This window comes from Nicotiana sylvestris, chromosome 9, assembly GCF_000393655.2.
Source record: "Nicotiana sylvestris chromosome 9, ASM39365v2, whole genome shotgun sequence".
Taxonomy (NCBI): Eukaryota; Viridiplantae; Streptophyta; class Magnoliopsida; order Solanales; family Solanaceae; genus Nicotiana; species Nicotiana sylvestris.
In genome coordinates, this window is record NC_091065.1 from 34607385 (window position 1) to 34679473 (window position 72089).

Here is a 72089-nt window from a genome sequence, read left to right on the forward strand (position 1 = left end):
ATTTAGGTTTGATTGAGATGATTTCGATAACACCCATTCAATCCCAAATAATCAAGATCACGAGTCACATGATCCAACATCATAACCGAACTATTCAATATTTTGTATATTACCCGATAAGCCCATGATGTATAGTGAAATAAATTTTTACATGGTCTACCTTTCATTACTGCTTTACTATTTATCCCTCTATTTGTCTTTCGCTTTCAGTTCCATGCCACACTTTAATTTTACTTGCCATTATTGCTGGATAATGTATGGTCGCGTCTACACCATCTTGAACTTCACTTTAAACAATCAAAAGAATCATAAAACTACTTTAAAACACCTTGAGCATTTCAAAAAGTTACGGTTATTTTGAAACTCGTTATTGATGAATTTTGGAGAAGCTTGAATCTGGAAAGATAAAAAGTTTGGGTGTTTATGGTTTCTATTGGTTGATAGTTCATAAATTCGATTTATTATTATATTTGAAGCTCAAATCGTGATTAAATTACTGGTTTTGTAGGATTTATATGGTGAAAATTAGATTAGGAAGGTAACCTACCATTGTTGAACAAACATAAAGAAAAGAGTTTAAATTTCAAATCTGATTTTATGAGAACTTTGGAGAAGGTGTTGTTTAGATTTGTTGAAATAGTTAAAGGAGGTTGTCTACTAAATTTAAAATTATTTGGTGGAGATTTGGACTGGTTTTGAACAAGCATTGTAACTGAAAATCATAGAAGGCGTTCGTAAGTATCGCTAGCAACGTTTATATACTTTTATACATTGTTATACACTTTTATATTAGGTTGACATACATTTGTATATTACTATATATATATATATTATATATATATATATATATATATATATATATATATATATATATATATGTATATAAGTATTGTATAATACTGTATACATACAACTTCAAAAAATAAAATAAAATAATATTGGCTATGTGGTTTGTAAACAAAAAATGTGACTATGTAGGTGTAAATTGTAATAGACAAAATGGCCTCCTCGCAACTTAAACTTGCATCGGATTACCAACCCGGTAAACAAACTTAGGAATTCCAAAGTTTAGCACCTTTACTTTATAGAATGAGGACTAATAAACATATCCGCCTGAGCGTGTTCCTCAATCGCTATGACATAAATAATATGTCATATGCTTAACCTTTTATAATTTGACATGTGTAATTTATAGGTCCCATTTTTTTAATTCCAATTTATCAAAATTTTAACTTAATTTTTGTTCTTTCTCTTCTCCTCCACTACAACTTAGACCAGCGAGAAACTCATAAACTAGCAAAAAACTCAATTTGGATGGAGAATTCGCCGGTAATGTCTCTAGCTAGCAATGAATAGTTTGCTCTCCGTATTTGTCTACTTTGTTAATTTTTAATCACTGTCTCTGCGCAAACACCTTTTCCCATTTAATTTCAACAACCTCAATCACCATCTCCATCGAAACCCTCCTTCCTCCAAGCCCATTGGCATAAAGCAAACAAATCAAAAATGGCATTTCAACCCCGCTGTTAATTTTTTTCTTAAAAAGGGAAAAGAGATGAGCATTGACCAAATAGGGAAGCTTCTAATAGTGACCAGATCAGAAAGCCTGATGTGAAGAACATACTCCAAAAAAAAATATTCCAAACACTTAATGTGAAGAACATAGCCTTCTTTTTCGCCAAAACTTCATCACAAAATCAACATCCTTGTTGGAATAATGACCAGATATGAGAAATTGATGTGATTTCCTTGTGCCAAAATTTATTTGTGGGTTACCTTCTCCTCTGTAGATGCTCATACTAAAAAAAACTCTATTTCCTTTTCAATTAAAGATTAATACCGAAAAGAATGAGAGGGGATAGGAGGAAAGATTTGGGCGATGGATGAGGATATAAAACAAAAAAATAAGGGAGAAGGGGTGGGAAGGAAGGAGGTGGGAGGAAGAAAAAAAAAGGGTGCCTATTTATTCTTTTTATCTTTTATCATATATTAATAGAGTTTTATTTATTTAATATTTTTTTATTCAAATTATTATATTCACGCGCTATTTAAGTGTGATTTGTACGCAGTTTTGCCATGTCAGTAATGTTTCCTTCACATAAGCATGGTTAACGATCAAAAGTATTTAGTAATATCCATTCCGTCAGATACAAGTGTTCAAATGAAAACTTATAAGTTTATTTACGGAACTTACAAATAAGTACAAGTTTAAGTGGCCGGAGGGCATTTGGCCAATTGTAATATGTTGTGTGCTGTAATTTGTGCAACATTCCCAAAAATCAAACCCTTACCCGCCGCTTTTCTAACAAAAACAGAAAACGGATAAAGTTTCTCTCATCCGTCTCTCTAGCACTCAAAGTTTGTGCTAAGTAGAAATGCTTGCCAACCCTAGCTTCCATGGACGACCTCTACAATTTGTACCAACAGTTCGTAACGAACTGTGCAGGCCCTCCGCTTGCCCTCTACAGCTTCACAGCAGAAGCTATCAGTTCCTTGCTTCCTCATTGGGAGACAAGAGGAAGAGAATAAGAAGAAGAAGCATTAGCCGAAGTTTTAAAACTCAATTCTCCGTAAGAGCTTCAGCGGAGCCTCAGGACCTGTCGGTTTGGGCTGTGGGTAGTGCTGGAGTTCAAGCCTCCCCATTCTCTGTTCGAATACCCGTTGGGGATAGACATGTAATGCTCTTGTCTTTTCTAAATGCGTCACTACTGTTTTCCATGTGCATTATTTTACTTGTTTTTTTTAATTTGTTTGGCTCTTGAGGAAGATAGTTAAATTTTACTTCCTAGTTTGGTTCTCCTGTAGCTAAATATGACAATAATAAGTAATGTTTCTTCTGTTCCATTTGTAGGTTGACTTGGTGGGCAATTGACCAAGTGTTAAAATAAATGGATAGTCTCTACTGAACCTAGCATTGCTAAATATTGTAAGGAGGGGTTTAACCTTACTAGAGTAGTATAAATATACTTTTGCATGAAGAAGTGTTTGGCATGCAGGAAAATTATTTTTCCTGAAAAGTGCTTCACCTAGAGAAATTAACTTTTGATGATTTTCTAGTGTTTGGTTGAGTATAATGTAAGTGACATGTGATAATTGTATAAGATGGAGGATATGGTTTCATGATACTATTTTGGTGATATCTTTTGAATATTAAATACTCAAAACAATGTCCAAGTGTTGGTTGAAGCAAGTGGCCGGAGTAAGATTTCGGATAGTTGTGAAGGAAAATGACAAGTTAGTTTCCACAATCTAAGTTAACGAAATGCTGGAATGGGGAAACATATACAATATTTTCTATAGTTAACTTGAGCTATTATGCTGTCTATGTTCTTAAATCTTAATTCATCTATTTTCCAAATTAATCTATTGAGTTATCTATTTTCTTAATCGATCCAACTTGAAACTAATACAATAAGCTTCCTGAGCTATCTATCTTCTGAATCAGTTTATTGCATTTTTACAGATAACGGTTGAGACAGGTCTTATAGGGAGGCAGGCTAGTGGGGCAGTTACAGTTACAGATGGAGAAACTGTAAGTTGTTTTCCTCTATTCACAACCTTGTGTCTCGATGGAGGACTGTTGCATCCAGCTTCCTATCCAATTAATGGTGTAATTTTTTTGTGAACACATTTGTGGTTTTGGTAAGTAGACAACTTTTTCTGGATCAGTGTAAGCAGACAACTTGCCCGCAGATCCACCTGTCAAAATGTAATTGGAGAAGATTCTTGTATTTCTCTCTCTTTCATTTACCCAAATGATCAGAACACCTCAAAATTCTCTCAGCCACTGCAATACTATGAAACTTAACGAAAGGCACTTTGTAGACACATCTTACTTCATTATCAACAACAAAAACAACTATGCCTCAATGACAGGCTAGTTGGCTCGGTTATATGAATCTTCACCATCCATTTTCTTCACATGCTATGTTAGATTAATTTTGGATGAAGACACAACTGATACTGAAAATAAGTAAAAAAGAAGCAGAGATGGAAAGGAGCCAGACTTTTATTAATACATTATACATACAATTGTTTGTACGTAACCTAGAACTGTTTAAGCTACATTTTTTCCAAGTATTAGAAACATATTAGGAAAAGAATATTCAATTGAAATTCTATGGATTTTGAACATTACAAAATAAGGCGATTTTCATTTTATGGCACTATTTTGTGCTAATGGAACAAATATCCCTTGGCCATTGAAAATTTACACAAAACTTCTAAAGGTTTTAGACTAAAGCGCAGTGGTGACCCTATATGCAAATATCTCAAGGGTATAGGCTAAAGTCAGTGGTTAGTTTTTCCTTCCAACTAACAGAGCTTGCTGTCATGTATTTATTTTGATTCTCTTCTCTTTCACTTTCCATTTTTTCCTTCCTTCCAATTCCTTTCTCCTTGTTCTTCCCTGCCAATAATAACTTATTTTCTTTCAATATTTATCTTTTTCAACCTTATTTTGTCTTGGTCATATTCTAAATGAAAAAGGATTATTTTGGTTCAAGTGTGGTGGCGTTTTTGGAGGGTAACCTGGCTTAGAACCAGACCAATGCTCAACTTAACTGAGAGTCATACTTGAAGGAAAAACAAAAGTTTTTGCTTTAGTCTATGACCTTGAGGACGTATGTATTGTGGAATCGGGCTTATTAAAATGCTACCAAGTGAGTTTCATGTCTTACCATTTTCAATAAGCCCTAACAGAGAAAATGCTCTCAGGCACGCTCCTCGAGGCACCTGAGAATCATGAATCCTAGGATTTCACCACCACCATCCAAGAGCCAACCCTGCCGCGACACAACCCCAGAAAACATCTCTGGCGTACGACCCCCCACACGCTGTCACGCGCGGCTCAGCTCCGGCGATCTCTCAGCCACGCGCCGGTGCGTGACGCTTTTTCTGGCCTGATCTCAACTTTTCTTCTTCAGACAGCCTCTTCGTGAGGCTGTTCCGACCCCACCCATCCACCAACCTCCAAAATCCGACTACTTTTACTATTTTCCGGCGACGGGTGAGGCTTTTCCCAACCAGATTTCACTTCCTCTCACTTCCTCTTCTTCAGTCAGCCTCCTAGCGAGGCTTTTGGTTTAGTTATGATGGACTCTACAGATAGAAGCTCCTACTTCTCCCTAGAATCTAGAAAACTGGAAAACATGTCTTTCATCAAAGTTGCTTCTTGGCCAGCCCTAGAACTTGGGAGAAGATGCCATCGAAAGCTTGACGTAGGGCAGGAGCCGCACTTCTCGCTGTCTGAGGAGCACACTCTCTGGCGCAAGGGTTTCTTGGAATCTTGTCTGATTGGGTCTTTCTCCAAATGTGTCGGTTCTCCAGAGGCTGTTAGGAGCTGGGCAACAGAGGTATGGAACGTCAAGGACGGGCTAAAAATATCGCAACTGGGGGACATGCAATATCTCTTTCGATTTGTCGACGGGTCTCAAGCTTCAGAAATTCTTCTTAGAGGAAATAGGTGGTTCGATGAGAACTTAAATCTAGACAGATGGGTGGAGCACTATGGGCTTCTCGATTCTCGTTTCACTGGCGAAACATTGGTGGTCAACATGGTGGGTCTCCTGGTGCATCTTTGATGTCTTGATCTATTCAAGAAGATTGGGGAAATCTTTGGGGGTTTTATTGATGTCACCTGCAGCCTACACGATCTCTCGCGAGTGAGAATTGTGGTGAGGAAAGGGGGCAGAATCCCTGTCTCTTTGTGATGGAAGATGGCTACTTGAGTTATAGAGTTTGGTTGAGCCCTGAATTTCACCCTATCTTTATGCCTGTGATAGTGGCAGAAGAAAAGGGAAGGTCAAATAGAAAAGAGGGGAAGGGAAATCAGTCTCTGAAGGGAGGGGAAGGCTTACTGCATCAGTGGGCTAAGCAGGAATTAAAAGTTAGATCGAGAAGAGATGGAGGGTTTGAATTTGGGAGGAGAAGACAAAATCTTATCGGGAGGAAAAGACGTGAATGCTCCTGGGTTAGTGATGTGGGCTGGAAAGGCAGAATGGCCAGTCCTCTTTTAATTATCATAGGGCCGGGCAAGTTTTCATCAAGTATAGGCCTGGGCCTCCACACATGGGCCCAACAACTTTTCCCAATTCTATTAAAATTGATCCTAAGGGGCCCAAATTATTTCAAGCTGCACCTGATAAGGCTCCTAAGCATATGAGAACAGTCGCTCCTTCTACGGCCAATGGTGCCTCTCACAGTGGTATTTCTTCACCGAGCTCTAGTGTCAAGCGCCCCTCTTCGATGAGCGCTGCTTCAGGGGCAGCATCGGCTAAAGCTGGTGGTGTTATTCCACGGCCTCCCGCCTCTGATGGACCCAGCTTCATCGCCCCCTCACCTTCTCCTGTGTTTAGCTGTGCTGAGGTTACACTTCAAGCTCCTTCTTCGGGGGAGATTGTTGCGCATGCCCCAATTGATGTTAGTGCCGGACCATCAATTCCAGTTAATATGCCGCCAAGGGCTCCATGCTCTCTTCCTTCACGCTACACTACTGGCGTTTCTGGACATTTCTATAACAGCGGGGTGTTAATCTCAGAGGCTGGTGCCTTTCAAGGAAATGGTGAGATCCTTCCGGCACCTAAAGTTCCTATTGCTAGCAATGCTATGGTCTTGTATTCCTCCGGTAGGAGCAAGGAAAGGGTACGTATAGAAGACGCCTATCCAATTTCGTCACGGATTAGGGGAGAGGATATGTCCTTCTGGATAGAGGATAAACTACTAAACTTTTGGGAAGTTTTTAGGTGTTTCTTTTGAAGGGAAGATAGGGTGTTAGAACTGTTGAGGGAGATTGAGCAACCATCTTTTTATGATGGTGCAGGGAGGGTGCTGGGTCAAGGTGTTAAGCAAAATAATTTAGGGGATGTAGCGATGTACCAGAGAAGGGACCGGGTGTGTGACAGGGAGGAAGGGAGCTCGGCTAAGGGGGGTGAGGTGGAGAAAAGGGGGATATTGTTACTTATGGAAGTTAAGATTCTTTCATGGAATGTGACTAGGATGAATGACCCAAACAAAAGGGCTATCATCAAAGCGGGAGTTAGAGAGTGGGGTGCCAACCTAGTTTGTTTCCAGGAGACCAAAATGGAAGTTTTGTCGGATGCGATTGTGAGGAGTGTCTGCGGAGGTAGTTGGGTAAAATATGACTGGGTCCCAGCAACGGGAAGTGCCGGGGGCATTCTTCTTATGTGGGATGATAGAAGCTTGGAGGTAAAGGAGATTAAGAAGAGAATTTTTTCTTTAGCAGCTCTTGTCAAAGATAGAGTGAGTGGGGTGGAGTGGGGATTTGGGGGAGTGTACGGACCGGTAGGAGAAGGGTCCCAAGTGTCTTTCTGGGAGGAACTGGCCAATGTTATGGGAGAATGGAACATTCCATGGGTTCTAGGGGGAGACTTTAATACTATTAGATTCCCGGAGGAGAGATTAGAGTGTAGTTTGATTTCGAGGGCCATGGAGGAGTTTTCTGACATCATCAATGATCACTTTCTCATTGACCTTCCTCTGTCAGGGGAAAGGTTTACTTGGGCCAGGGCGGAGGATTCCAATTCATGGTCTAGACTTGATAAATTTCTGATATCGTCCTCCTGGGATGAGCTGGGGCTGAATGTGCTGCAGATTCCTTTACTTAGGTTGACTTCGGATCATTTGCCTATCTTGCTAGATGGATGCAGAGGGAGGGGGGTGCGTGCTCCTTTCCGATTCGAGAACATGTGGTTGAAAGTACCAGGATTTGGTGACAAAGTGAAAGAATGGTGGACAAGCTACGGGGCATCAGGGACACCTTCATTCCGTCTTTCGAAGAAACTTAAATTGCTCAAGGGAGATATTATTAGGTGGAATAAGGAGGTTTTTGGGAGGGTAGAGGTTAAAATGAGGGAGCTTATGCATGAATGGGGGGAATTAGAGAGAGGAGAAGGGGCGAGAGAGTTATATGAATCTGAGGAAGCAAGACTGGGGAGGTTAAGAAGGAAATAGTCGAGTTAGCAATAGCTCAGGAGACTAGTTGGCGGCAAAAATTGAGGGCGGTCTGGTTAAAGGAGGGGGATTCGAATACCAAGTTTTTCCACAGGGTTGCGGTTGCAAATCGAAGGAGAAACTTCATAGAGTCTTTAGTTGTGGATGCGGTGAGGATTGAGGGCGAGGAGGAGGTAAATGGGGCGATATTGGGATTTTATGAGAACTTATACAAAGAGGAAGTTACTTGGAGGCCTACGTTGGGGGGAATAGAGTTCAACCACATAGGGGAGGGAGACAATGAGTGGCTAGCACGGGCTTTCGAGGAGGAGGAGGTGCACGAGGCTGTGTCGAGTTGTGCTGGTGATAAGGCCCCCTGGCCTGATGGTTTCTCCTTGGCCTTATTCCAGCTCTGTTGGGACACCATTAAGGGGGAGTTAATGGAAGCCATTGAATACTTCCACGTGAATGGTGTTTTCGAGAGAAGTATCAATGCTTCTTTCATTACCATTGTGCCTAAAAAAGAAGGTGCATCTTGTATCAGAGACTACATGCCTATTAGTCTCGTGGGGAGCATTTACAAGATTATTTCTGAAGTGCTATCCATTAGACTCAAGAAAGTTCTTGATGTGTCTGTTTCGTCCTCCTAGAATGCATTTGTGGAAGGTACGCAGATCCTGGACGCTGCTTTGGTACTTGTAGACTCTAGAAGGAAAAATAGAGAACCCGACTTACTGTGCAAGTTGTACATTGAGAAGGCTTTCGACCATGTCAATTGGGAGTTCTGGATTTCATTATTATGCGGATGGGGTTTGGGGTAAGATGGAAGGGATGAATCAAGTTCTGCATTTCCTCAGTCAGATTCTCTGTCCTGGTTAATGGTAGCCTGTGTGGTTTCTTTGGCAGCTCCAGGGGTCTCAGGCAAGGTGACCCCCTATCCCCATGCTATTCATTCTAGTGATGGATGCTCTGAGTAAAATGTTGAATCGTGCGGCGGGCAGAGGCTTCTTGCGAGGATTCTCAGCTCCGATCGGGGTGCCTATGCCCGAAGAGTCTCTCATTTGCTTTTTGCGGATGACACCCTGGTTTTCTGTGATGCCGATATGGATCAGTTGACCTACCTGAAGCAGGTCCTGCAGTGGTTTCAGATAGTATCAGGACTCAAAATCAACCTCGGCAAGTGTGAGATTTTCCTGGTAGGTGAGGTTGCTAACATCGATGCTTTGTCTTATGTTCTCAGATGTAAGGTGGGCTCTCTTCCCACTAATTACCTAGGTCTTCCATTGGGTGCTTCGCATAAGGATACTACGGTTTGGAATCTAGTGATCGAAAGAGTTGTAAAAAGATTAGCAGGCTGGCAGAAATGGTACTTGTCAAAAGGCGGTAGGGAAGTGCTTATTAAAAGCACTTTATCGAGTATGCCTACCTATTAGTTGTCCCTGTTGCAAGCTCCTGTGAGCATCACAGAAAAACTGGAGCGACTTCAAAGAAATTTTCTTCGGGATGCGACGGATGGAACTAGAAAGTTTCATCTAGTGAATTGGCAGACAATCACTTCCCCTAAGAAGTGGGATAGACTTGGAGTAAAAGATATTAGGGTATTCAACAGAGCTTTGTTGAAGAAGTGGTCGTGGAGATTCATGGTAGAAGAGCATGCTCTATGGAGGGAGGTCATAGTAGAAAAGTACAATTCCACGAAAGGGGGTTGGAGGACCAAGGCGATCACAACACCTTTCGGGTGTGGCATGTGGAGGAGCATCAAGAAGAATTGGGAAGCCTTCAATGGCAACATCACTTACAGGGTGGGGGATGGAAGGAGAATCAACTTTTGGAATCATAGGTGGTGTGGAGAGGATACTCTGAGGGACTCTTTCCCCTACGTCTTCAAAGTTTCAAACCAGAAGGAATTGATGGTTCAACAGATTCGCAAGGAGCATGAAGTGGGGGGAGGGGGATATTTGTGTGACTGTAAATCAATTCATTGAGGGTAAAGTAGAAATCCTAAAGATAAATTATTTCTAACTAAGAAAAGGTGACATTCTTTTTGGGACTGACTGAAAAGGAAAGATCGCCACATAAATTGGGATGGAGGGAGTAGCAAAGAAGTAGTGGAATGAGACAACCGTATAGAGCATAATAGCTACAGAGGACCCAACTTGCATCCAAATGAGGTGTAGTTGATTGATTAAACTCTTGGTTTTCTCTACAAATTGTTCACCCCTTCTTTCTATGCTTTTATGCAATTGCATCATGAAATATGTTGATGGACCATAGAGTTTCTTAACTTCTTATATGCTTCACTTGAAGAATGGAAGTTTTTATAGTTCTCCACCTGTTGATCCATTCAAACATTGACGCGATCATGATGCACCCCTTAACAGCTTATTTAATGGGTGGTAATTTTGTCTCAATCAGCATCAAGTTGTCCTTTCAGTATTGCCTATCAAAAAAAAAAGTTGTCCTTTCAGCATTTAACTTAGATGGTGGAAATGTTGCTTGTAAGATCTATCCCTGGCAATATCCTGGATCAGTATGCTTATATTGAGATGCTTTTTTGTTTTTGTTTTGTAGATTATCTATACAACTGTTTGTTTAGCTGATGTCCCAAGCGAGCCTTCTGATTTTTTCCCTCTTTCTGTTCATTATCAAGAACGTTTTTCAGCAGCTGGTCGGACGAGGTAGGTCTAGTAAAACTTGCTTCTATTCATTCATTTCCGCTTAGCACCACTCCTTTGCCTTTTCTTTTTTAGTCTATACCATGTACTTGTTCTTACTAAATTTGCATTTTCCAGTGGGGGATTTTTTAAACGAGAGGGGAGGACAAAAGATCATGAGGTACTATGTGATTCTGGTCTTGAAATTTTGTATTTGATCGTAAGCTTCTGCCTAGATTCCAGATAGAAGTACAATTTTTAATTGATAAAAGATGTGCTTTTGCACATATAGCAGCTTGGGATTAACTTCTAGATTAATTGCACTTGAATTCACAGTTGCCTATACGTTTTTGAAACAGGTGGATATGAATCTCTAGGAAGTTGTGTTATTAATGATCTATACAAAATTATCCAACCATGCCATGTATGTAAAAGGAAATGAAGAATCTCGAATAGATGCTCTCTGGTAGTTGGCTGCTTTTGTTATGGCAAAAATGCTACTTCCACCAAGAGAGAGTTACTTTTCTCGTCAAAGTACATGAGATGTTTGTGAATAATATGATTATGGGCTAAAATAAGTCTGGAATATGCAAAGACTAGCACGTGATTCTGATATTCAATTTAATAGATATTGCATAACTTTTGGATACCAAAATAGATATTGTGTAAGTTTAACTGAGTAATGATTACCTTAATTACATATAATTAAATTGGCTTTGATGCTGAATTCACTTTCAGGGATCAAAGAAATATAAACAGTTTCTTCCTCCAGGTCCAAACTCTCATGTGTTTCAGATTTTTGGATATTTATGAGAACATCTTTTCGAATGCAGAAATTTTATCATTGTTTTGCATGAATACCAATGATTGAATGTCGTTTAGAACAAGTTGATCTTATGTTTGAGGGCTCCTTTAGAAAATGTGATAATATCACTTGTTAAAATTGCAACAAAAGGGAAATGCAAAGGAACATCAATTCTCATATTTTTGGATAGTGGGAGACTGCCAAATTTACATTATTTGCAGCTGTCAGCTCCTTTATAAAAACTTATAATGAGGTCCCAACCTCGATAGACTGTGGGACCTCATTAAACTTAGATTAGCCTTTATAAATGGTCACTTCCATTGAAACAACCACAGCTTCGTCATGCAGCTTAGAATGAAGAAATTTGATTCTTTAATTTTAGTTCGTCTGATAAACAGGCCATCCTGCAAACGTCCCCTGTCCTTCCAATCACGTGCATACGTAGTCAACAAATAAGGATAGTAAGTATTTTGAGGTTGCTAAATAGCAAGTCTTGCGAGATTCTTAGGTTTCCTTCACAAATCTTTTAATAGAGTAAATCACATGCTTTTTCTCTCAGGGATTTGGGTTTAGCAAATAAACTGGTTACAGTTTAGAAGTGCCTCCTGTGAATCTGGTACTTTAGGTCATCTAAATTTCCATTTTTAGCCTGTTCTGAAATGGACAGATGTGAGTATCCTGTGTAGATGTTCATTCTTTGTCTTCACACAGTTCTCTTGTTACTGCTGCATTTGGTCCTTCCAAATGATTATACATGTGGATTGATTAGTTATTTGTAACCAAGTAAGCTACAATTCATTTTCTGTTATCTCGTCCTTGTGCTATGATATCATGATGGTCTGTCAAACATTTTGTATGTTAAGAATCTTGGTTCTTAATACTCTATAGCATTTTGAGATTAAGCAATAGGCTTAACTACACTATGACGGTCCAGATTGTTCTGAAATGGTCAGTAGTGCAGATAGAGTGAGTGTTATTCTAGGCATTTCAAGACCATGGTATATGTTCTGTGGGATGGGTTAGTTCTCTTAGTTTTCTCTTGCGCAAAGCTATATTGCTTGTTGCACAACTTTCTGTTGTAGTTACCTTGTGTCTTATGAATTTCGGATGATTCTAAGCTTTGATTGGCATATCGGTCTGAGATGAGCTGAAATGGAGCAACATGATCAGTGAGGACTCATATAGCCAATCCTAACTTGCTTGGAATTTAGGCATAGTAGGAGTTCCCTGTCGATCACATCTCAGTTACATTACTGTTCAAAACCTTTTCTTTCAACTTAGTTGGGTCTTGAAATAATAACTGAGTAATTTAAGCTTAATATGCGGCAATGAGAAAGGTAATTGAATAAAAAACTTAGCTGCATTTCACTGATTCCCTTTTGACTATGGGAGGGAAATTTTTATTCATAGTCAGAAAGAAAACTTTCGATGTAAACAAAGAGGGGCCATCAAATTGATAGAGATGGATTGGAGGCAGAAAAACTTCATGACAATCATCCATATTAGTCAAAATATTCTGATGTGCATATGCCAGGTGATGAGATATGCTTTAGAAGGTGTAGGAGAGATTTGCAGGAAATGGTAGTACACCAGGCAGCAAAGGATGGTATATAAAGACAGCCGCTGTCAAGGAAAAAGAAATAGTGACACATCATATGGCAATAAGTACAACTTTGGTCGGGATTTTCCAAAACAACCACCCAATCAATAGCCTGAGATGCTACGACAAACGAGTCACTTGTTGAAGATGAGATCACCATGTGATAAGGTGGTGTAGCAGGAGGTGCAACAAGTCATCCACGGTTGGTATAATAAAACTAGCCAAGACTTAGTCATGCATGGAGTCAAAATCCAATTGAAGCTCAACAAGTGTAAGGACTAAAAACATCTTCTATCATTACTCCACTTGTCTGTGGAGATGGGCATCAACTCATTAAATTGCTCCATCATTGTTCAAGACCATATAAAGAGACCACAATCATTCGTCTACTACTGTGGGGTGCTTCACATAACCTAGGGTCTAACTCAACCTGAAAGCTAGCTCAGAGGCGAGGATTGCTCAGGAACAAATAAGGAGACAAACAACCCATCCTCTGCCAATGTGGGATCCTAAACACCCCTCACGCCCAGGCCTGCCAACTGGAGCATGGACAATATAATATGGGGGCCCAACATAGAGAAAAAACAATAACAAGGATGAGCCTCACTCTGGTACCATGTTAAAAAATGGACCTTAGCTGCCCAAGTCAACTCAAAAGCTAGCTCATGGGGTAAGAATTTCTCATGAAGATACCGAGTGCGTAGAGTGATTTTAGTTGGGGGAAAGGCGGGAAGAAAAAAGTCCGAGGTTAAGAACGCATCCATCCACCAATATGGGTTTCTCAAAAACAAACACCTTGTCATTTATACCATAACCGAACAGAAGAAAACTACGATAATTAGTTTGTGCTACCTATCAAGGTTCTGTGATAATCATAAGACTCGAATTACTAGGCCCCCATTTTTGGAACTGAAAACATCAACTATGATTGATATTAGATGAGTGTGAGAGATGTCTTTAGTAAAGAGACATAATAAGCTGGTTAGAGTATGTTAACCATTAGGAGCTATTAAAAGAAGTCGCTAGAAAGTTCAGACGTACTGAACGAGCACTCAAAATCTTGTTGGAAATCAGAAGAATAGAGAAGCAACCTTGTAAGCCTGCACTCTCTACAGTCAAGAAACACTATCTAAAACTCGCGAGATATTGGAAAACACTTGTGGGAAAATTCTAATTATTCAGACTCAAGGGTTCTTGTCGCCAAAATACTTTGGAACCAAGATAAGTTGACTCGAAATACTTAGTCGACCCATATACACAAAGATGTTGGAAGATAAATACAGAAGTCGCAGACGAGTGAGTAGGAGATACAGAGAAGTTGGTGGTGCATGACAAGGCTGGTTGGAATATGTTTGAAGGAGGGATCCGGTCCTTATGATAGTGTTGGTTTGTGCTCACACCCACAAAAGGCAAGTATCTATTGAACAGTCTTTGGGTTGGTTAGCAAATTTGCACGACATCCAAATCTTTTCCTTGTATGTCAGTAGTACTTGGACAATGACTAGTTTGTCACCAATGCTCTGGTGTCATGCGAGAAAATAAAGAACAAGGGAGAGAAATTTTTTAGATTGATTATTCCCTCAAGTTTTTGGTGTTTATGATTGTTGCTCCCAATAACACATAAGTATACGCGATTGACAAGTAATAAAATGGTGAGATCAAGTATTGTCCCATAGAGACTTATGATTAAATATTATCAAAATTAAATGAATGCTAATTATTTATTCAAATTGATTTTCCCAAGATTGATTGTGATTAATTATACCGCTGCAAAAATTATAAAGCAAGCAATTAAAACTAGCAATCGCGAGAAGCAAATAGGCAAGCGTAGGTTGAAATAAATGAGAAAGAATATTTCGGGGCTAAGGGTCAGCTAACGTACCTATTGAGTTATCTATGCTTAAATTGACTAATTGATCTATCTGGTTTATTAATTGACAGGGTTAATATTACTCATAAGAATCTTTCTAGTCCTTTCTCGCATGCTCAAGTTAACCTAACACCTATATTTTTATGGAATTAGAATTAACCAGAATACATTACTAATTCCTATGAAATAATTAAGCAAGACAATTAGATATATTTTTATTCTATTACGAGTCCATTCTCTAATGTCTAGGTTCAAGAACTAGTCATATTCAATCCTATTGCGATCAAGAATTTCCTCTTTCGAGTTCAATTCAAGATTGGTAGATAGTATTGAATCGTTGGACAAACAATGAAATACTTAAGAATGGGATTGAATAAATAAATCAATATGATAAAACCAACAATCATCAATTCTAGCTTCAAACATCAACATTCATGTAAAGCCCATAACCCTAGAACTAAGAATTTAGATACACATCATCATGATAGAAAACCCAATTAAATCCCAAGAATACATAAAAATCAATAACAGAAGGGAAGAACAAGAACTCAAGACGAATTCTAAGCTTTCCGAACTTTCAATGGGTTCCTCTGCGTTCCAAGTGTGTAAGATAACCTATAAGATATGCATATTTAAGTTTTATATATGTGTTGTAGAAGTTGTGGGACAAAAATTGCCTTGTCCTAACCTCGTTGGGCTAAAGTTCTTGTGCACCACAATGCTTGCTATGCAAGCTGAAAACTATTCCCCATCCACGTTTTCTCGCTAGGCTCCTCACGAGCCGTAAGTGCCTGCTCATCTGTGCTTCAGGATTCGGGTGCTTCTCTCGCTTGCCAGCTCGGCTATATGTTGGTGATGTGAGCTACTAGTCTAGCTTCAGGTGCTTCCCGACAACAATGGGGTTTTCTCCAAATTCATCTCCATTGTACCTATGCAACTCATTAACACCCAAAATCAATGTGGAACCAATAATTAAGCTTAGTTTGGCATATTCGACAGGAAATATAACCAAAGAGCTGTAAACTTGCAAGTAAATTACTACCCAACCATATATAAATATGCCCAATATCAGTTATGTAACCTATTCTTAAGTAGGAAAGAATATTAAGGTCACATAATTATACAAACAATAATCTCCCAAATTAATTTCTACTGATGCTTTTTATTTTTATTTTTTATATTAAGTATTAATTCCTACTGATTCCTTGATATATAACATATTTTTAATAATATCACAATATTCTTAACAATAACAATATAATATTTAAAAGTAAAATGGGCAAGAATAAAGGTGAGAGGAGATGGGTCTTCATTTCCTAAAACAATGAAACTAGAATTTGAAGGAATAGGCTTGAGATGCAGATCTGGTGCAAATCGCCGGGGAAATTCATTGTCGGTGTGAATGAGGAAGACAATGCTTCGATCCAGCGGGTAAAAGAGGACACTCAAATTGCAGGGGGAGGGGCTCGGTACTATAAAGTAGCGATAGGACACGTGGGAAGTTCAAATCAGTCTAACCCTATAAAGGCATGTGACCAGGCACATGGCATCTCAGTCTTTACTAATAAGACCAACCAGTTTTATAACACAAAGAAATTGGGCCCAGATTCTTTGGTCCAAATAATTTCTGAAGAAAGGGTCTTTAAAAATCCCATGTCAAATCACAGAACATACCCTTTTAATGAGGAGATAAAGGCCCTGCAGTTCGACTATTTAGTGGGAAAACAAATAACAACTGTGACGGAGGAACTCAAGGAAAACATATACAATGTCAGTTCAGAAGAGGAAGAAAAAGAAAAGAAGGAAGAACACGAAGAAGAAGGAAAACAACAAGAAGATTTGATCGAGGAAAATGCCATAATAATTATTGCTGAGAATGAAAGGAAAGAAGATGATCAATAGGAATTCAATAACATGCTCATACAGACAGCAGAAACAGAGGGGTATGTGGATTGGGCAATTGAAGAAGTCGAGCCTTTAAACCATCACAACTTAGAGACAAAAGAAGACATGGAATTTGAAGCATCAATTTGGGTGCATCAGAACATCATCAAGTTGAACAAAGAATTTGGGGTGGAATTTTGTGGGTGTGAGAGAGAAGCCTTAGAATTGTTTATGAAAATTGATAGTAGAAGAAAAGCAAACAAAGGGGGAGAAGTGTCTATGGTATGCCAAACACCTAAGAAAAAAGGATTCAAAGAGCTGAAGGGATTGGATATTGGAAGTAATTTCAAGAGTAATGGAACTAGAAGCGGGGGGGGGGGTAGTATTATTACACATAATCAATGATAGTGAACATATTATCATGGAATGTGAGGGGACTGAATAGAGTTAGGAAAAGAAGGGCAATTAAAAGTCAGTTGATAAGTTGGAAGGCAGGGATTGTTTGTTTACAAGAATCCAAAATAGAAGGGGATAATAGGGAACTAGTCAAAGAGATATGGGACAGTAGATGAGTGAATTTTGCACAACTGGAGGCTAGTGGGAACATGGGGTATTATAGTAATGTGGGATGGAAGAATATGGAAGGGGGAAGTTTGTTGTACCGGAGTTCACACAATTACTTGTAAATTTTCAAGTAAGATTCAGGAATATACATGGCATCGTTCAGCTGTGTATGCTCCTAATGACAGGAGAAAGAGGGAGGAAGTTTGGTGGGAGTTGGCAGGGGCAAGAGGGCTATTCTATGGACCATGGGTGGTATGTGGGGACTTCAATACTGTGAGGTACCCATCAGAGAAGAAGAACTGTTCCAGAGTCACAAGAGCAATGATGGAATTCTCAAGCTTTATTGAAGATATGGAATTGGTAGACTTACAATTAGCAGGAGGTGATTACACATGGAGGAAAGGGGACAAACATGTAATAGCAGCTAGATTGGATAGATTTCTGATCTCAGTTGAATGGAATGAAAACTTTAGGAACATAAAACAATAATTGATGTAGAGAGTTACATAAGATCACTCACCATTAATGCTCCAATGTGGTAGCTGGGAACCAGTAAAGTCATATTTCAAGTTTGAGAATTGGTGGTTGCAGATTGAAGGCTTCAAAGACAGAGTTGAAGATTGGTGGAAATCTTTCACCTGTGAAGGAAGGCCAGACTATATACTAGCCTTTAAACTCAAAGCTTTAAAGACAAAGCTCAAGGAATGGAGCAAAACTATGCAAGGCAATTTAGCACTAAGGAAAGCAAGTGTTCTCAATCAACTTGCAGAACTGGAAGAAGTACATGAACAAAGGAGCTTGACAGATGAGGAAATCTACACAAAAACATCATTGTCCATGGAGTTTGAGGAGATTGCAAATCAAGAAGAAATAGCATGGAGACAGAGATCCAGGGCTCTTTGGTTGAAAGAGGGAGATAGGAACACCAAGTATTTCCATAGAACAGCCAATGCACACAAGAGATATAATAACATAGATCAATTGATAGTGGAAGGGGAAACCTTACAAAGTCCTGAAGACATCAAGAGGGAGATAATCAGATTCTACAAGAAGGGGTACACAGGAGAAGAAGACTGGAGGCCAACAGGTTCCATCAGAAACAACCAAATGATCACTATAGAAGAAAACTTAATGCTGTAGAGTCCATTTGGAGAACAGGAAATATGGGATAGTGTTAAGGCATATGCAGGTGACAAAGCACCAGGACCTGATGGATTTTCAATGGCATTCTTCAATAAATGCTGGGATGTGGTAAAAACTGATGTGGTAGCAGCAGTCCAGAACTTTTATGATCAAGGAATCTTTGAAAAAAACATGAATGCTACATTTGTGGCTTTGATTCCTAAGAAGGTAGGGGCCAACAAACTAAGAGATTTCAGGCCTATCAGTCTGATAGGCAACATATACAAGATTATCTCCAAGCTATTGACTGAGAGACTAAAAAAGGTGGTCAACAAATTGGTGGATCCTCAACAAATGGCCTTCATAAGAGGCAGACATATCATGGATGCTGTGCTAATAGCCAATGAATGTATAGACACAAGGAAGATAAGCAAAGAGCCTGGGATTCTATGTAAGCTGGATATTGAGAAAACATATGACCATCTGAATTGGAAATACCTTTTGGATACTCTGAGGAGGATGGACTTTGGGGGAAGACGGATCAGCTGGATTAGATATTGCATTTCCATTGTAAGTTTCTCAGTACTTATCAATGGAGAACCAGTTGGATTCTTCCCTTCACAGAGGGGGTTGAGACAAGGTGATCCCCTCTCCCCCTTTTTATTCATAATTGCTATGGAAGGGTTAAATGACATGGTGAAAGTAGCTCAGACAAATAACTGGATAAGGGGCTTTAAAGTGAGTAATAGGGCTGATAGCAACATGAGGATTTCACATTTGCAGTATGCTGATGACACCTTGGTTTTTTGTGAAGCTGAAAGAGAACAAGTGAAAGTGCTAAGGGTGATTCTGATTCTTTTTGAAGCTGTTTCTGGGCTGCACATCAACTGGCATAAATGTTTCATTTACCTAGTCAATGAGGTTATGCACCTACAAAGTCTGGTTATTATCCTTGGTGGGAAGGTGGGGGAATTGCCTACTGTATATCTGGGGATGCCATTGGGAGCTAAGAGCAAATCAAAAGATATTTGGAACAGTGTGCTGGAGAAATGTGAAAAGAAGCTAGCAAATTGGAAGAATCAATATCTATCTATGGGGGGTAGATTGATTCTGATTAATTCTGTGCTTGATGCCATACCTACATATATGATGTCTTTATTTTCAATTCCAGTCAATGTAGTGAAAAAAATTGATGCTCTAAGAAGGAATTTTCTATGGGAAGGTAACAGTGAGAAAAAGAAAATCTACTTGGTTAAATGGGGAGGCATGACTACAAGCAAGAAGGCAGGGGGACTGGGAATCAAAAATTTGAGAGTACAGAACCAGAGCCTGATGATGAAGTGACTGTGGAAATTTGCGGCAGATAAACAAACATTGTGGACAGGGGTTATTAGGGAGATATGAAAAGGAAGGAAATTGGACAACCAAGTCAGTGATAAGTCCATATGGAGTCAGTTTGTGGAGAGCAATCAGGAATCTATGGCCAAAAGTGATCAACAAAGCAAAGTTCAAAATAGGAAATGGTAGGAAGATCTCACTGTGGGAAGACAACTGGCTAGGACAAGGAACCTTGAAGGGACTCTTTCCTAACATACATACCTTGAATCAGCAACAACAAGCAACAATAAAAGAGGTATGGACAGGTCAGGGCTGGAATCTCACTTTCAGAAGAATGCTAAATGACTGGGAAATTGACAAAATTATCCAGTTTCATAATACTTTGGAGCAGTTCAGTGGTAGCAACTCTAATCAAGATCTTATTATATGGCAATGGAACAGGCAGGGAAGTTTTCAGTTAGGGAAGCTTACAGGGAATTCAACTTGTCCAACAATCAGGTAGGATGCTGGCCATACAAGGTTGCTTGCTTTACATGGCTATTGGCAAAAGAAGCAGTGTTAACACAAGACAACCTATCCAAAAGAGGATTCCAATTGTGTTCTAAATGTTATTTATGTGGAGAGAAGGCAGAGACAATTAACCATCTTCTTTTGCATTGCAAATTCACTATACAGATATGGAGAATTTTCATCAGCTTAAGGGGAATTTCATGGGCAATGCCGGGAAGAATCCTTGATATTCTAGCATGCTGGAGTAAAGAGGGCACACTTTCTAGAGATAAAAAGAGATGGAGAATTGTCCCAGCATGCATATGGTGGACAATTTGGGAAGAAAGGAATCAAAGATGTTTTGAAGACAAGTCCAGTAACATCCAGAAGATAAAGATGAAATGTTTAGCTCTTTTCTATTTTTGGTGTAAAGGAAAGTTTTTGGAGGATCATGAATCCATTTTAGATGTTTTAGAATCCTTGTGAGAAGACCAAGGATTACAAGTTGTTTGTACTTTTGTTTGAACACTTTTTTGTAATTATGGGTGACTTCACAATTTTAGTGAAGTCTTTATATTAATATACAAATATGTTACCTTCTCAAAAATTTTTTTTAGATGTCTTTTGACTGGTTTCTCCTCTGGCCTCTTCCAATTTATTAGTAAAAGATACCCTTATACCTATAAAGTATTGGATCTTACTGAGAAGGTCAGAGTATCTGAAAGGTCCGTGACAAAATCATATATCATATCTTACAAACTAGACCATGATTTACAACACATCTGATTTCAGTTGCAATGCTGACTGCTATAGGATGGATTTTGAGAAAACTTTGTCATTTTGTGAAAAAGGAGGAGAGATGGTGGAGGGTATGTACTATATCCTCGCTGAAGAGAATATTATTGTGGGTGTAAGAGCCTTTGGAGTTGGTAATCCTGTCAATCTTTCTAAGATTGTGATAACCTGAAAGACGACATTTCTCTCCATAGGAACTGAATGCTTTTTTCTTGGATGCCATTGCTAAAACACAGCTAATATTTTATGTTATACAAGGTCTCAATACTGTTGTCTGTATTGAAATGTCTTGCTTCTTGCAGGTTCTCATTTGTAGATTGATTGATAGGCCTTTACGTCCAACCATGCTTAAGGGATTCTACCATGAAACTCAAGTACTTTCTTGGGTAAGCTCATATGCTTTCTTGCAACCATCCTCTTAATATTTGTTGATGTTCCTTTGATAGTGTATCTGCTCGAATGTCTTGATGTGGCCTTTTAAGTTGCACTATCATTGTAACTTTGAAGGTATTAAGTTATGACGGTTTGCATCCACCAGATGCCTTGGCAGTTACGGCTGCTGGAATTGCTATGTAAGCAAATTCGCCTTGATGCTCTTCCATTCCTACGCTAGTAAAGGCCGGTTTACTGATGGTAATTTGAGGCAATTTCTTTCAAGTTGTGCAACAGGGCTTTGTCAGAAGTACCAAGTTCAGAAGTTATAGCAGGAGTTCGAATTGGTCTTATTGGTGATAAGTTCATCGTGAATCCAACCATTCAGGAAATGGAAAACTCGAAGTTGGATTTGTTACTAGCAGGCACAAACAATGCAATATTGATGATTGAGGTAGATTTTCTATCTAGTAAAAGCTTCATGATAAATGAGAGAGCATAAAAATTGAATATTCTTCTACCCAAGGAGCGTAGAGTGGTACCTGTTACGATCCGTTCTATCTAAGTGTTCAGTATGATGCGAGCCTAGACAGTGGTACAGGAGATGAGCACCTGCTTTCTGTAGGTCATAAATGCACTTTGCATAAAATCCAAAAAATTTGAATGGTTAACAAATAGCATATAATGAAATTGTCAGGCAGTTGCTGTGTGCATGAATATTCTACTAACACTATGTTCAGTTGTTTTTCTTCCTACGATATAGATGCCACTTGCCTATAGTAGTTAGTGTCATCAGATTCAGTACTAATTAATCTTGTTGTTACAGGGGTATTGTGATTTTCTTCCGGAGGACAAGTTGCTTGAAGCTGTAGAAGTTGGGCAGGTTTTTATCTTAAATTTATGTTACTGTTCTAAGTCCAGTTTATCAAATTGTTATCCTAGTTTGGTCCAATCAAAGTTATTTTTAATCTACTCAGTTTCTAGTAAGAGGCGCTCAAGTAGTAGTTGCTTGGAATAAAATGTTTATTCGTGTCTATGCTCTTAATTATTTGTCACGCCTTACAGCATGCTGTAATTTCACATTACTGTGAGGGACCTCTTTTCCTTTTTTGCTCCTGAAATCATTTTCAATCATCCCTGTTTGGACTAATGGAAGCATGGCTATGATTCGGGCGTATGATCTTTTAGTATGTTATTGTAGTTATATTCATCCTTGTAATCTGAAAAATCTTTAGCGATGGTCAATCGGAAATAACCTCTTTGCCCTCCCAGGATGGGGGTAAGGTCTGCGTACACACTATTCTCCTCAGATTCCAGAACTGCTGCTGCTAAATCTGCTTGAAAACACTTATTATTTTGGCAGTGTTTGAGAAGTATTAGTCATCCTGCCGGTTCTACATGTTACAAGACCCATTGTTTCTGATGCCATATGTACAAGATCTATTGATTCAGGATGTTTTAACACTCAGTGCAACTACTAAGTAAACAGAGAATAAATTGTGGTTGTTCTTGCTTGTATGGGTGAAAATTAAACAGTTTGAACAGAGAATAAAATAGACTTATATATCTATTTTTACTCATTTACTGAAATGATGGGTGTTTTATGGCTGTTCACTGGCTTGACAGAATGTGGGAAAATGTAGAAACCGCGAGAACGATCAGAGATTAATAGAACTAACTAGGGAACAAGAATGGGAGGAGAGGAAATAAGGGGGCCGAGGGATCACTTGAACATACATTTTATAAATTCAACTTAGTCCCAATTATAAAGATTAGGCCTATATAAGGAAAAGTTGAAACAAAACCAGATCTAAATTGGTAATCTTAGGAGCTCTTTGTCGATTTGTGAATAATTTCAAGATTGCATTTATTTTGACATTATCTTGATGCAGTAGTGAACAAACTTGAACGCAAGATTTTCAGGTGACCATCCCTGCTGCTTGAAATAAAGAAACAATCCAAATAATGGACAACTGTTAGGACAACTCTAAAAACTCACAAACTACCCATATTACTTGAGCAACATGGTTTTTAACTCCATTTTAGGCTTTCCAAGGCCACATTTCTTTTCTGGCCAGCATATTCCTAGTGATACAGATATGTTATCATTGCCAAACTTTTGTAATTCAGGAGGTGTAGCGGGTGAGACTAAACCTTGGCTGAAATATTCACTTGGAAACAGCTTTCTGAAACTCAATCATCCCAAGCCTTTTTATGCCTATGGTGACTACTCATTGCCTAGCCCACACTAAATCTTTCAGTAACATCTTTTGCTTTTAGTCTCCGAATTGCCTGTTATCAGCCCTTTAAGATGCTGTGCAGTAATATCACTGGTCTACTACGAGAGAGGAAGGCTAATCTGTTTTTCAAGTGATGTTCTGAAAATCAGGCCATGGACCCCTATTCATCCGTTCATTTGTACTCTTAATTATCCTTTTACTTCTCTCTCTTACAGTTGAGATTTTGCTTTGCTTCTAGTATAGATGATTTAGCAGTGAACAGTGATTTTTTACATTTATATGATAAATACCAGTTAACAAAATGTAACTGAAGAAGTTGCAGCAAGTAAGCCATTTTCTTTTCAACTTTGTCTTATCAGGATGCTGTGCGGGGTATCTGCAAGGAGGTGGAAGCTTTAGTGCAAAAATGTGGAAAGCCAAAAATGCTTGATGCAATCAAATTACCTCCTAAAGAGCTGTATAAGCTAGTCGAAGTATGTATGATCTCTTTAATAGTGAAACATACCACCTACTAAGTGTTGTTTATTTCTACCCTACAACATCTAAAGTATATAAATACGACAGTTATGCATCTCATCAACATTCTTGTCCAAACTGATGGGTTGGGGTCCTCTGCATTAAGCACACTCGAGAGAGTGCCTAACGTGTCTTCTCCATTATCTTTGTTAATTCTTCTGTCAGAAAATAGGAGAAGGAATAAATATATTAGTCATATGATGATAATGAATACAAGGCACTCCTATTTGAAGGCATGAGATACAGGGACTTACTTCATACTGGCATGAGGACTTACTTCATACTAACACTAAACACTATTCTAACCGATGAGGACTTATTTTCACATCTTAAGAATAATCTTTTATCTTTGATCGCTTTTTGGTGCACTCATATAGCCCCTATTTGTATAGAAGATTGGGCGTCTTTTGTAGAGAATCACGTTCTGATGTAAATTCTCTACTTTTTGGTATACTTCTTGTATACGGAAGTTCTCTCCCTTTTGATTAATACAATTTACCTTATCAAAAAAAAAAAAAACCGATGAGGACTTATTTCAAACCAAAACTTACCACTATTCTAACATTAATTCTTTACATTCTAACGTGCCCTCTCAAACCCAAAGTGAGGAAACCTGCTTAAGGTTGAAAATTTGGCTGAATAAACTCTGGTTATCCTACAAACATCAATGTGATGCCTCGATAAAAAAGCGGTGGTCGGAGGTCTATAACCTTGATGTCTCTTGTTTATAAAAGTACCATAATTATTCACACAGAAAATTTGAAAACACACACCAAGTAAACTCTTGTCCGAATGCTCTCTCCGCCTTGACGTGAAAATCCAGGTTCCACTCTCCATGGACGGATCATTTGCTTTTTGAAAGGTCTCCAAAGAAAAGGAAATTATCCACACAACTGTTAGAGAAAGGGGCTTACTGTGAGCTTTCCTAAGGACGTTCCTTATTTCAAGAGAAGTGCCTCCGGTGATAGTGGAGATGATGTACGGGCATATTGCAGAGCCGGGCCAAGTTCCCAGTGTTCGCACTCGGCTTGGTTATTGTACTTTAAGATTGAATATTATTGGAGCCATACTGGAAGCTCTAGTTCGCCTTCACATTAATTTTTCTAAAGCTCGACTCGATTCTTTTAATAAACTAGTCAACCTTAAGCTTGACAAATGCCCGGTTGTGAGCTTTTTTTAAGTTCATCTTTTTTGTTCTCCTAATTTAATTTGTAAAAAGTGAGTCACTTTATGCATTTTTTGCATAGGAGATTTTATCCATTACGCTCACAATTCCATTTCATCTAATGTCATGTCTTAGTTTTGACAACCGTGAATATCTGCATTGGCAAAATATTTGTTCACTAATCTATTTGGATGTAGTTCTCGCAGTATGTCTGACTTGCTCTTTCCATTCTTCAGATTAGCTACACTTGCTATTATATTTCCACTCGTTTATTTATTTATAAACGATTTGTTTTTCGGTTATTTGAACACTCAAGTCATTGTGATTACAGTTATATATGTGTGCTAAATTCATTTCCAGGAAATTGCTGGCAATGAGTTGGTGGAAGTGCTACAAATTAAAAACAAGATTCCAAGAAGAAAGGCATTATCATCATTGGAAGAAAATGTTATAAGCATATTGTCTGAGAAGGGTTATATCAGTACAATGGAAGCTTTTGGGTCTACTGAAACATTACCAGATTTGCTAGAGGAGGACGAGGATGAAGAAGTGGTTGTTGATGGTGAAGTTGATGAGGGTGATGTTCACATAAAGCCAGTTGCAAGGAAGACTGTCCCATTGGTATTGTCTCGACTTAATCTTTATTAATTTCTGACCTTCATCCTTTTCAAAAACACTTTTTTTGTTGATGAGTCATTCCATCCAGTCATATCAGCTACCACAACTTATGATTAGATGGATGTGTATCACTGCTGTAAAGTAGTTTTATGCATATGCAAAGATGTACTGTCACATATACATTGGGTGACTTGATAGCTCATAGACCTCCATAACAGTTTTAACACTGATACTGAAGTTTAAATTGAAGCGCTCTATGTTTCTTTCAATAAAGTAACATAATCACACATGACTGAGTTGGAGGTTTGGAGCTGCTCTTTAGGTTTTGATGCTACATGGTTTTCAGGGTAAGGAGGACAACAACAATGTATCAATGTAGGCAAAGGTTTAATAGTGGCTTGTAGGACAAAAAAGAAGAGGCGGAAAGGAGCTGCAGCCTAGATGGAATTTTGTGGTTGTGTGAAAAATATTATTTTGGCTTTTGGGAAGGAAGAAACAAAAACGGAAATACTGTTTTACTTCTTTATGCCTTGAGCATATCACCTAGAGTTTGAATTACATCTAACAGTTCGGGAAAGCTCTGATTTTTTTTGTGTGCATTCAGCTCTACTGATTATAAGGAATATCTATTAAGTGGTTAATAGACCCCCGAAATCAATTCCTACTCCTGAAAGTATTTATCTAAAACCTACTAGGAAAAATCTCTCTTGCCTAAACTAGTATTGCTGAAAATTTTGAGTGTCTTCAGTCTGGAAAGAAGTCTCTGCTTAGGGCTTCTGTGAACAACAGTCCCTCCGCCTTTGATCTTTGATGGACTTAAACCCAATTTCTCAACCCATCTTTTATGACAAAAAGGACAATATATCTTCCGTGTAATGAAATAGTTCCATGGAATTGTGGTAAAACACGATCATGCATTTGGATAAAACTGCTATCCAAGATAAAAAGAACTGTTTGAGCTGAACCCAAGGGTGGATTGATGGTTTATGAAATGGGATGTAACTGGGGTTCAAGTTGCAGCAGAGGAAAAATAATCTGAGTTTTTCCATCTGGCTAAATTTTGGTGGGCATAATTACTGGCTACCCTATGCAGGTGGAAGGTAGCAGGTACGTACTACGTAATAGAATAATCGAGGTGCGTGCAACTGCCCCAAACTACCACCATAAATTAAACAAAAGATCTGTTTGAGGTAGAAAATAACTAGCAATTGGTCTCATTCTGCCAGTAGATCAGGTCTAGTCACCCTTCCAGTATCAGGTCTACTAGATCCATGACTTCGTTCAACACACAAGATGTACAAGTGTCTTTGGAATGAAAGGAACCATAGATGTTTTGATGGGATTTCAACTCCCAACCACACTCTTAAAGCCACTTGTTTAATTAACTTATTTAGTTGGTTCAATCAGGCCCCTGTAACTAGTGTTGAACTATTTCTGGATTTTGTCTCCTCCTTAGTTGTCTGGTATATGAGCAGACAATACCTTTATGTTGTAATTTTTGCTATGCATCTTCTTGATGCCATTTAATGAAATTCCCTTACTTCATCAAACAAAAAATCCTTATAGGATGTTTGCCCTATTAATGAACTTTGGTAATTCTGCTCAACTGTCAGTTAGATGGTGGAATCTATTTCTTTCGACCCTCTTTTTAGTAAGTTAGTAATAAATATTGGGACAGACCATTTTAACAGTATATAAGATATCATATAAGTTAAAATGTTGAGAAGTGACAAACTCTTACAGATTCACTCTTTTGATAAGATACTCTTAGTTTAGCTATCTCTTTAATTGCTATCTGTTACTCTCTTAAATGTCTGGCACACAAAAAGGTGTCATGAATATTTTGTTCCCTTTGGGCCCCCCTAATTTTACAGCGAGGTTTTGGAAATCCCAAAAAAAAAGGGAATGCATGGGTGCATGAGAGATCTCTTAACGATTATTGTGAATGTATTTGCATAATAATTGGTACGAGACAAATTTATCATTGTATGAAGGCCTCCGTGTTTCCTCAGTAGCTCATTCTATATCACTTTAAAGAGGAAGGCTAGGAGTTAAAAGCATCCATGAAAAAAGATTTCGTGGAAGCCTAATGAGTTTGGGGTATTAATCATATTTTAAAATTTAGCATCATGCTTTTTCTTAAAAAATATAATTATATTGTTCTCTTTATATTGGTGTTATTGTCTTATTGTGGAATATTATACCTTCGTTATCCCCACCCAGAAAAGTATATAAAAATTACCTTTGTTATGATTCATAATTTCATATAATGGGGATTTGTTTTTCTAAATCTTAGACAAAATATAACACGACTTGGTGCTGAAAAATGAAGTTCTTGACCAAGGATCTTGGTACTGGATAAATATTACTCCCTCTCTCCCATTTGATGTGACTCCTCTTTCTTTTTTAGTCTATCTCAAAAAGGATGACATCTATCTATATTTAGAAATAATTTAACTTTAAACTTCCCATTTTACCGATGAGATGATTTATAGCCACAAAAATGTTTACGGGTTGTTTTGGACTGCACTTTTTTTCTTTCTTAAACTTCATGCCAAGTCAAACACTATCACATAAAATGAGATAGAGGATGTACTAATCAGTCTATGTACTATTTAAAGTGAAGATAGTAATATTAATTCACGGAGGCACAGTAAAGAGACAACCAAAGAAAAGAAAAAGTAGTTAATAACATTATTTATATGGTTAAGCTTCTTATATGTTTTCGGGTTCATTGTATTTTTTTCTTTTTATTTTCTTTTCTTTTTAAGCAAGCTAAAAAGTCCTCTTCGTTTCAGCTTTTACTTGTGCCAAGTTAATTCTAAGAAATTTGGGAATTCCAGACTTTAATAGCAATCATATGCATATAGTAAGAAATAGAATCACTACAGTAAAAGCCCATTTCTAATTTCAATTCTATTGGGATGTTCAGTTTTTATTATTAAGATCTCAACTAATATCACTCCGCAAATTTTCCCAAAAAAGGGGGAAAAAAAGAGAAAAATTCTAAAAGTAATTTTGTTTGTAAGTATCAGTAATAAGAGCCCCACACATCACGCAGGTTTAGGTCTTGCATTTTATACAAGATATATCATGATGAGTAACAGTGTCCAAAATGTTCCTATCCCAGAAATTCATCCCAATGTTCATCCTTGATAGGTGAAGCTACAACTTTCCAATCTGCTAGTGATTTTCTCTCCTCTTCCTACTTTTCCAAATGATTTTTTTGTTTTGATGGATTGGTTTTTGTTGCAATGGATACTGTGGTGATAAATAAGAACAAAAAGTAAGGAGTTTAGATGATATGTATTTAGCTGGCACAAACTTTCCTCCTTTTGATGAATACAAGTCTTTTCAGAGTCACATTCTGATCATTACTCCTCAGTTGATGGCCTAATCCTAGAAAGTTATAAATTTTGGATGTGTCTCCATTGGCACTGAGACCTGAGGGGTAGTGGAACTGCATACTTTCTTCGTTAATGTGGGACAGTGTAATTTGTTATTAACTTGTGCTGATAGTCTTAAGATCATGCTTTCTGCTTCTGTTTCAGCTGTTCTCTGAGGTAGATGTGAAGCTGGTATTCAAGGAAGTTACTTCCAAACTTTTGCGGAAACGAATTGTGGAGGTAAGAATTCTTTGAGACAATGTTATACAAGATCTTCTACAGATAGACTTTATACTGCACTGTATGGCATTATTTGATTCAATTTTCATGTTACTAATCTTTTGGGGGGTGGGGGGGAATAATTTCTTTCTTGCTCTATTTTCTATCTAGAATGGATGTCAAAGGCACGCTTAAAGCGTGCTTAAGCCCTGAAGCGAGGCTCAAAACACGTTGAGCGCTTCGCCTCGCTTTGTGGGCGCTTTAGTGTCGCATCAAAGCTCTAAGGCATATTTTTCCTTGCCAATGAGTGTAATCTTGAAAAGGCGACCTTAAACAATTGATATTTCACTTTATCGTGAACTTTTTTTTTCAATTTCTTTGTCCATATATTTGTTATTCATGCTTATAATGATTAGTCTTGGAGACTTCATGCATATTTTTACTTTTTCTCCCGTTGCGCTTTTTTTCATTAAAGCCCACGCTTTATTTGTGCTTTGCGCTTAAAGCCCCAATGGACCTTAGAGCTTTTTGGCGCTTTTCGCCTTTGATAACTCTGAAATGGACCTGGATCTCGACAGGTGATATAAGCTGTAAGATACATTATGATGAGGACTAAGAATACACTTGTGCTCCTTACAAAATGGTAGTTGTATTTTTGCCTTTTGAGTCGAACAACATCATAGTTGAGGAATTTTGAAATATTATCCTTTATATCATTCAATGCAATATTTGTAACTTGTAGTATTGTAGATTTGCGAAGAAGAAATGCTTTTTTCATATATTAGTATGTTTCTACATCCCTAAGCAAAGGTACTTATACACAAGGTCCTATAACTATTTTTGGAAGGAAATAAATAACAATCAATTTACAGTCAATTACACTCAATCAGAATAAAATCAAATCTTTCATAATAATCAAGCAATAAATACTTCCCCTCAAGTTGGTGCAAAGATATCGCATATGCCCAACTTGCAAACCAGTGTATGAAAAATGTTTGTTGAGATTTTTGGTAAACACATCAACTAGCTGCTTTCTGATGACACATGAAACAAGCTCAAGATACCACTCGTAACTTTTTCTTTGACGAAGTGATCAAGTTCAACATGCTTTGTTCGGCCATGTTGGATTGGATTATGAGCTATGCTAATGACAGCCTTGTCGCCACAGAATAAGAAAAGTTTTCCCTTTTTAGACAGTTTCAATTTCTTTAGTAACTTTAGTAACCAAAGAAGTTCATAGATACCCTGGTGCCACTACGCTATATTCTGCTTCTATACTTGATCTAGCAACTACTCTTTGCTTCTTGCTTCTGCAATTAACCAAGTTCCCTCCTACTTGTGTACAGTAACCAGATGTAGATCTTCTATCATTTAAAGATCCAACCCAATCCCTATCTCTATAGGCTTCTACCCGAAGGTGACCATGTTTGGAGAAAAGCAGACCTTTCTCCGCAGCAAATTTCAGATACCGCAAAATGTGAAAGTCAACTTGCATATGAGGATCTCGAGGATCATGCATAAACTAACTCACCAAGCTGACTGGATAGGCTATGTCTGGTCTGGTATGAGAGAGATAAATGAGTCTTCCAACTTCTATTATCTCTCCTTATCAACTGGCTTTCCAATTCTGCATGTAACTTGTGATCTCTTTCAGTGGATGATTTTGTTGGTTTGCAACCTATCATACCGGTTTCTTTCAAGAGATTCAGAATATACTTTTTTGAGAAATAAAAATTCCTCTTTTTGATCTAGCAACCTCAATTCCCAGGAAGTGTTAATTTTTCTAGGTTTTTAATTTAAAAGTCCTGTGCCAATAGCTTCTTCAATCGGGTCATCTTCTTTTTGTCTTCTCCTGTCATTACTATGTCATCAACATAAACTATGAGAAGAGTAGTTTACCCTTTTGATGTCTTATGAAGAGGGTATGATCAACATTGCTTTGTTGGTAGCCAAAGGAGATCATTGCTTTGCAATCTGTCAAACCAAGCTCTAGGGGATTGCTTCCATCCGTACTGTCTTTCTTCAATCTGCACACTTTTCCTTGGCTTAGTTCAGTATAAAATCCAAGAGGAATTTCCATATACACCTCTTCTTCTAAGTCTCCATGAAGAAATGTATTCTTCACGTCAAATTGTTGTAAGTCCCAATCAAGATTAGTTGTACAAGCAAAAAGAATTCTAATAGTGTTCATTTTAGCGACAGGGCAAATGCTTCATGATAATCCACTCCATAAATTTGAGCAAACCCCGTAGCCACCAATCTTGTTTTGAATCTTTCAGTCGAGCCATCAACTTTATGCTTCATAGTGAAGACCCATTTGTAGCCTACTAACTTTTTGTCCGGTTATGAAGTGACAAGTTCTTGAGTTTCATTTTTTGACAAGGCTTTCATTTCTTCAATCGTAGCTTGCTTCCATTTAGGATCTGCAAAAGCTTCCCTCCAATTCAGGGATGAATAGACACAAAAGAAATAGACAAAGGCAAAAGCTCTATAGGGGGGAGACAAAGAGTTAGAGGAGACAAAATTAGATAAAAGGTGTTTGGTGGTGCAAGATCTGACTCCTTCCTTGTAAGCAATAGGCAAATCTAACTCATAAGGGAATGTACATAACTCACTAGTAGAAGAAGGTTCAACTTTTGTAGATTGCATGATGGCTTCTTCTGCACTATTTCTTCTTGAATAAGTTTTCAAATTAGGCTTACGCTTATCCAAACGCCAATAGTTTTCCCCTGAATTCTTTCTCCAATTTCACTTCCCCTAGTGGTTGTGGTAGTGGTTTCAACAGTGGAACTTGGGAGCTAATCTGACAATCTGGTGCTAATGAACTTCAGTTGATCACCTGTTCTCTTGTATTGTGGTGTACAAGCGAATGACAATTCACAGCTCATACGCACACTTAGTCTTACTTATTCTCCCCCCCACCCCCACCCCCCCTCTCTCTCTCTATATGTGTGTGTGTTACTTGCACGTTTATTTTATTTTGGTAATGATGGTGATATAAGTTGAGCTAAACGAAAGGAATGGGGATTCATATCGCCGACCTCAACTTGTTTGGGACTTAGAGGTAGTTGTTGCTGTTTTTTTTTTTTTTTTGTGTGTGTGTGTGTGTATATATATATATATATATCTCACACTCTGTCTCTCCATGTGTGATTCTTGATGTCATCAAAAGGTATCCAAATTATTTTGCATATCATCCGCATCAAAGTATGAGGATTAACTTAATGTCTTTTATTTCTTTTAGTTACATCCCTCTTTTGCTAGCGTACTGTTAAAAGATAACCCAATTTAGATGATGCTAGTTGAAGAGGTTCATAGTTGTTTGACCATTCGTGGTAAAAGCAGATGATTTGTAAATTCCCCTCGTTCGTTGCATGTAAATCACCGTTAAATTTGACATTTTCATCCTTTTCTCCACGTATATGTAGACCTCCTTTTTACCTGCATAATGAGATAGTACATGCAGGTTAATGGTAACATGTCGAGTTAGTGGACACTCTGAAAATCTATTGCTTTGGCTTCCAATACATTTTTGATAAGTATGATTTTACTGATGCAAAAACAGCACTGAGATGGTTCTGAGAATCTTAACTTACTAGAGAAGTTCAATCATGAGTTATACTTGTAAGGAATTGATAAAATCTAGGAGTTTGTACTGTTTACGTCATATAATTTCCAACCTACAGCAACAGGTGAGCAAGAGTATACAGTTTTATTTATATCCAGGTGTAGATTCAGCCATGCACTCGAACATTTTTGGTTACATTCCCTTTGCAAATCCACTAGATAGAAGCTGGAGCAGCGTTCCATATTTTCTTGACTTCTTTGCTCAGCCCCATCCTTGTCCAGCAACCGAGAGGGACAGGACTTTCTGCCACTGTCGAACTGCCTTGACGCCGTGGCAAGCTTTGATGTGCTTTCCTTCCTTACCAGAGAGCGAATTCTTTATCATTGACTTTTCGCGCCTGATAGAGGCTTTAGTCATCGTTATAATTCCAGGGCGGGCCAAATAACAGAAAGAAAGAAAGCTTATTTCAAAGTGGTTCAGGAACTGACGGGAATAAGCTTAAGCCTGACCTTACGGTAGGAAAGCATTTCATCTTGTAGTCCATCTTACTCCAAAAAAGTTCAGAAACAGTTTCCAAAGTTGAGATGCTATAGAGCAATGTAAGATTACATGATAGAAGTATCTTTTTTGGGAAAGATAACAGTAGTATTATTAATCTCCACTGCAAAGACTGTGCTGGGAATATTTACATATTGTAAAGTAAAGCAAAAATGATCAATAGTGTCAATAAGGATTCTGCTTCTTCCAGATCTCTTCTTTACACCAAAAATAAAATAAAAGAAGACAAATCATCTTGATTTTCTGATTTGAACTGCTATTTTCATCAAATCATCTAGAGTTCATTTCTTTCCAAATTTTCCACCAGATACATGATAGAAGTATTACATATTGTATTGCTAAACAATAAAACTTTTAAGCTACGTTGCGCGGACTCTCCAAATTGATGCCCACCCATGTCGGATCCTCCAAAAATACACTATTTTGGAGGATCCGACACGCACCCGGCAACATTTCCAGAGAGTCCGAGCAACATAGCTTTTAAGTATTGAATATGAGCATTGTGTTGGTTCCATGATGTTCAGTTAATTATGAGGTTGCTCGGAGTGGCGGTTAGTGTTGTCATCTGCCCCATTGACAGGCCTAGGATGGGATTACTATCCGCATTCACCCCCCCCCTCCCCTCCTGTAAGAAGGAAAAACAGGAAAGAAAAATCTGGAGCAAACACCTGTCTATGAACTCCGATACCATGCTCAGAGTTGAGTGTTTTTCATCAAACGCATTTTTCATATTCCTTTGAATTAGTTGATGTTATGCTTTGTCATTGTTTCTAACCAGAGGGACGGAGCAAAGCTGTCAAAAAAATTTCAGGAGTTAGAAATGTGTCTAGGATTTATAGGACCTGGTCTTTGCACCTGAGTATTAGTTTTTTCCATCTGAATTTCAACTTGGTGTTAAGTTAGTTTATAGTTATGCTTTTCATTTTTTCCCCTGTATTCAGAGAGGTAAGAGAAGTGATGGCAGGACCCCTCAGGAGATACGGGTGATTGACGCACGCTGTGGACTGCTTCCCAGGGCACATGGGAGTGCTCTCTTCACTCGAGGTGAAACACAGGTTTGTTCCCTCTATATTCTGTAAAATGCACAACTGAATTAGCCTATTTGCAAGCATCAGGTTTGTCTTTCCTCTGAAAGTTTCTTCAGAATTTGCTCATATGATGAAAGAAAGTTCATTGACCTGATTTTTTATGACTGATGTTCTTTTAAGCTTTAAAGTTTGTAATTTGTTTTTTGTCGTATTTACTTTTCCTTTACTTCTACTTAATTTAAGCTAAATAGTATGGTTGAGGAAATCAAACTAAAATCAGAAATATAAAGAGTTGAGATCCCAGATTTTGCAGAGGGGGAACCATTTTTTCCTTTCCCTTGTGGATCTTGTTTCTGAAAGTGTGAAGATGTAGTATCAAGCTGGTTTGAATTCTGATTTGTTAATTTGTAGCTTACACTTGATAGAAATATATTCTATTCAATAGCAGTTCTGTTGTGTACTTGATTGCTTCTTGAATTTTTGGTTTTGCAGTCATTGGCGGTGGTAACACTTGGTGATAAGCAAATGGCACAGAAGATAGACAACCTTGTGGATGATGATGAATACAAGAGATTTTATCTTCAGGTATGAGTACCTGTGATAAGTATGTCCAAGTCATTAGACAGTTTCCTATGCTGCCATAACTTACCCGCTTTGAAAACCTCATTTTCTACGGATTCTATCACAAGAGCATTTCCCATGGTTAGAGAATACACCTTTCCCACATCCATTCTGCAAGGGTGTTCAAAGGAGTTTATAGTGGAGCTAGACTACTTAAGTTTTTGGATTTAGATGCCCAAATTTTCAGAGCAAAACTTTGGCAACTGGTTCTCAGAACAGTTTTTTCTCTACCTATCTTATAGATATAGGTTTGTCTCTCTCAATTGGTCCATCGAGCCGATTTGGGCCTCTCTCTATTATTTCAAACCATTGAGCTACTGATTCTGCTTCAAACTAGCTCTTTAGCCTGTTGGACCAACTTCTCTCTACTCCATGCCCACTCTTTAGCCTGTTGAGCCTACTTTCTCAGTGTGTCAACTCTTTGGCATGTTATGGCACTTCAGTTTATCAAACAAAAACTTAAGCAGTAAAAAGAAGGCCCAAAAACAAGCAAAGAAGAAAAAAAAGAATCTTCATTCCAGATATACCCCTAAAATTGGGTTATGCATGTCCAAAAGGTGTTAGAGAATATATGTGTCTTGTGTCAGATCTATGAGGGTTTCCTTAGAAACTTGTAATGGTCCATAACAACTCCACTCATTACCTTAAAAATTTTGAATCAATGCTCAGATTCTTTTAGACAAGCTTTTTCAACAAAATGCTTTATTTTTAGTCTTATGAAGTAGTAGTTCCATTACTGGCATCAAGTAGCAAAAGTAACAAGGATATGAATACAGAGTTAAGATTATAGAAAACTGATTGTGTCGGTTGTAGAGACAAAAAACTAGGCTATTACAAAGGAACTGACAAATTCCAAAAAATAAATGGTCAATGGTAGATACAGCGGTTGGCTTGAGCCAGCAAAAAAGATTACATTAAACATCTTTCCTGCCGGGTATGACTCGAAGTTGAGATTCCATCAAAACATCTCTGTTTTCTTTTTATCCAGATGCACCAAAAGATACTTCTAGGCACCATTAGCCAGATATTCTTGATGGCTTTATTATGTTGTATGAGCTCCAGCTCATATATGCTTCCTTGATATTGTGTGGCATGGCCCAACTAACACCAAAAATAGATAGGAACATATTCCATAACACTGAAGCTACTGTACAATGTAAGAGTTGGATTGCACATTTAGCCAATTGAATGCTCCTTTTTTCTGAGATTATCCTGGGTCAAATATGCATCATATAGAGCTGTCCAACTAAAGCATATGACTTTAGCAGGCAGCCTGTCTCTCCAAATTAACTTCCATGACCAAGAATCAATCGTCATATTTTGTCATTTTTTTTTGGTTTCTCCTGCTTTATGAAAAATGTTGCCTACACCCAACCATGGTGGGCGGTGCCGGCTATGGTTGTTGATGGTAATGGGGTTTGTGGTAGTTGAGGTGGGTGACTGTGTGGTTGTGGTTTAGGATGATGGTGGTGGGGTGGTGGTATTGGCGGCTATGGTTGAGGGTGGTGGTGGTGGCGGTGGTTGAGTATGGTGGTAGTGGTAGTGGTAGTTGATAATGGTAGGCGGTGGCGGCAATTAGTAATGAATGTGGATGATAGCATCTTAAAGAAATTAAGTCTTTGTTATAGATCTTAATCATTGATTAAGATCTGGATGATCAAGATACAGACTTTAAAAACAAACACACCTAATGTTTGAGATCTGAATAATTAAGATTCAGACCTCCATTAAGTGCAAACAAATGAGGCCTAAATAACCATTGATGTGTTTATTCTAGATGTCTTTTTTTTTCTTTTTCTTTTCCTTCTTTTGGTTTCTTCTAATCTCTAGAAATCACTGGAGATCATTAAGCTGATAATGTTTGTTCGTTTTCTGATTTCCCATGAATGAAGTTGTAATGTTTATCTCCAAACCTCTGTTGGCTTTGTGTTACAGATTTATTTGTGAATTCTTGATTTTCCACTTGGTATCTCAAGGAAATACTTGATATTTTCTTTACCTGCTGGCTTGCTTATGCAGTATTCGTTTCCACCCTCATGCGTTGGTGAAGCTGGGCGTGTAGGGGCACCATCAAGAAGAGAAATTGGTCATGGAATGCTTGCAGAGAGAGCTCTTGGACCAATACTGCCTCCTGAAGATGACTTCCCTTACACTGTTCGTGTTGAGAGTACCATCACTGAAAGCAATGGCTCATCGAGGTAGAGCGCTTAAAACATGTTAGAATGTGTCATGTATGTATGTGTAGCTGCTCTTTTTTTCTACCTTAACTATGTTGAAAGGGTTTTATTTCAGTAACCTGAAAAAAGTAGGGGATAGTCCCTTTTTAGTCTTTCCAGAGTTCGTTGCCATTTTTCTTTCTGTGACATCTATCTTCTTTATGTGGCAGTATGGCATCTGTATGTGGTGGGTGCTTAGCATTGCAAGATGCTGGTGTTCCTGTTAAGTGTGCTATCGCTGGCATTGCAATGGGTATGGTTCTGGACACAAAGGAATTTGGTGGAGATGGAACTCCACTCATCCTTTCTGACATATTGGGTTCTGAAGATGCATCAGGAGATATGGATTTCAAGGTACTACTTTTTAAATTGTTTCTATCATCTTCCTATCACATGTTTTTTGAAAAAAGTTCTTACATATTTATGCCAATTCATCCATGTTTGAAGGTCCTTGTAATTTATGATAGTGTGATTAAATAAAATTATTTTAGAATTTTTGCAGTTCAATGATTATAGCTAAACTAGTACAGTGAGCAAATCAGATGAAGTATTGGAGCGGGTTTCATGTGCCTGCAATGCTGCCTTTACTGTAAAGGCTGTTTGGTTAGTTAGAGGATGTTTGGAAATCTGTGAAAAGATAAACATTGAAAAAGTAACCACGTAAAGCAAACTGAGGAAAACTTTTTATCTTATGCAGTCAATAGACTTGACTAATGTGGGATTCTAACACCTCTCTGCACGCCTAGGGCTATACATATGGAGCACCAGTAGTATAGCATGGGTGCCAAACATCGGGTAACACACTAATTGCTATGTGTCTGGCTCATGTTATAAAAATATCTTGGACTTAACTCAACCCCAAACCTAACTCATGAGGTAACGATTGTCGGAGACCGTATAAAGTGACTACAACTCATTGCTTCAACCAATCTAGGAACAGTCTAGCAACCGGGGTTTACTAATAGTCTTGGTAGCGCCCCTCTTAACTCTTTTACGTTCTTCAAAGACATCTTAGTTTTCGACTTTTGTTAACTTCATAAAACACTCCTTTTTGCTTTTGTAGCTATTTGCACCTTCTCATTCCACCACCTAAGTCTCGTGGTTGAGGTCCTAGGTCTTTGGACACACCTAAAACTTCCTGCTTTCGTAATGCAAGTTGCCATTTCATTGCCTACATCTGCTTCCAAGTCACAGTAGTCCTTCTTCAAAAGCTTGTCCTTAAATGCTATTTGGTTTGTGTTGTCTGGTGCTCACCACCAAATTCTTGGTTGCATGCAACTGTTCTCCTTTCTTGTTCCGCTCTTTCGTTTCACATTCAGTTTCACCCGTCCATGTTGCGTGATCAGAGCTTCTCCTAGCATAACCGGCTGGTCTTTCCATATGGTCCTATACTTCTTCCGGTAAGAATGAAGTCTATTTGGCTGCAATTAGGTATGTGTTAGCTAAAGATAAATAAAAAATTAAGGGAATCTCTAAGATAACCTTTCACTCTGTATTTCTTTTACCATCACTATATCCTCATATGTTAAATCGGAACAGCACTATATCTACCCATATGTCGATTCAAATCTATCTCAATAAAGTTTTGTTGGTCATTTGGAATCTCCTGGATCAAGGTATTCATATCTTACCAGAATTTGGATTTAGCTTTCACAATTAATCCTATTTGCGGAGGAAAGTACTACTGATATTGATTGTATCCTTCCCCATGTTAGTTTTGTTAGAGTCCGGCATTGGTTGAGGAAATTGTTGTCTTAACAAGCTATAACAAGATAATCCTGTCGTGAATTTCTGTTTTCTCCACTACTTTATATGTAAGTCCTAATTCCAGAATGATCTCGACCCTGTCCCTATTTTTATATACCCCAAAATACCACAATTTGAAAACATTTGTTGCCCATCTATTCTAGCTTCTTTTCATGTCCATTAGTCTCTTCTTGGCGCACAATACAAAACTCTCCTCCTCAATGTATCCAAATTCCATTGACTTTCCTATCAGCAAAACCTATATTCCAATTGAGCAAGTGGTATAAACCAAAAAAGAGAAAAGTGTTGGGTTTTATTTAATTAAATAAAAAGGTGAGATGGAAAATGGAGGGAAATGGAATTTTGAATTGGTTCCTTTTACGAAGGAACTTTGTCCCTCATTGGTAAGGACGAGGAATATTCATGTGCTTATATGTAGAAGCACTTCTTCTAGCTCTTAAAGAGTTGAGAAGAGAGCATGCCTCACGCCACCGACATTGCTCGGCATCGGATTCAGATTTGGATTTGGATTTGGAATTGGATTTGGTCAATTGATATGATTGAGTGATAAAGTTTGTGGACCAAATTTATTTTCCTTTTCTGATATTTTTGTGCAAAAATTTTACTTGAAAATTCGTGGCATTATTTTTTCCAACGGTCAAATTCGCGACCAAACAGTCTATTTAAGAGAAATTTAAATAATTTCAGCCGAATAGACACCTTCTCAAATGAACAGGCACCTTTGCACTTGTTGGATCTTAACTTCGTTGGCTATAAATACAGAGGATTAGCATATTACAGACACCGAAATCTGCAAACTCTAACTCACTTCTGCATTTCTGCATTATTTTTCAAAGAAAAAGTAAGCATCAAGTGTGATTTACTCCGCCATTTGAGTTCGCCAAAATTCTGTGATTTATAGTGCCACTATCACAGAATAGTTATTCTGTTCTATCCTGAGAGGAATTAATCTGAAACCGCGGGCAACTGTGAGGAGATTAATGTCCTTAGCGATACACAAGCAACTTGTGGGCTCAGAGTTATTTTCTGTTTCTGCTTGTTGCACTAACATTTTATTGCTTCTTTGATTTTCTTGTTTTGAATACAGTTGATAACAAAAAGATCCTATGTAGGACACTTAAATTGAGCAAGGAGTTATTTCTTTCTTTAACCTGCATTTCCTTGAGTTGTTTATTGGTTGCATCATTTGGTTTCCAATCTCTTAAGATAGTCCAAAGCTCAGTTGCTGGTAAGAACTGAACGTTCCTTTACCTGATGAAGGAGCTGCGTAGGGAGATCTTATGTATCGACAGGAGTATCTCTAAAATTATATTTTCCTCATGCCCGGGTGAATACTGGTGAAATTCAATATCTCAAATACTATCTGCACAGATAGTGAGTGCTAGGGGCTAGTACTGATTGTAATTTAGACACTTTGGATGATCGAGTTGCCAGAAAAACACGCCAATGAAAAGTGCAAAACATTTAAGATGTTTGTAGTTTGATACCAAACACAGTTGTGATCAACTATATGAATCCTTTGTAACCACTCTGTATTCCAATACTACTTTGCTTATAAAGAGTGTATGTACATACAAAGATTTCTAGTTCATTATTCAATATGTAGTGTATGGTGGCTTTTGATGGATATTTGGAAGGCAAGCCTCTTAAAAGTGTGTGATTTTGATTGCACAGGTTGCTGGAAGTGATGTTGGTATTACCGCGTTTCAGATGGACATAAAGGTATACACAACATATTGGATGTTTATCAGCAGCAAGTAGTTAAATTAGTTCAAACAGCAGAAATGGTTTTGGTTTCTTTTGTTTGTTCGAAACTTGCTCGACTCTTTTTGCTTATTTCGTGCCAGGTAGGAGGAATTACGTTGCCAATCATGAAACAAGCTCTCTTACAAGCAAAAGATGGACGAAAGCACATTCTTGGTAATGATAAACTGCATGTAGTATCACACTCTTAAAAAATAGTTTCGACAAGCAACCAGTTTGTTACACGTCATGTGATTGTGGTGCAGCACACTATTTGAGGTACATATGAAGGGCTACTAAACGGGGAAATGAAGTCAGTGTGTTAGCCAAATCATCAAGCATCAATTGTTAGGAATAAGCCAGTCTACTCTGCAACAGATAGCTCATAGCTAGCTATTATTGAACCCACTAAGGAAAATCCTAAAAATATCCTAAATTTGTCATGTCTAGTGCCATTAAGTAAGTTATGGCTACGTTCCCGAAATTCCTTCTCAGAAGCGCGGTAGTCCCCTAATACTGCTCCTGATGGGCTTGTTAAGAAGCTAAGGTAATAATCACGGTCACCCTAAAACTGCCTATTTATCATAAATAATAAGATCCTTGTGCTGTTGAAATTTTTGGATGTAAAAGCATGGCTACATTCCTTAAATTCCTTCCCAGAAGCACTGAAGTTTCCCAATACTGCTCCTTAATGTGTTCACTAAGAAGCTAAGGCAATAATCAAGGTCCCTATAACTTCCTATTTTTCATAAATAATAAAACCCTTAGGCTGTTGAAATTCTTGGATGTAAAAAACAGTTTAAACTCAATGAACTAAAAAATGAAAAATATCCTTCAAAGGCAACTTTGCTCTTTTATTAGATTTATATGTTACCTTCTAATTACTCCAAAAAAAATAAATAGTAACTTATTTAAAAAGAATATACATGTTGTCTTTTACATTCAATTGAAGAGAAAAGACTTCATTACATTGCAGGAGGGGCACCCGCATTTCCACTTTAACCAGTCCCCTAGAACACCATAATCAGCCCCCTTCACATATTAGTGATATATTACATATACAAAGTCCTAAAGCTTCCTCTAGCTACTATACTCCTGTTCAGGCTACTTCTATCCCTAATCTGAAAGATGATGTTGTGCAGCAGAATCAGGCAACTCTCTGTTGTTTGACACTAGTAATCTGATTAGTTTAAGTCACTGTTATTAAAAGCCAAAGGATGAAGCGATGCAAAGCAGGCGTTATCGCTTCACAGTTGAAGCCATGCGCTTCAGTGCAGCGATGCGAAGCGAGGGGTTATTGCATCACAGTTGAAGCTATGCGCTTCGGTGAAGTGTGCACTTCAGATAGTGACTCGCATAAGTGATCCAAACGAAAAGCGGTTGGTTCTTTGATCTCAACTTTAAGGTTGGATTAATATCGACATTATAGTAAAAAGATGTTGAAATTATTTATTTTTGTTACAATTTGATTATTAGTACAACAACAACAACAACAAAAACAACAATAAACCCAATGTGATCCCACAAGTGGGGTTTGGGGAGGGTAGTCTGTTTGCAGCCTTATCCCTACCTTGTGAAGGTAGAAAGATTGTTTCCGATAAACACTCCACTCGGAAAAAGCATAGTCACAACATTATTGAAAAGAAATACAGAAGTGGAGAAACCATGAAAAGGAAGCAGTAACATGAAGCACTACAAAAAGCAGCAAGATCCTAAGAACACTGAAGCAAAAGAAACAACCTTGTAATAATAAGGATCTAAGTATAAGTAAGTAGGAGAATACTATTGATGCTACAGGTAGGATAAGGATAAACGCCTGACTACCTACTAGTGTTTTACCCTAGTTCTCAACTTCCATACATTCCTATCAAGGGCCATGTCCTCAGTAAGCGCAGATGTGCCATGTCTTGCCTTATCATCTCTTCCCAATACTTTTTTGGTCTTCCTCTACCTCTCGCCAGACCCACCATGGCCAACCTTTCACACCAGCTCACTGGGACAACTGAGCCTCTCCTGTTAACATGCCCGAACCATCTCAGCCTCGGTTCGCGCGTCTTGTCTACCACGAAGGCTACCTCCTACCTTGTCCTGAATGTCTTCATTCCTAATCTTGTCTCTTCTAGTAGGCCTACACATCCATCTCAGCATCCTCATTTCTGCTACCTTCAACTTCTAGACATGTGAGGTCTTGACTGGCCAACACTTCGTCCCATACAACATAATCGGCCTAATAGCCACTCTATAGAACTTATCTTTAAGTCGTGGTGGCACATTCTTATCACACAAGATACCGGATGCAAGCCTCCATTTCATTCACCCCGCCCCAATACGATAGATGACATCATCGTCAATCTCTTCATTACCTTGGATTATTGACCCAAGATACTTGAAACTTCCTCTCTTGGGGATGACTGGTGTCCCAAGCCTTACTTCCATGTCCGCTTCATGAGTTATGTCCACTGAACTTGCACTCCTGGTATTATGTCTTAGTCCTGCTCAACTTGAAACCCTTAGGCTCCAGGTTTGGTTTCCAGAGCCTAGCGTTTTGTATATGTTTTGCATTTTAAATTGATTATTAGTACTAACTTTATATATATTTTGTATTTTTAATTTTCTGTAATTATGCGTTTCACTTCTGATAAGATATGGACATTGGGTCTAACTCAACCCCAAAAGCTAGCTCATGAGGTGAGGATTGCCCAAGCCATATAAGGAGACCAGGTCCCCCATCCCTTAGCCGATGTGTGAGACTCAACACCCCCCGGCACGTCCAGGCGTGCCAACTGGAACGTGGACAATATAATATGGGGGCCCAACATCGGTGAAACAAAGAATTGGGATGGGTCCGACTCTGATACCATGATAAGATATGGACATTGGGCCTAACTCAACCCCAAAAGCTAGCTCATGAGGTGAGGATTGCCCAAGCCATATAAGGAGACCAAGTCCCCCATCACTTAGCCGATGTGGGAGACTCAACAACTTCAAAGAAGCGTGGGCTTCACTTCTCGCTTTTCGCTTCAAGCTCCAAGAACCTTGTCGCTTGCGCTTTTCGTTTTGAAAAATCCTAGTCTCAGTAGATACTTATTTCAGCTTCTAGGCTTTTCCTGACGTGTTAGGATAGTGCTTGTAGATTACACTTCCGTTATGAAACAACATTCTCCCCGTGAAAGGGAATTGCAACAGCTAAAATTCTTTTCAATATATAGTTTCTCCTTTCGTTTCTTTCTCTCTTGAAGTTTCTGCATATTCTGCATTACTCCCTTCATCCCCTTCTATGTGGGCGCTTTAGTTCAGTACATTTGTTAACGACATTCTACGTATATAATATATAATAATGGTAATAGCACAGAAAATATTGGAGTAGTTGAATAGTTGCTTCATCTGGAAAATATGAGCCTTGGTATAAAAATTTGAATTGTTAGGTGAGATTTCATGAAAGTTTGAAAGCTGTTACACTGTAAATTTCAAGAGATGCCTCAAAAGTGGATTTTATCAACTGTGGCAGAGGAAGTATAACATTTAGCATGCATATTGTTGTCTGTTGTATTAGCATGTTGTGCATTTTGACATTTATAAGAATAATGAATCTCAAAGTTTTTTCTTTCAGAATTTTCTTCTGTTGATAACTTTCTTTACAACTTCTCGAATTGCATTCTTCTCCTGATGAACTTGTTTTGGCTCTTTTAATTTGTGCTCTTCAGCTGAGATGTCAAAATGCCTGCCACCCCCTTCAAGAAAGCTCTCAAAGCATGCTCCGCTAATCCATGTTATGAAGGTCTGTTGTCTATCTGATGCTCGCTTCATCTGTAGTGGTGATTAAATGAACAGATTTCAATCATGTTTGTCAATGATTTCATAGGTTAAACCAGAAAAAATAAACCTCATCATTGGCTCTGGGGGGAAGAAGGTGAAGAGCATTATTGAAGAAACTGGTGTTGAAGCTATTGAAACACAAGATGATGGCGTGGTCAGTTAGGGAGAAAAACTAAGTTTCTAGTTTTTGATTAGCATGTCAATTTGAATATTATGACTTTTAAAATCTTAATGAGGTTATTACAGGTAAAAATAACTGCAAAGGACTTGTCAAGCTTGGAAAAGTCAAAAGCCATCATAAGTAGTCTAACGATGGTTCCGGTTGTTGGTGACATATATAGGTCTCCTTTCAATCCTACTTATTAAAGTGAACTTTTTCATTAAAACATCCAGAGATCTTTTTTGTAGCTTTGAGATCTGCATTACAGTTGCTCAACATATGCAACTCCTGGGCATCATTCTCGTACTTCGCATATTTCTTGTGCCATTGATGCCTAATTTTCTGATTTATCAAATCTATTAAACTGTTGAATTGTTTCTGGTTTTGATTAATTGCGCTTTTGTATTTCCCATTTTTGCCTAATCAGGAATTGTGAGATTAAATCTATTGCACCTTATGGAGTTTTTGTGGAGATTGCGCCTGGACGAGAGGTATAATATTTTGTCTGCTCAAACATGTAAACAATAAGATGCTATTCTTTCTTATGTTTCATCTACTAGAAGTAATTGTCATGCTGATTCAGTCGTTTGACACTGTTATTTATCATGCTTTTTTGTAAAGATGATTGTTTCTCCTGTCCAAAAATTTCAGCATCAGGGTGCTCTTCTAACTAATGCTATGAAAATGCACGGGAGAAAATATGATTGATATTATTCTCATATGTTAAACATGATACAATGAGCCTTATATGTATACATAACGTGTCCTACTCCTAATACATATGGGATTAGGGTTACATAACTAATCTAACACTCCCCCTCAAGCTGGTGCATATAAATCATATGTACCGAGCTTGTTACACATGTAGTTAATACGAGGACCAGTGAGAGACTTGGTGAAAATATCTGCAAGCTGATCATTCGACTTCACAAACTTTGTAGCAATATCTCCCGAGAGTATATTTTCTCTGACAAAGTGACAGTCAATCTCAATGTGTTTAGTTCTCTCATGGAACACTGGATTTGACGCAAATGAAGAGCAGCTTGATTATCACACACAAGTCCCATCTGACTAATCTCACCAAATTTCAACTGTTTGATCCAAATTAGCTCACATGTCGCCATAGCCATTGCTCGATATTCTGCTTCTGCACTAGACCGAGCAACCACATTCTGTTTCTTGCTCTTCCAAGATACCAAATTTCCTCCTACTAAGACACAATATCCAGAAGTAGAACGTCTATCAGAAGGTGATCCTGCCCAATCAGCATCTGAGTATCCAACGATCTGCTCATGACCTCGATCCTCAAACAATAAACCTTTGCTTGGATATGATTTTATATACCGAAGAATGCGAACAACTGCATCCCAATGACTATCACACGGAAAATCCATAAACTGACTCACAACACTCACATGAAAGGAAATGTCAGGTCTTGTCACTGTAAGGTAATTTAATTTACCAACCAACTGCCTATATCTTGCAGGATCGCTAAGAGGCTCCCCTGTCCTGGCAGAAGTTTAGAATTCGGATCCATCGGAGTGTCAACAGGTCTACAACCTGTCATTCCTGTCTCCTCAAGAATATCTAAGGCATACTTCCGTTGTGAGATCACAATACCTGAGCTAGACTGAGCGACCTCAATACCCAGAAAATACTTTAGTTTGCCCAGATCCTTAGTCTGAAAGTGTTGAAAGAGATGTTGCTTCAATTTAGTAATATCATCCTGGTCATTGCCGGTAATAACAATGTCGTCAACATAGACCACCAGATAAATACAGAGACTCAAAGCAAAATGCCGATAGAATACATAGTGATCAGCTTCACTCTGAGTCATGTCAAATTCCTGGATAACTGTGCTGAACTTACCAAACCAGGCTCGAGGAGATTGCTTTAGACCATAAAGTGACCGGCGCAAGCGACATACAAGGCCACGAAACTCCCCCTGAGCAACAAACCCAGGTGGTTGCTCCATATAAACTTCATCCTCAAGGTCACCGTGTAAAAAAGCCTTCTTAATGTCTAGCTGATAGAGGGGCCAATGGCGAATAACAGCCATGGATAGAAAAAGGCGGACTGATGCTATCTTAGCCACGGGAGAGAAGATATCACTGTAATCGAGCCCAAATATCTGAGTATATCCCTTGGCAACAAGACGAGCCTTAAGACGATCAACCTTACCATCCGGACCAACCTTGTCTGCATACACCCAACGACAACAACAACAACAACACATACCCAGTAAAATCCCACCAGACCCAGTAAAATCCCACCAGTGGGGTCTGGGGAAAGTAGAGTGTACGCAGATCTTACCCCTACCCCGAAAAGGGTAGAAAGGCTGTTTCGAGGAGACTTTCGGCTAAACAAGAGAGACAATAATATCAGAAAAGAAACAAAAGAAAAGGCATGTAACAATAAAAGATGCCAGAAAGAAAATAACAACGACGAATAAGGGAAAAGACAATAACACAAAACTATGCAACCAACCATGTGAACACAGCATAGACCGCTAACAAACCTAAACAAAACTCTTTCTGTCTACCCGGTACGAAGAGAGAAGAACTCTCGACTACCCCCTAGCCCACCACCCTAATGCTCGACCTCCACATGTTCCTATCAAGAGCCATGTCCTCGGAAATCTGAAGCCGTGCCATGTCTTGCCTGATCACCTCACCCCAATATTTTTTTGGCCGCCCTCTGCCTCTTCTCATACCCGCCAAAGTCAACCGCTCACACTTCCTAACCGGTGCATCTAGGCTTCTCCTCCGAACGTGTCCGAACCATCTAAGCCGCGCTTACCGCATCTTGTCGTCCACGGGAGCCACGCCCACCCTCTCCCGAATATCTTCATTCCTAATCTTATCCAGCCTAGTGTGTCCACACATCCATCTCAACATCCTCATTTCTGCTGCTTTCATCTTCTGGATATGTGAATTCTTGATTGACCAACACTCAGCTCCATACAACATGCCTGGTCTAACCATCACTCTATAGAATTTACCTTTGAGTTTCGGTGGCACATTCTTGTCACATAAGACTTCATACGCTAGCCTCCATTTCATCCACCCCACCCCAATACGGTGCGTAACATCCCCGTTGATCTCCCCATCTCCCTGGATAATTGACCCTAAGTTCTTAAAACTCTCTCTCTTGAGAATGACCTGTGAGTCAAGCCTGACTTCCACATCCGCTTTCCCCGTCACGTCGCTGAACTTACATTCCACATATTCCGTCTTAGTCCTGCTTAACTTGAAACCTTTAGACTCCAAGGCTTGCCTCCATACCTCCAGTCTCCCATTAACGCTGTCTCGCGTCTCATCAATCAGAACTATATCATCAGCGAACAACATATACCATGGCACCTCTCCTTGGATATGGTGTGTCAATGCGTCCATCGCTAGAGCAAATAAGAATGGGCTGAGCGCCGATCCTTGGTGTAACCCCATAACAACCGGGAAAGGCTCTGAGTCACCTCCTACAGTCCTAACCCGAGTCATAACTCCATCATACATATCCTTTATCATCCTAATGTAAGCCACATGCACACCTTTCACCTCCAGGCACCTCCAAAGGACGTCTCTAGGGACCTTGTCATACGCCTTCTCCAGGTCAATAAACACCATATGCAAATCCCTCTTCCTATCCCTGTATAGTTCCACCAACCACTTGATAAGGTGGATAGCTTCCGTGGTAGAACGACCCGGCATGAACCCGAACTAGTTTTCCGATATAGACACTGCCCTTCTTATCCTCCCTTCCACCGGCCTCTCCCAAACTTTCATGGTATGACTTAGTAACTTAATACCCCTATTGTTGTTACAATTCTGGATATCCCCTTTGTTCTTGTACACCGGAACCATTGTACTCCACCGCCACTCATCAGGCATCCATTTTGTCCTGAAGATAACATTAAACAACCCAGTCAGCCACTCCAAGCCTGCTCTACCTGCATATCTCCAAAACTCTACTGGAATCTCATCTGGTCCGGTCGCTTTGCCCCGACTCGTATGTAAAGCAGACATCTTGTCAATCATAGCCTGTCGCCATCCTGGATGAGACAATGCTTCACCTGTAGACTTAGGGATGGAAACAGAGGACAAAGAAGATAGAAAAGCATAACAGGGTGATGACAAACGATGATAACTTAAACCGACATAATGGGGATTAGGATTAAGGGTGGTCTGTATACCTTTCCGAAGTGCAATCGGTGTACTAGGAAGAGACAAGTCCGCAGTAGGAGCAGGGTCAGGTGCAGGACGTGAATCAGCTGGGCCTGATGCTGGGTGCGGACGACGATGATATGTCAAGAGTGGTGTTCCTGTGGCAGGGAGTGTAGGAGGAGCCACACTAGACTCCCCAACTCTTGGAATGGGTAAGACTTTTGTGGCAGAAGGTGAAGGAGGAGCTATAATAGACTCCTTAAAGGTCGGTATAAGTAAGACCTCAGATATATCAAGGTGGTCAAAATGGTCAGAAGAGGCAAAGAAAGGTTTAGACTCAAAAAATCTGATGTTGGAGGACATAAAGTACCTACGAAGATCAGGTGAGTAACAACAATATCCCTTCTGAACACGAGAATAACCAAGGAAGACACACTTGAGAGCACGGGGAGCTAACTTATCTTTCCCAAGGGCTAAGTTATGAACGAAACAAGTGCTCCCAAAAACACGAGGGGGAACAGAGTATAAGGGTGACTGGGGAAACAATACTGCATACGGAATCTAATTCTGGATGGGAGATGAAGGCATCCGATTAACCAAATAACAAGCTGTGAGAACTGCATCGCCCCAAAAACGCAACGGAACATGAGATTCAATGAGAAGTGTGCGAGCAGTCTAAATGATGTGCCTATTCTCTCTCTGCAACCCCATTTTGCTGAGGGGTATAAGGACAAGAGGTCTGATGAATAATTCCTTAAGAAGTCATAAACTGCTGAAATTGAGAGGATAAATATTCTAAAGCATTATCACTACGAAAAGTGCGAATGGAAACACCAAATTGATTTTTAATTTCAGCACAAAAATTCTGGAATATAGAAAACAACTCAGAACGATCTTTCATTAAGAAAATCCAAGTACATCTTGAATGATCATCAATGAAACTAACAAAATAACGAAATCCCAAGGTTGAATTGACTCTACTAGGACCCCATATATCAGAATGAACTAAAGAAAAAATAGACTCTGCATGACTCTCAATACTACGAGGAAAGGAGGCTCGGGTATGTTTTCCGAGCTGACATGACTCACATTCTAATGTAGATAAACTAGACAAACTAGGCACCATCTTCTGAAGCTTGGATAAACTTGGATGTCCTAAACGTTTGTGAATTAGGTTCGGAGGATCTGTAACTAGACATGCCTTGGAGGAATTGAGTGAGTTAAGGTAGTAAAGGCCTTTTGATTCAAGTTGTCACGCCCCGAACCTGGGCCTGGACGTAACACGACACTCGGTGCCTGACTACATGTGACCGAGCGAACCAACTGGCTGGCTGAATCAACATGTGGTATCATAACATACTGAATGCGGAAGATAAACTAACACATGCTGATATACTGCAAGTCTGGATGATATAAATCAAAGTGCGGAAATACTAATACAATTCTGAAACATATTTGTAGCCAACATATTTAATATGAAAAGTGTGAGACTCTGTCTAACTGTTACTCTAGTCTATGATGCCACTAATAAAGTACTGTAAACACTGACTGTCTGAAAATACTGAAGGCTATAGTAATGATAATGCCCCGAAAGAACTAGGGATCACCAAATAGCTGGTACGAGAATCCTAGCGCTCGGAATCATCAACCTGTAAATCATTACCTATATTGTGAGATGCAGGCCCCAGGCAAAAGGGGCGTCGGTATATTTGAATTGTACTGGTATGTAAAGCAACTGAAAGAAAGAATTATAAATGCTGAAACTGAAACTAAGCTCATAACTGAGAATTTATAATTGATAGCTGAAATGATAACTATTCAAACTGAAACTGAAATGATAACTGATAACTGAGTTGATAACTTGTAATTGAACTGATAACTGGTAACTGATATGATAGCTGATAACTGAACGATAACTAATAATTGAACTGAAAGGAAGTAAGGATATGAATACTGCATCTTCTGAATGATGAACAACCTGTTTATCTGAATATTAAACTGCGGCCTCAGGCCCAATATATATATATGTGCACAAGCTGCGGCCTCGGCCCAAGTATACGTATACATAACTGCGACCTCAGGTCCAAAATGCATGAAGCATAAACTGCGGCCTCAGGCCCAAATACAAGTGTTCAACATTCAGGGATTTAAAATCAGGAACTGAGAATCATACTGCAATATATGATAGTGAAATACTGAATCACATTGAGTTACATAATACTGGAATACTGGATCACACTGAGTTACAGAATACTGGAATACTGAATAGGACTAGACTGAGACATGTATTCTTGAACTGATTATGAACACTGAAACTTCAACTATTTATGGCATACTGAGTAATCTATACTAAGACTCGGGGATATTAAACCCAAGTCTATATTGAATACGCACTGAGCTCACAACGTTCAGAATGAAAGTCATGAACGAGTTATGAAGCTAGAGAATAGAAGTTCTACAACTATTCAAGGAACTAGGCTTAACTATATTTCTGAGGCAATTGATACGTCGTAAAAGAAACGTAGTGTAGGGAGAATTATTAATATTCCCAAGCGTAGAGAGTTAGCCTCACATACCTTAACTTCCTGCTCTTGAGCGTAATACAACATTCGCCAACTCTTTCAACTTTAATCTATATCAATACAAGTCAAAAGGGATTCCATATTAGCAATAATTCTCATGTTTTGGTTACTTAGGCATTTTCTCAAACACTTGGTGAGAATAAAGCTTCATAGCCCTTATTAATGGTGTCTCTATACCCAATAACCCCTTCTCTTGCTTCTAGATAAATTCTAAAGTCTCAAATGGTTATAATCAACATCATTCTTTATCACCCATAACATAATCAACACCCATAACCAATAATAACCAATCAACAACCCAAACCTATCACCGTTCATGCTTTTCTATCAAACCCATCAACTCATATCTCATGAACTAGAGTCTATAATCATTAATTCAATGATAGAATCAATTAGAGGGTGAAGATATTACCTTTTTGACGTTCAATCTCCTTGAATTCGAGTTCTAGGGTTTCTTCTCTCAACAATGATGTCCCAATCGAATATCTAATGATATGGAGGGTTTACCCATGTTAATAAGATGTTAGGGAATTGAAATAAAGATAGAATCACCATTAGAACTTACCTTGGGTGGTGGAGGGACCTTTAAGGAGTTAGGTTTTTGAGAGTTTTCCTTTCTAGGGCAAGTTTTTATGTTTTGGGGCTGTAGGGGACGAAATAAGGCTAAAACAATGACCTCCCAAGTTGTCCACCGCGTCCCGGTTGGCGTGACCGCGGTCCCAACCGCGGTAAATCGCTGAGACACTGCCTCGCCACCGCGGCCGCGGTGAAAAGCGGCAGGACCGCGGTGGTTGCACACCTCTCTGTAAAACGGGCATAACTTTTTGCACAGAGCTCCGTTTGGGCTCCACAATATATCGTTGGAAAGCTATTTCAAAGGCCTACAACTTTCATGCTTTGAGTTTTCCCAAATTCCTTACACGTATTCACTAAAACCTGCTGGAATACGAACCTTCTGCAAACTTAGTCGATTTTGTCAAATCTTATGCACCTCACTTTCCATCTTGATTTTGAAATAACTATTTTCACCCATAATCATCCCGATGGGACTTCACATGATCAAAATATATCCTTACTACTCCTTTAACTCATTCATACCTAAGCCGAATTTTTTTCGGGGTGTTACACAAGTCATGTTCCAATCGTTAGTCCCGTGCTGCGGTCCTGCATAATAAAAGAATCATCAATAAAATATATACCACAATGGAGGGCACGAGTCAAACGACTAACAGATGCAAGATTAAAAGGACAGCCAGGGACATATAGAACGGAATCTAGAGTGACAGAGGGTAGGGAATTTGCTTGTCCAACACCTTTTGCTTTAGTTTGAGACCCATTGGATAAAGTAACAGTGGGAAGAGATTGTGAATACGCAATATTTGACAAAAGTGATTTATTACCAGAGATATGATCAAAAGCGGCTGAGTCCACAAGTCATTGTCCAAAAGTACTAGACTGGGAAACACAAGCAAAAGAATTACCAGCAACAGAAGTATCAGTCTGAGCAACAGAGGCTACTTGTGGAGATGTCTTCTTACTTGCTTGATATTGAAGGAACTCATTATACTCCCCTTCAGATAAAGAAAATCTCTGGTTACATGTAGTCTCGGTCTGAGCAACATAAGCATTTTTGGGTGGGCGACCATGTAAAGAATAGTACACGTCACGAGTGTGTCCAAGTTTATGACAATAAGAGCACTTGGGTCTAGATCTTCCAAAACGACCTCCTCCTCGTCTATTCTCCATAGTTTGAGATGCCCGATTGTCCACTGGCTGGGATACGAGGACAGATGAGTCAAGTGTCTGTGATGAGCTCACTGGGTGACTTGGTGCTGCAGCAAGGCGAAGTAATCGAGAGAATAATTCATCAACTGTGGGGACAGTCGGACTAGCCAAATCTGGTCACGTACTGAATCAAGGTCATTAGGGAGTCCAGCGAGTGTAAGAACTAGAAACATCTTCTGTCATTGCTCTTGTTGCTTTTCAATACTAGCAGAAACTGATAACGTCTTAAATTCTTCCATGACTGCCTGTACTTGTCCCAAGTTAGTAGACATATCCAATTCCTGTTTCTTTAAGCTTGTCATTCGCGATATTACATCATAGAAACGAGATATGTCATTAGTGTATAAATTACGAGCCTTTTCCCAAACTAAATAACATGTCTGGAATGGACGGAACAAGGGCATCAACTTGGAATCAATAGATCGCCACAGGATACTACATAACTGAGCATCGACCTTCTCCCAAAGTGTTTTGGCCTTTTCATCACCTTCGCTAGCCTTTTTTGTTAAATGATCTTGAACTCCTTAACCTTTACACCACAACTCGACAGACGAAGCCCAAGCTAAGTAGTTTGAACCTCCCATTAAGGGTTCTGAGGTAATCATAACACCGGAACTGCCAGAACCCGGGTTTTTAGACCCGAAAGCATCGACTCCCAAAGACATCGTTGGATTATCACCAAATAACTGAAAGAATCAACTGACAACGCGCTGAAACAGATAAAGGCAACACTGTTTTTGCCGGAAAATTACTGTAGCTACCGGAAAAAGTCAGTGTAGTCGCCGGAAAAACACAAAGTGGTCGGAATCAAATGAAAAAGGTATGGACAAACTCGGAATTACTAGACGATCCGACTGTCCAACTAGAAGTTTTTCAAAAAATGGCCGGAACAGTGCTCACGCGCCGACACGTGGGTCAGATCTCGCCCCAAAGTTTCTTCCTTTTCCGGCACGTGTACGTGAGTTTTCCGGTGGGGTTTACTGGGGCTTGGTCGCCGGAGCCTGAGGAGTCTTGTGGTGGTGTTGGTTTTTTGCACACACCAATAAAAATTGATGCGATTACAGGCAGCCTTCTAAGTCGCCGGAAAATTGCACGGCGACGAGGTCTTTCTTCCCGGAAGTCGCTGGAATGATGCACAACGATAGGTTTCTCACTAAAGCTCTGATACCATGTGAGAATGCACGGGAGAAAATATGATTGATATTATTCTCATATGTTAAACATGATACAATGAGCCCTATATATATACATAACATGTCCTACTCCTAATACATATGGGATTAGGGTTACACAACTATTCTAACAAATGCAATTATGTTTAATTCAGGGATTATGCCATATCAGTGAGCTGAGTGCAAATTGGCTAGCCAAGGCTGAAGATGTAAGCTCACAAGTCACTTATATGTTATTGCATTTAACAATTCGAATGGTCATGACAAAAATAGTTTATCCTTTTTCCTAATTACAGGCTTTCAAAGTAGGAGACCACCTGGATGTCAAGCTCATTGAGGTTGAGCTCTCTTTCCTTTACATCTAGAACACTGCTAATTATGGTTTTCCTTTGACAACTGTCTATGTGATGCTGCTTTTTGGTCACTTTTGCTTTGCACTAACTAATGCGTCTCATACCTGTCTTGGGTGGAGAATGATTTTTGATGTGGATTCTTAAAATCATATGTAATCTTGCAAAGCAAGTGTTATCTTAATATCTTTACTGTACCTTATATTTGGTAATACAGCACTGTTTCAGCATTGAGATACCTGGCAAGGTATATATATTCCCGCCGTTTCAGCTTATGTGACACATTTTCCTTATTAATCTGTTCCAAAAAGAATGACATTTCTATATTTGGAAACAATTTAACTTTAAACTTTACATTTTACCCTTAACAAGAAGCTTTATAGCCACACAAAAGTTATGGAATGTCTAAGACCACAAGTTTCAAATGGCTTATAGCCACACAAATATTATGGCATGTTTAAGACCACAGACTTCAAAAGTCTTCATATTTTGTTACTCCATGCCGAGTCAAATATTAATTTTAACCTCTTCAGTTGTAAAACTTTGGATTTAGAAGGCTTCGATGGTTTCTTCACTGCTTCTTTCTTCAACTATTTTATTTAAGCCCAGTCCTTTTCCATCTTTCAGTTGGTAGCCCCTGCAATGGAGATTTGAATTGTCCGTTTACGATAGGTTAAATTAAACATCTAGGAGTCATGCTCAAACTTATTCTCATATGGTTGCACTGTGCTCATAAGAATGTAGTGTTACAAATCGTTTATGGTCTTTGAAGAATGTTGTGTCATACTTATGAGTGTTGATTAACATAGCAAACTTGAGGGCCACAGAAATGCTCAGGTGTCTTCGAAGACTGTTAAGTTTTCCATTATTATGTAATGGTATCAAATCTTTAAGAATGACATTTGTTGTTTCCTTGGCTTCCTTCACATAAATCTAAGGTTTTGAGTCATTTGGCAATTCAAGATACAAAATAAATTTGATGGCTTGCTCTTCCAACTTCTTGCTTAAATATACCTGATGCAAGACATCTTGTCCTCATATGTTACGTGACTTGCTTCACGATTTTCCAAATGTATCTTTCTACCCCATAGGGTTTCAGAGATGTCCTCATTTAATACTTATATTTTTTTTCCTGGCAATTGGTTGCCTAGAAATTGATGAAGTTTTCTCTTCGCCCTGCCTACAGTTCTCATTTAAATTGTAGACCTTTAGAATCGGGAAAGCTCAAGGAGATGAAATCCTTTCTTTTCTCATCTCCTGTGCTCACAAGCTTCACCATATTTTCTTTCTCCTTGATTGAGAAGGACAAGATCCCATCTGAATCTATGTATACATTCTGGCACCTGCTAAAGCTTTGATATAAAAACCTTTTTATAGATGCGGATGTCTGAGCTAATTTTTTTTTAACTGGTGCATTATGTCTTGAAATTGTAGTGCAACTTTTCTCATTTTCTTACATTTTCCCTTGGAGAAAGCGAGATCTATGGATTCTTCTTCCAGAGTCAAGGCTAATTCATTGAGTTATTTTGGATACTGATATACTCCTGCATTGACTGAATTATCTATTGTTTACCAAGTTTTGGTACTTCGCATAAGGAAAGGTAAGCTTCTGTGCAAGGATGTTAGCAAAAGCATAGGTATCTAGTTTGGTAGACCATAAGAATGGAAACTTTGGGTGGTTGTCTGCTCCCCATATTCTGTAGGACCTAGTGGCTTGTCCCCCATTCTCTCCTCTCTCTCTCTCTCTTGGGGGGGGGGGGTCTACTGCATTGTGATTCTCAGCTTTGCTCAATACTTACTAGCTCCAGTGTCATTAGTCATTTCTGTTATAGTATTCAGAAGAGTATATGTCCTTGCATTATGATTATTAATCCACACGGATGGATATGGAACTTGTTTCTTATGGACCCTATGACTACGATCTGCTGGGGTGTTGGTCGGTTACTAACTCTGAGACTGACAGTTCCCTAAATAAGTTCAATCAAATGTTATGGCTTCTTATGTTGCAAAGTCATGCTTTTATTTTCTTGCAGATAGTGATGAAAATTTAAACTGTTGTGAAGTCTGAATTTTTCGAATTAGTTGTTTAGCCTGTTAACTTGATATTAATGGATTTAATCTGTTAAAGGTGCAAGCAGTCTCAGTAGTTTCAGGTTTTATGTGTTTTTCATAGATGTTTCTAAATGCTCGTCAGAAAAAGATAAATTGAAAGTGTCGGGGGAGGAGAATTTGTATCTCTTCCTCTGATCCTGGCTTTAGGTTTGTATTCTCCCAAGTTATGATTGAGTTTTAGAAATTTGAATTTGGCCTGCTAAACGATCTCTCTTCTGGTTGAAGTTGTGGTTTTACTAAATCAGCCAGCCTTAATATTCAAATTACTTTGTTGCGAGGTTGTTTCTTGCTAGTATGTCTTTCCAGAATGCAAGTAAGAGCACATGTATTTAGCATCTTTTAGCGAGTGCCTATGAAACCTTTAACAATTGATTACTTATAATAAAAAATGGAAATCAGAAGCAGTTGACACTTTGAGATCTTGTCTCATTACAGATCAATGACAAGGGGCAACTTCGTTTGAGCCGGCGTGCATTACTCCCTGATCCCGAGCCAGAGAAGCAAAGTGCAAAGCCACGCAGTGCTAGCCTTTCAAATGACAATGTAGTTTCACCAAAAACTTTAGATAAGGGTAAACCTAAGAAAGCTTTGACTGTATCAAATGATGGTTCAGCATCAAGAAGTGCGGAATCTCTCAAGGACAAAACATTTCCTATGAAGTTATCAAGTCCAGGGAAAGAAGCAGCCAAGAGATTAGTAAGTCCAGAAAAGGATGGACCAGACAAGCCCCAAACGAAGAAAAGTGACGGCAACATCTCCAGCAAAAGTGGAAATGCAGTAGTCAATGGAGAGGCAAAAGTTGTATAATAAACCTATACGATGGGAGTGTGATTCAGAACCATTTTTAAAAATGTTGCAGGTGTCTGCTGTCCTCTGAGATGGAAATAAAAGGTGCCTGTATTCTTCATGATCAATGTCCTTTCATTTGCTAATCCCTAGAAATATGAATTATTCTTTTTTGTCCATTTGAATGTAAATAAGCTAAGTATACCTGTTTAGATCTAAGCTATAAACGTTATATCGTTTCAAGTATATCAGTTGCATAAAGGGTAGCACTTGCTGGATGCTGTCAGGTTAGACTAGTATAGTAAATAGAAATTTAAACTCTCTTTGGTGATTTTGGCCTTTCATAAGTTGTCTTCATGCTGTGAAGGACCTGATATGGATATTGTTTTCATGCCTGGATCTCTTTCCATACATTTAGCCATTGTAAGAAAGCATGGCATCGTTGGTACTAGCTTTGCTTATGTGACATCTTTTTATGTGCAGAGAATAGGGACTTCAGAAGAGTTGAGTTATTGGTTTGGCTGATGTTCAAACATAGTTCTTTTTGCTCCGTGAAACTGAGAGGGGTTATGATTCAAGCTTTGGCGTGAGATTTAGCAGGTTTTGTTCTGACGGGTTTAACAGTGGAAGAAAATCTAAATGGAGTAATTTTCTTGGCATGCATCCCGTGATCGAGATTCATGGTTATGAGGGATCAATACGATCAGTCTCTATACATCAATGAAGTTTTTTTTCTTTTTTCTTCTCTGCTGTAACTGCTATGTATGATTGAAGTTAGGAACTGCAAGCTGCCAGAGCGCCAGCAAATTAAACTTGAAGCCAAGTACTAAGATTTAGGTGCCATTGTCCTGGAAATCTTCGGTTTCTACCAGAAATTCCAGGTTCACAGCCGTAGTATTAGATGTAATACCTTGAAGCTACCAACAGATGGTCGATGCTACTAAAGTCCACTTCATTTGATATACATAAATATATACATATATGTATGTTGGGCAGTGTTCTTTATGCTTGTACAAATATCAGATATGATAATTACAGGAATACCGACTTGTGCGGGACCTACAGAGACTGCCTATTAGTGTGCTAATGTCTCTCTGCTCCCAGATATCTTTATCTTCCTCTGCGTATAGCAAATTTCCAAAGTCGGTACGTCTAGTTTTTTGTGTCAAAATGTTGCAGACCTCATTTCACATCGGAAACCAAAAAAGGAAAAACAACACGAAATTAAGCTAAGAGAAACCTACGCTATTCTAGTGATTAGGCTAACTGATTCATTGATAATCTGAAAATGGTGAAAAAGATACATTTATACCCTAGCTAGCTGATGACTTACGCAGGAATTATTGGATTTATAATTCTCCCAACAGAATCTGACAAGCTTTGATTGCAAGGTTAGTAGAATTTAAATGTCCTTGGCCTCTTTATAAGATAACACAGTTTATACATATTCCTTTTCCTGCGATTACATCATGTAAATGCCGTCCAAATTAAATTGACCCACTATGTTTATGGGAGCCTCTTAATAAGATGAACAAAGCAGGACAAATATAATGGACTTTTATCGAGCTAGAGGTAACGCTCACCAGATGACTGAGAGGAAGTTGACGTCCTACCTTGCACGTTCGCCACCCCGATAACTGTATTTGCTAAAATAGTAACATAAAAGAAGCTTGAGTACAGGGTGCTTGGTACGTGACATTATTTACCCTTAAAATGTGTAACAATTAATTTGTACGTGGTTTAAAGGATATATGATTTAATTTAACACGAATGATCAAAGAAACAACAAATAATCAAATTAAAAGAAAGCAAAACGGTCAAACCAAATGTGATGAAATAACTAAGCCTGACGTTAGTTTCGAATGCTAAAAACTAGTTCCAATCGAGCCCTCTGGAGGGCGCTCGGTTTTAGTTGAATGAGATAATAGTTGAAGAATACTTGAACAATTGCTAAAAGACAAAAGTAAACTTTATTGCTTTGATATGCCAGGTGAAAAAATAAAAAGGTTCTCCCCTTTATATAATAAGAAAGTTTAAACCCTAGTGCAAGTCTAAATAAGGTAAAAATTATTTTCTTCCTTTCTTTCCCAATAAAACACGATCCACAATTAATATCGGGTGTGATCCGCGCCGTAATATCTGGTTGATGGCAGATATCCTGACGCCTCGTTCGTCCTCTTTAACCGTCTTCCCTTTAACCTCAATTCTTTGTTTCGCTCGAGCTTGATTCTTCCCATGTTTGGCCATGCCCGATTTCCGACTTACATTCGCCCCCCGGGCTTCGATCTGTGGGCACCTTGGCCTTACCTGAGCCAACGTCGAATCACGTTGTCCCTCGTTTCTTTATCGAAAAACTGGGAGTAACTTTATCCCCGATTTTATCCATACACAGATAGTCCCCTCACTTCAGAGAGTAGATTTATAGGATCAATGAGAAGTGACTAATTGACCCCGATTCTTTCATTCGTACACCATAAGCAAGTTGACGAGTTGAAGCGTCCCATCAGTCACGTCGCTCTAAATTTTTGACACGAGTCAGCCGCCGGTTGATCACCCTCGACAATTATCGAATTTGAAATGTCATGCATTCATTATCCATTCCCTATAAAAGCTCCGGATCCCTTTTTTTACTCTTTTACTTTCTCATTTCGGACCTTCTTGAGTTACCCTCGAATTTCCTATCTGCTTATCAAATCTTCATTAGTTGTTCTTCATATCTTCATTTCCTGTCTTCAAACCTTCATACTTTGCCTTCAAACCTTCATACCAAATCTTCAAACCTCCATAGCAACCTTCAAACCTTCATATTTTCAGATTGAGATGGCTAAGACTTCAAAATTGGTACCCTAAAATACTGCACCTTGAACTTCTACCTCGGCCACAAGCACCAAGGCAACACTTCCAGTAGTATCCCAGGGACTCCCTCTTACAGAATTCATTCCTGAAGGCTGCTCCATAACTAACGACTTCAAGCTCAAAAAAGCCACCGCACAAGGAGACCGAGGTGAGGAGGCGTGGAGGTATGTTTGCTCCATCACTGAGGAGACGCTTCAAGTGGTCCGAGAGGACTACAAATATGAAGGCAAAGACATAGTCGTTCCCAGTCCAGATGAAAATATCACGACGCACGTGGAAGGATACTTAAGCATTTACACGTATCCCTTCATGTTCGGTCCGGTGGATATGGTGATCCTTGATTTTTGTAAGAGGTATGAAATGTTCCTCGAGCAGATCCACCAATCTTTTGGAGGATCGTGACCCTTCTCCTTCACTTTGCTAACAACACGAAGGAGCCTCGGTTCACGATTGACCATTTTCTATGAGTTTACAGCCCCCAAATCTTCCGATGGGGGTTAATCAAGCTCGCTCGTCGGACAAAGAAATCTCCCTTCTCCTACACAGACGAGGATAGGGACCGAGGCTAGCAGGGGAAGTTGTTCGGATAAAGATCGAAGACCTCATTCCTTCCAAGTTCCCGACGTTCTCAGAGAAGTGGAACTCAAAATGTAAGTTTACTTTCTCTTAAGTTGTCAAAGTTCTCTTTTGAGTCTACTCCGCTTTCTCATTATCTGTCTCATTTGACATACAACTATCGCCCGAGTCCCCAATGTGGTCCCTCATTTTTGGGAGTGGGTCGAGGGCATATGCAAACAACTCACCTATCCCGAGCGTGAGTGGCGCAAGCTTTCCAAGTTCCCGACGTTCTCAGAGAAGTGGAACTCAAAATGTAAGTTTACTTTCTCTTAAGTTGTCAAAGTGCTCTTTTGAATCTACTCCGCTTTCTCATTATCTGTCTCATTTGACATACAACTATCGCCCGAGTCCCAAATGTGGTCCCTCATTTTTGGGAGTGGGTCGAGGGCATATGCAAACAACTCACCTATCCCGAGCGTGAGTGGCGCAAGCTTTCCAAAGGCAAGTGGGAGGCTCGTTCTCATGGTGAATCTTCCTCTTCTTCTATTTGAATTTGCCTTTCAAGTCATTTTATTTTTTCATTATTTTGATTAAGTATGTTCCTTCCTCAGGTTTGACCAAGACTACTAAACTTCGAGAAACCACCGAGGCCGAGGCCTCGATGCATCTATAAATACCTCCGCTTCACTTCGACCTACTGCCAAAGCTACTTCAAAAAAGGAGGAGAAAATAAAGAAGAGGAAGAAGAAAGATCTCCTGACTTCTCGGACACATATGCCGAGGCTAGAAGAAGAAAAGAATCGTGTTTAGAGTCAGGAAGAGCACCAGAAAAGCCTCCGCTTCCCGAGTCCCGGATTTCGAGTCTCTTTATCGGCTTAAGGAATTTCTTGAGGATGACAATGACATGGAGTTCCTCACTCACAAGCCAATTGATGTCGACTTTGAGTTGGCGCCCCCGGAGGGGGATGCTCAAAAGCCCCAGTCCCCTATAGCTCTAGGGCTCGAAAAAGATCAAATAGCTACTGCTTCAGAGGAATCTCCTCCGATTTTGAGGGAGGACGCCAACGTTATCCATGTTCCGGAGTCACCGCCTCATATGGAGGCCTTTTTAGATGAAGCTCGAGCCGCCATAGAAAAACTCATCGAGACATCTCGGTCCATGGGCGAGGCCCTTAATTCATTTTTCAAGGGCATATATGTTGGTACGCTGGAGGATTACTCTAGCTTTGGCCACCTGAAGATCCCAAAAAGGGTTATGCAAGCAGGGTCAGATGGGCCGAGTTCGAGCCTAAAGCTCGAGAAGCAGTTCCCTCCCCGAAGCGTAGACCCTGACCGGAAGAAGATGATCATGTTCACAGTATCGGCGGATACTAGCATGCTATCCGGGCCAATCGAAGCGAACATCTATCTCTGTTCCTTTGTAAACAAAAAGGAACAAGTGAAGATGAACGAGGTAGATGGGCCAAACCTCTTCAACAAGGCTTGGAAGGTGCTGAATAGGGTATACCTTCTTTTCTTCGTGCCTTTAAAGAGTTCTTTTTGACTTAACGACATTTTAATGATTTCTCTCTCTTTATGTCTCAAGCCTTGGTGCTTCTTGCCGGACCTACTCCTTGAGCTCAAAATCAAGGTGGCTTACCTCCATCTAGGATCAGTGAAGGATACAATCCTCAGGGATGTGGCCGACCGCCCTTCCCTCCAAGCAAAGTTGGAGAAAGCCCGAAATGGATGCTTCAAAAGCAAACTAGGACCATACCCTTCTTGTTGAAAAGGTAAAAGTGCTCAATATCGATATCGAGAGTTTAAATGCAAATGCTAATGCCACAACCTCGCAGGTCCAGGAGAAAATAACCTTGATCGACCAGTTTAGGTCCGAGATGGATGAGGTCAAGGCTTTAGCCGATGAGCTTAGGGGCAAAATAGACCTCCTAGCATCGGAGCGAGATGCCACCAAAGAGGATCTAGAATCGACCAAAGTGCAGCTTCGAGTGATGAGAGAGAAGGCCGATAAAAGGTCTCGGCTGAATGAGGAGCTCTGGGCACAACTCACCTTGGCCGTTTTAGAATGCGATGCCCTCGGCCAAGAGTGCACATCGATGAAATCCAGATTGGAAATAGCTTGGAAGGAGGCTTCTGAAGCCCAGGACATGCTGGTCCAGTACATGAATGATGTAGAGGTAGTCGAAGCCCATGTTATAAACAAAGGCCAAGTATGTTAAGTGGCTATCTCATAGAGAGACTTTTAAGGAGATCCAAGCCCGAGGAGTTGACTTAGCGGCCGACATCGAGGAGGCAAATAGGATCGAAGCTGAAGCTAAGGCAAAGTACCAGCCCGAGGGTTCAGATAATGAGCTGGGTTCCGAGGAAGACTAGGTAGGAGATGCCTTAGCTCATTTTTGCTCCCCACCCGCTTGCCTTTTTGTACTTGTACATTTTGTACTCTGGGGTTGTTTAATAATGCCTCTGTAAATACCTTTAGGTAAATATCTATGAAATTTTCCTTCGGCTACATATTGCATCCTTTAACTTTTCTGTATTTGTTTATGTTTATGACTTACGATATATATATACTAGTGTCCTAGACTTAATGTGCCATCGATGCCTTAGCATATAATTTGACATTGCTTAAATTGTTCACTTTTCCAAAGCTTGGATGAGGCCTGGGTTAAATAATAACTCCGAGTTACTTTGACTTTGGAGGACCCGATAAAAAATGAAGTCTTTGTTAAAATATTTGAATGATTTATCTGGACACAACTAATTTTTTCCGAAGGTGGCTCTTTTCATGGCCGCAATTCGAGATTGTTTGACTTGGTCGGGTCGGAAGCAATGTTTTATGGATTTCAACATGTAAGGACCTTACATTTTATGCACGAACTCAGACGTCTTCGAGTCATTTATATGTCGTGATCAAAGTTCTAAAGGCTTCGTATCTTAAGTTAGTCGTGGCCTTTCGTGTTTGGGCCTTGCCTTGTAGGCTCGGTGCCTTCGGGATTTAGTAGCCCGATTTTCTCGATCTTACTATCGGGTAGCAGTCCCCTATTCAGGGTGGCCCATAGGCTTAGGGGTCTTTAGATGGTTGTGCACGGTATTGTGGGTTCAAATTGCCTTCAAGGTTTTATTCCCCCTGTAAGCACGTGATTTTTGCCCTATATGAGAATCACTCCCAAAAATTCAAAATAAAACAATTTTCCTTTGTGTGCAATTTTTGTATTTTTGTGGTATTTTTGTATAATTATTTATATTTTTGTCTGTGCATGTTTATTTGTTTAAATTAATAAAAATATAAAATATGTCATGTTTGCATTTTATATTTAATCAAATTTGTTTTACAAAATGAAAAAATCATAAAAAATAATGTACGTTGCAGTTTTAGCATTTAACGTCTAAATTGTGCGATTTTATCGTTAATTGCTATTTAAATGTGCGATAATTATTTTTAGAGTTAATTAGTATTTTTTTATAAGATAATTTAGTTTATAATTTAATTTAGAATTTTAGTTTTTAATTAGGAAGTAAAAGAAAAAAATAAAGAAAATCGGAATTAGGCCTCTTCTTCAATTTTGAACCACAGGCCCAAATATACCCAACCTTTCCCTACGACCCAGTCCATTTCAAACCGGGTCGACCCAGTCCATAACCCCAAAGACCCAACACCCCTATTTCCCTATCTTTCATTTCAAAAACAAAACCCTAAAAAATTTTCACTGTTGAAAAATCCCACCCGCCCCTCTCTTACCTTCTTCTTCTTCAAACTTCCAAGTCCCCTCCCATGGCTGCCCTTCCCCCTCGCCCAACGACCACCCCCTCCAGCCCTTCCCCCTCACCCCGTCACACTCACACACACACACACGTCAACACATACACACACATGCACAGTGGACGACCTCACGCAGCAGCCGTTCATGGCTGCTGCTTCTTCTTCGTCTTCGTCCCAAATGACCTCTGTGTTTTCTTCTTCTTCATCTCAGCTGCATCGAGCTCGAGCTCAAGCTGCCATGGCTCCCCCCTCTCGCTGCTGCGTCTTCTTCCTCACCTTCACGTCAGTCCGTCGACGTAGCAACTTCACGACTGCCAACCTCGACCACGGCTGCCCAGCCCTCCATCGTCGCCCACCCTTGCGTCCAAACGACCACCTGAAGCAGCGTTGCTGCTGCTACTTCGCCCTTCATCGTCGTCAGCTTTCTTCGAACTCGAGCTCGAGCTCTCATGGCTGTTGCCTCGTCGTTCTTCTGTTTCAATCCGTCGAGGTCGTCGTTTGTCGTTTTGAGTTCGTCGAGTTTAAAAGGAAGGTGGGTTTCGTTGAAGTCGAGATCCGTTAGGTCATTGGCAGACTTGACTCGAGTTCATCGTCATTCCGATCTGGTTAGTTGGTTTAATCAATTCGTGTTTATCGTTTTTTTTATTTTTCTTCAGTTTGTTTCATTTTTCTTATTTATTTTTAGATAGAAATTGTTAGTTTAATTATAATGTTTTTAGATTTAAGTTGAAGTTCAATTAATTATTTCTTCAGTTTGTTTTATTAATTTAAAAGGATTTAATTTTAATATAGAAAAGGTTAGTTTAAATCGTTTGAATCTGACATATTTGTTGTTTAATTAAGAGATGATAATTCATTTTTTTTGTTTGAAGTTCATGTTAATTCAGTGATTTAATGTGAGTTTATGTTCTAGTTTTTTAATTTTTGATTTTAGTTTGAATCATGAAATTGTTGGTTGTAATGTTGTTAGATTTAATTTTAAGTTCAAATGATTATTGAATTTAGAAATCTGAATATACTTGTTTGTTGTTGTTGTTGTTGAATCTGAAAGTAGGTTTGTTTGTTGTTAAAAAATATTGTTCAATCAAAATAATTTTAGTTGTTTCTTTGTTGTTCATCATTTAGTTTGAATTTGTTGTTGAAAATTGTTTAGAAATTGGTCATATTTGCTGTATTTTGGTTGAAATTAATTAGGTGAATTGGTTATAGCTGATGGGGGTAGTTTGGTAATTTGCAGTATGTTCAGAGGTAAATTGGTAATTTCAGTAAAGTCAAAGGGGTATTTTTGGAATTAAAATTCTGAACAATTGTTTATTTTGAGTGCTCTGTCCATTAAAATTAAATAATTTTTTAATAATATTAAAATAATGTAGGCATGGGGGACAAGACATAATGGTGGGGAATAATGTACTTGTTTAATCAAAAGTGGGGAACAAGACATAGTGGGATTGCGGAGCTCAAGAAAAGTTTGTTTAAATAAATAATAATTGTATTTTTTAACTAGTAGTGGGTTTGGTAGGAGAAAATGGTTGTTTTATTAATTGATTAAAGGGTTTGGGATGTGATATAAATGAAGAGACTTGATCAGATTTTAAGAGGAGGGGAGACGAAAAAAAAGACAGAAAAAGGGAGAATACAGAAGACAAAAAAGGGGGAGAATACAGAAGATAAAAAGAGAGAGACAGAGAAAAAAAAAGAGAGCTTTAAGACTTGAGAGAAAGGACTTGAACTTGAAAGACTTACTTAGAGAGAGAGGAATACATTCTGAAAATCTGAAGAGAGTGTGATAGAGTTTAAAAAGAGAAAACAAAAACAAAGTGAGAAATGAGTTTAGTTTCGGGTTTTAATAAACGCGTGGGTTGTTGCTGTTTAGTTTGTTTACAAACTTTTGGGTTTTGTTCTATTGAGTTGTTCGGTTTTTCTTCAAAGTTTTCTGGGCCTTGAATCTGGTTCGAATTTGTTGCTGTTGGGTTGTTGCTGTTGCTGTGTATTTACACTACTACTGCTTCTACTGATCTTCATCTTCTTTCCTTGCTTTCCAAATATCAGGTACACAAATTGATACACTGGTTCATCTTGTAAGCCACTCGAAGCATGAATGCAAAAAATGAGAAAGATTTGAAGTTGTAATTTAATGTAGTCTTTTTCTTTATTTTACTGTCTGTATGTAGAATGTTCTATGCGTTGCCATGTAAACTCTTTAAACAACTCACTTTCGGAACTTAACTATAATAACCCGAAAGTATGTAAATAAAGTAGGACCTTATCTTCATTTATTTTAGGAAACGAAAAATAGAAAATATAGTCATGTTAAGATTATCCTTTTAAATAAAATGAGACGAGCCTCGCCAAATAAAACGCACAGATTGCGGGGCCCTCACAAAATGTATGCTTTAATTATTTAGAACTCGGGATCGGCCGCTTAGCGAACTCCACGGCCTTACCCAAAAATAATAAATATGCTAATCGATTTAGGCGCGCATTTTAATAATCTTACCTTCTTAAACTCGGGTGTGCATTTCATGCGACCCAAATCCAAATCCCAAAACATTGAATAAAAATGTGTTTCGGATTGCGGGTGCATTTCATGTGACGCAATCCAAAGACATGTTTTTAAACGATGTTCACATTCTTTTAAAATATAATAATAAAAGCGGTAAAGAAATAAAACTTGCACAAGAGCGCATAATTGTATAAAATCAGATAAACAAGCCGAATATGACAGTTGAGCGACCGTGCTAGAACCACGGAATTCGGGAATGCCTAACACCTTCTCCCGGGTTAACAGAATTCCTTATCCGGATTTCTGGTTCGCAGACTGTAATATGGAGTCATTCTTTTCCTCGATTAGGGATTAAATTGGTGACTTGGGACACCCTAAATCTCCCAAGTGACGACTCTGAAATAAATAAACAAATCCCGTTTCAATTGTCCTTTAATTGGAAAAACTCCTACGCCCCTCGCGGGGACGGAAAATGGAGGTGTGACACCCCCGTTTAATGGTGGCCCGTGGGCCTATAAAGTTTTGAACCTAATATTCATTCTAAGTGACTTATAGATAACATTGCTTGTGCGAATGTGACCCGATGAAGCATAGAAGGCAAATTTCTTTTTATTACTTTGAATGTAGTGTAAGCAATTGAAGATACAAAAGCTATCCACCATGGAGAGAATGAGCTATGTGGGCAAGGTTTGTTTGATCGTTTGACCCTTATAATAAATCCTAGTATTCAAGACTTGGATTTCAAAGTCGAATAGGAGTGCTTTCTAAATTTCTGAGGTTAGGTCTTTGGTTCTTGACTCAGGGTGTGATAGCCCCCTAGTATTCGAGACTAAATTTTAAGGGCTCGAATACTATCGATCCGATACAGATGATCAGCAGTCTCGGGTCTTTGATTGGTCTTCAAAACTATAGTAGAAATCTTATTGTTTCCTTGTTAAAGACTTTGCCATAAAACCCACTTCGGAAAAAACCGGTCAAAGGGGAAAAAAGTGCAACATGCGCTTTTAGATCTAATCGTTGGATTTGACTTCGATTGAGTACCTGCATGGGTTAGTTCAAAGCATGATAAACCATAAAGAAATTTATGTGTTCATACCTAGCATTAGTACCGCTTTAATTGCATCACATTCCAGTTGTTGGGTAGTTGTACACCATTTCCGGACTCGAGATGCCCGATTATACTGGTGACTTTGTATGGTCCCTCTTAGTTCGAACCTAGTTTTCTGTCATTCGAGATCTTGGGATGTATTGTGACTTTCCTCAATACCAAGTCCCCCACTTGGAAGTGTCGAAGGTTTGCCCTTCGGTTGTAGTATCTTCCCATTCGCTGCTAACCGAACTAAGGAGGCTTCTTGCCTTTTGTCTGCTATATTTAGACTTGTGGCCATAGCCTCATCGTTCGATGTCTCTATAGCATATCTGAATCTTAAGCTCGGCTCTCCACTTCTATCGGAATCAAATCCTCTGCGTTGTAGACTAAAGAGAATGGTATTTCACTGGTAGTTGACCTTGAAGTTGTTTGATATGCCCATAGGACCTCGGGCAGAATTTCTTTGCACTTCCATTTTGAGTCGGTCAATCTTTTCTTCAGGTTTTGCAGAATAGTTTTATTTATTGACACCGTTGACCGTTCGCATTCCAATGGTAAAGGGTCGATAGAATTTTTTTTGATATTTAGATCTTCAAAGAATTTTTGACCTTGCTGCTACCTCCCATTGTCACACGTGATCTCGGTCAGTATCCTGAACCGGCATATTATATGATCCAGATGAAGTTGATGACCTTCATTTATATAACTTTCTTGAGCGCCTGTGCCTCAACCCACTTGGAGAAGTAATCGGTCATAAGTAAGATGTACTGGACCTTACCGGGTGCCCATGGAAAAGGACCTATGATGTCCATTCCCCATTTCATGAAAGGCCAAGGGGAAAGGACCGGGTGAAGTATCTTCCCTAGTTGGTAGATCATTGGGGTGTGCCTTTGACATTTGTTACATTTTTTAACAAAGTCCTTCGCATCCTTTTCCATCTTGTTCCAGTAATAACTGGCTCTGATCAATTTTGTAACCAACAATTCCTCTCCTGAATGATTGCCGCAAGTACCCTCGTGGACTTTTCTCATCACGTAATCGGTCTCCCCGGGACCCAAGCACATTGCTAACTGTCCGACAAATGATCTTTGGTACAATTTTCCTCAACTAAGGTAAACATGGCAGCCTTCGTTCGAAAGGCCCCTTGATTTTTTTCCGATGGCAATTTCCCTTTATGAAGGTAGTCTATGTATTTGTTTCTCCAATCCCAATTCAAGCTTGTTGAGTTTATCTCGTCATGACCTTCCTCTATCATCGAGCTCATCAATTGCACCATTGTTCCGGAATTGAATTCATCGGAGTTGACTAACGACCTGAGATTAGCCAATGCATCGGCCTCACTATTCTGATCTCTGGACACATGTTGTAGTGTCCATTCCTTGAACTGATGTAACGTCACTTGTAATTTGTCCAAGTATCTCCACATCCGATCTTTTTTTACTTCAAATGTTCTGTTATCTTGGTTTACAACGAGGAGGGAATCACACTTGGTTTCGATCACCTCAGCACCTAGGCTCTTAGCCAGTTCTAGACCTGCAATCATAGCCTCATATTCGGCTTCATTGTAAGTCAATTTCACAATTCTAATAGATTTCCTTATTACATTACCCATGGGTGGTTTTAGTACGATTCCCAACCCGGAACCTTTCACATTGGACACATCGTCCGTGAATAGGGTCCAGACCCCCGAGCTAGTCCGCAAGGCAAGTAATAATTCTTTCTCAACCTCGGGGATCAAGGTCGATGTGAAATTGGCCACTTAAGTCTGACAAAATCTGAGACTTTATAGTTGTTGGGGGGTTTGTACTCAATATCGTACACGCTAACATCTACAACCCATTTTGCTAGCACACCTGAATGCTCGGGTTCATGCATAATGTTCCTTAGCGGATACGATGTCACGACGTATATCGGGTGATATTGAAAGTATGGTTTTAGTTTCCTAAATGCGCTTACCAAGGAAAATGCTAATTTCTCTAGGTTTGGGTACCTGGTTTCGGCATCACCTAACGTTCTGCTAATATAATAGATAGGAAGTTACGTGCCTTTTTCTTCCCGAACCAGGACAACACTTACCGCTACCTTAGAGACTGCCAAGTAAAGGTACAGTCGCTCGTTCGCCTTCGTGGTGTGCAGCAATGTAGGACTAGATAAGTATCGGTTGAGTTCTTCTAAAGCCTTTTTGCATTACGGGGTCCAAGAGAAGTCGTTCTTGTTCTTTAGTAACGAGAAAAAATCAGTGGCTCTTATCCGATGAACTAGAAATAAATCGGCCTAATGCGGCTATTTGCTCGGCCAACCTCTGTACCGCCTTGACGTTGTCAACCACGATGATATTTTCTATGGCCTTTATTTTATATAGGTTGATATCTATTCCTCTATTAAATACCATGAAATCAAGGAACTTGCCCAAGCCGACTCCGAAGGCACACTTCTCCGGGTTTATCTTTATGTTTTATTCCCTCAGTATATCAAAGGTTTCCTGCAAATTTTTCAAATAGTCCTCTACTCGCAGAGACTTAACTAACATATCGTCAATATAGATCTCCATTTATTTCCCTATTTGTTCCTCGAACAAGCGGTTAACTAGGCATTGATATCTGGCACCAGCATTTTTAACCCAAATGGCATCACATTATAACAATAAGAGTCGAACTTAGTTATGAAAGAAGTCTTCTCTTGGTCGCCCGGGTCCATTCGTATTTGGTTGTACCCGGAATAGGTATCAATAAAGCCCAACATCTCATCCCCAGTCGTTGCATCGATCATTCAGTCAATGTTAGGCAAAGGAAACGAATCCTTCGGGCATGACTTATTCAAGTTGTTATAATGTACACACATTCTAAGCTTGTTTCCCTTTTTAGGTACGACGACTACGTTAGCTAGCCCATCTGAGTAATTAACCTCCCAAATGGAACCTATTTTTAAGAGCTTAGATACCTCGTCTTTGATGAATGTGTTCTTGATTTCAGACTGTGGCCTCCTCTTTTGTTTGACCGGACAAAACAATCGACATTAGCTTTAAGAAAATCAATGAGTTTTTTCTTGAGCTTAGGGCTTAATCCCGTGCCTAGGTATACCTTTCTATCCGTTAGGTACTCAATCAATATGACATGTTCCAATTCTTCGATTGTTGACTTGGAGGCATCGGTATTATCAAGTGCTATGAAGGATCTTGGGACCCTGAAGTCATCTTCCTCATCCGTTAGGCATTCTTTCTATTTTTCCGGCTCGATCGGGGTCGGGACCAGTGATTGCTATTTGGTGCCTTTCTCTTCGAGTAGTCCCTCACTTTTTTATGTCATGATTAT

General features: G+C 39.1%; 1 protein-coding gene across 1 annotated transcript; it reads left to right on the forward strand.

Moving 5' to 3' along the window:
* Positions 1 to 2265: 2265 nt before the first annotated feature.
* Positions 2266 to 59073, forward strand: LOC104212045 (probable polyribonucleotide nucleotidyltransferase 1, chloroplastic). Its single transcript, XM_009761225.2, has 25 exons — positions 2266 to 2675; positions 3464 to 3532; positions 10522 to 10628; positions 10743 to 10785; positions 21374 to 21457; positions 21579 to 21643; positions 21741 to 21897; positions 22270 to 22326; positions 24043 to 24156; positions 25725 to 25985; positions 29534 to 29608; positions 34655 to 34768; positions 35234 to 35326; positions 37382 to 37560; positions 37749 to 37932; positions 41020 to 41067; positions 41193 to 41265; positions 44793 to 44866; positions 44951 to 45058; positions 45151 to 45245; positions 45492 to 45555; positions 54919 to 54972; positions 55060 to 55101; positions 57661 to 58116; positions 58495 to 59073. The coding sequence occupies exons 1-24, from the start codon at positions 2376 to 2378 to the stop codon at positions 58030 to 58032; spliced, it is 2832 nt and encodes a 943-aa protein (XP_009759527.1). The 5' UTR covers positions 2266 to 2375; the 3' UTR covers positions 58033 to 58116; positions 58495 to 59073.
* The last annotated feature ends 13016 nt before the right edge of the window (positions 59074 to 72089 follow it).

What these genes read in the sequence shown, in the direction of transcription:
- LOC104212045 (XM_009761225.2), top strand. Translation starts at nt 2,376, where the DNA reads ATGCTTGCCAACCCTAGCTTCCATGGACGACCTCTACAATTTGTACCA. An exon ending in CAAGGAAGACTGTCCCATTG is followed by an intron (nt 25,986 to 29,533) that starts GTATTGTCTCGA and finishes CTTCTGTTTCAG; the next exon opens with CTGTTCTCTGAGGTAGATGT. An exon ending in CGTTTCAGATGGACATAAAG is followed by an intron (nt 41,068 to 41,192) that starts GTATACACAACA and finishes ATTTCGTGCCAG; the next exon opens with GTAGGAGGAATTACGTTGCC.